Source organism: Lathyrus oleraceus, chromosome 2 (assembly GCF_024323335.1).
Source record: "Lathyrus oleraceus cultivar Zhongwan6 chromosome 2, CAAS_Psat_ZW6_1.0, whole genome shotgun sequence".
Taxonomy (NCBI): Eukaryota; Viridiplantae; Streptophyta; class Magnoliopsida; order Fabales; family Fabaceae; genus Lathyrus; species Lathyrus oleraceus.
Window position 1 is genome coordinate 405,880,176 of NC_066580.1, and position 72,089 is coordinate 405,952,264.

Sequence of the window (72,089 nt, forward strand, 5' to 3'; positions counted from 1 at the left end):
GTGTAATTCTGGTACTCCTGCGTTGAAGTTCATTCTTCCCCAATTGAGTTTAGGTGCTTATTTCCTTAGTGAAATCGCCATTGCCTTGTTTAGTTCAGGTATTTTAGTTTTGTTATGATCTACCCATTTCCTCTGAAGATTTTTCTTTATCCCCAATCGAGTCCTTCCATTGATTTATTTTCATGGAATTCCCCTCGTGTCTCCAGCAGTTTTTTTAAGTCGTAGCCTGGGCTACGCATAACTTTTATTCCCCTGAGTCTATGTCTCCCCAGTGAGTTTTCCTTACGAAATGCATTGTGCTCCTATGGACTTTCAGTCTCTCTGGATTTCTTTTCCTTTGTGGCAATATTTTCCCCACAGAGATTATTTTAGCATTTCATATCATATGCATCATGAGGTCTCTTAGGGACCAGAATTTGTTTCTATATTTGTTATTTAAGTCCATTCTACTGAGTCGATACGAAGATTTTAACCTTCATATCCTCAGTTGGAATGTCCTACTAGGGGTAATTGGATACTGCCAAAAAGCCTGCATCAAGTTGCTTTTGAACCTCTTCCTTGATTTTGATAGCCATATCAGGTTGATTTCTTCTCAGCTTTTTCTTTACCAGAGGACATTCTTCTTTAAGTGGCAGATGGTGCATCATAACATCTGTGTCCAACCCCTTCTTAAAATCGGTCTCTAGGGAAGCACCTATTCTGATCTCTTATTTACAATCCTCAGGCCAAAGGTTGACAATCTCCAACGATTCCTGATACGGTTGAATGACTTTTGATTCTTGTTGTGGTAATTTGGCCAACTCCTCTGGGAGCTCACAATCTTCGCCACAATTTTCATCAGCTTGGTAGATTGTATTTTCAAAGTCATAATTGGCCATAGTAGTACCGTTCTCAATGGAATCCGAGTTAGATCTGCATGAATGATGATTCATGCTTTATTTTAGAATGATTAGACAAGAAAAAACAAAATATGAAACATTTCCATTTTTTGAAAAATAGAAAAAAGAAAGACAAGGAGCACAATTGAATGTGAAACGTTCTTTTTATTCATGATAAATAATACTTGAAAACATTGAAGGTAGAGAAAAACAAGAAAGGGGGGTTTGAATTGTTTTTGGAAAATAAAAACTTTTTAGAACAGAGACACACGCAGAAACAAAAGAATTCAACACAGAATTTTATACTGGTTCGCTTGAAATTCGAAGCTACTCTAGTCCACCCGACCAAGGTGATTTCGCCTTCAAAAAGGACTTAATCCACTAATCTTGAAAGATTGCACAAACAACCGTCTAAGAGAATAATAATAATCCCCCAGCCCTTCAAGTAATCAGACTACACAAAGTCACTTGAGGAAATATCTTAGCAATAAAAGGATTACAGTAATGAAAAGTGCTTCTAACAATAAGCAGATATTACACAAGATAAGAGCAAGAAATATTCCCACGTTAGAGCAGTAGCTCGTGAGAGAAGGAATATTGAATGGCAGAAGTATTGTATTCTCGTATGTTTTTCTGTGTTTCTTTGGATGGCGTTTCGTCCTTTATATAGGAATAGAGAGCAGACCGTTGAGAGATGTTAATGTCAGAATCTTGAGCAATGAAGGATGATTAAAGTCATTAATCTCCATGTTCTTTCCAAAACAGTATTTGGAGCGTCATAACATCCTTCTAGAAATAGTTTCTTTCCATAAGTGAGTTTCTTCGTGGTTAAGCTTTCTGGATCAGAGGATCCTAACGTCAGAGTCTTGATTTCTACTTCAGATGATGATTGTTGATGACTGTCTTCAGAGTTTCTTTTTACTTTGACTATGTTAGAGCATACGTCTTCAGATCTAGAGTCATTCCTCCACTTTAGAATGTCTGACTTCTTTAGTTTAGCTTGCACTTGCATTTGATCAGAGTCAGAGCTTCTAGTTGCGTATCTTCTAAGTAGCATCTTAGTGCTTGATTTTGTATCTGATGATTGTCTATCTGATTGTTTTGATCAGAGTCCTGCACACTTAGGAAAATTTTGTTAGGGTACCATTTTTGTTTCATCCTTTGTTATCATCAAAATCTTAGAGATACATTGTAGAACTAAATTTGTTCTTACAAACATAGGGGGCCTACAAGCTCCGTTATACCTTGGGCAAGGGCCTGGGGATCTGAATGGGATCCTCCTCTAATTTTAGGATTAATGTGTCATTGAGATGTTTTCTTTATTAATTATTATAGGTTAATTATATATCTATTTATTGAAAATTATTTTATTATTTAAAAGTAAATTAATTAATTGAGAAAGGAAAACTTAAAAATGTTTTTTATTATTGTACTCGTTTGAGTCTTACAACTCTATGCCTATGTACCCTCAAATTTATTGAAGGATCAGAGCCTGTAGTTCGTCTTTAAAATGTTGGTTGGTTGGTTGTTTTTATCCCTTAAAAGTTCTCACGCATCGGGGGCGGAGAAGTAATTGATTTTAAAAAATGTCTCAATGCACTAAGACAAATGACTTATAGTTTGAGGTGAGTTTAGATTGATTTTATCCCAATTGATTATTAGCAAAAATATAATTATTAATTTATTTAAGAAAATAAATTAAAAGATAATTATATAAACCCAAATATTATATTCATTATCCCTAATTATTTATCCCTTAAACCCTAAAATTTTCTTAGAGATTTATCACATGATTATCCCCATTATTGATTATAAAAAAATAATAATTTATTTATTTATGAAAATAAATGTTATATATTTATATGACATATCATTTTGATTGATTGAAAAAAAATCTAACTATTTTGATTTAAGAAAGTAAACCCATAATGATATTATATATATAGTTATTTTAACAAACATATTAAAAGTTTAATTATATAATATCAAAGACCATATCCCTTATCCTGATATTTGTCCATTGTTTTTATCCCTAGAAATTGTTATAAAAAAATTTATCCCTAAAACCCTAAAAATTTATCCCACTTATTATCCCAAAAGGTATCCCTAAGTTATCCCTAAATCATCCCGTAGTTATCCCATAAATTTTTATCGCTTAAAAGCCTGAGGTTTTATCCCATAAATTTATCCCAAAGTTATCTCTAAATTATCCCATAGTTATCCCATAAATTTTTATCCTTTAAAATCCTAGGGTTTTATCCCATAACCTTATCCAATATTATCCCTAAAATTATCCTAATTAAATATTTTTAATTATAGAAAACTCAAGAACATGTGAGACTTTGAAATGACTTAATCTAACTAATGAAACCTCAAGAACAAGAATAAGTGGGCCTTTGAATATATCTTGGCAAAGCAAGTGAAGAATACATAGATGGAATGATAGTGAATCAGATGGAACTCGGGTTAGGTTCTCACACAATGAGTGGTAGCCATGATTAGGGTTTATGGGGCCATGATCAAGTGGGAACCCCAAGCCAGGGTTTTGCTTCACCAAGAAGCCACATTTGAACCTTCAATGTTAAACACATACACAAGCATCAAGAGATACCCCCAATTACGGTTTGGTTGACTGAGCAACCTCTAGCTGCTAGGAAACCCTAGTTTCCACTAGGTACAAGCACAAAGCTTTGAATCCAATATACTTGTTCTCTTGTATTGAACAATGCATATGCAAAGGAAATGAGTGACCATGAGGACATACACATGATTAGGGTTAATGACCTAGATGAACATTGTGAAGGGTAAGGTGAATTTTGAGGTATGACAAAGGATGGTGCCAGATGTGGTTTGTGGTGGTTGGCTGGGTTTGGATAAATGGCGGTGGTGAGGTTTTCGTGTTAGAAGAAAATGGTGTGAAATGTGTTGTGGTGTTTGGATGTGAGGCTTGCAACGTGAGAACAGAATGTGGGGTATACAATTAAGGAGTTTGTGTAGTGTATGCAATATGGATTTGTGTTTTGGAGATAGATATAAGTGAGTGAGCGAGAAGTGTGTGTAGTGTAGTTGGAAGGATGGTGAGTGAGAGGAAGAAAGGATGTGTTGATGAATAGTAGTGAGTGAATATAAAAAAGGAAAAGGTGAGTTATTGTTTGGATGGTGAAATGTAATGTACGTGAAGAAGAAAGTTCACGTGAAGCTTCACTTCTTTAATCTCTTTTTTTTAATTTTATTTCACTTTGGTTGCATTTGAAAACTCAAAGAGAAGCATGGAGATACAAAGTGGCGCAGTTTGTATGGCTAGCTTTTTTCTCAAGGCCAATAATTTATCTATATATAGTATATTTTTAGGGTTTACTAATTTAACAAAATGTCCACATCGCCCTTAGATATTTTGAGTGACCCAAATGACTTCAAAAAAATAGTGAAATAAAATTCAAACATTTTTTAATAAAGCAAATAAAAACCAAATGAATATTTATTTGTCTCAATTTATTTTCCTTGATTATTTTAATAAAAAACAAAAATGAATAAAAATCGAACGCGCAAATGTGCCAAAAAATAAAATGAACGCATTAAAAAAATCTACACAAAATAAAGTTCAGTAAAACAGACACTCGCAGATCAAATCTTGCAGTTAAAAATACCCTGATGAAAATGCTCAGACAAATCAAAATACAACTGCACGAAGACGCGGAAAAATAAAACGAGCAAACTAGATTAAACTACACATATTGTGGATCAATAAAATAGAGAGTTATATGCCCAAACATGAAAACATTGTTCACATATTTTATGCGCGGTTAATAAATTGATTCAACCAGTTTGTCTGCAAAATCAAAATTTTATTCTAAGCAAAAAAACAATAAAGTGGGTTGCCTGAAAATTTGAAATGCATGGACAAAGTTGGGGTATGACGGAAAATAAATCTAGTCTTTTTATTTCTAAAATCGTGACACATATTTTATCCCTTAAAAGCTTGAGAAGCTAAGAAGCGTATTTGTTGAATATGTGCTCAACAAAGAAGCTTGAGAAGCTAACACCAAAGGAAGCATGGTCGGGATTCAAACCGAATCTGAACCATTTGAGTTTTTGGTTTTGTAACGTATCAACATGTTCTGGAATAACTTAGAAAGAAGTTGGATGATAATGGATAATTGATTATACTTCTAAGGTATCACTCTACTAGTGGTTATAAGTTGTTTGATGTAGGAAACATGAGGGTTGTGATCAGTCGAGATGTCGTTTTCGACGAGATGAAGTCACTGCAATAACCTGTAACTGGTTACGTAAAAATTGTAACTGGTTACAACTTTGAAATTTTAGATCCTACAGATACAGGAAGTGTGAAACGCCCGTTTCTGAAGCCCGGATTGAAGAGAATGTAAGAAGATCAATAAGGCAAAGAGGATTACCTTAAAGAATCCAAGATTATGAGTTGTTCCGAGACAACAAAGTCAATGATGATGGTGATTTCGTCCATTTTTCACTTATGGCCGAATTTTAACCTGTTAACACGGAAGAGGCTTTAAGTGATTCAAAATGGATTTGTGCTATGAAGGATGAGCTAGAATCTATTGAGAAGAATAATACTTAGGAGTTGGTTGATCTACCGTATGTGAAGAAGTCAATTGGTGTGAGATGGGTGTTCAAAGTGAAGGAAAATCCCAAAGGTGAAATAATCAAGCATAAGGCTCAATTAGTTACAAACGGAATCTTGCAAGAAGAAGGCACAGACTTTGAAGAGATATTCACACTGGTGGATAGGATTGAAACCCTTAGGATAGTTGTTGGTATTGCGAATGACAACAATTGGCTTATCTACCAAATGGATGTCAAATACGAGTTTTTGAACGAACCCCTTGAAGAAAAGGTGTATGTAAAATATTCCCTAGTTTTGTTGTGAGAAACCAATAACTAAACTTCTACAAGTTGAAGAAAGCATTGTACGGTTTGAAGCAAGCTCCAAGAACTTAGAACAAGAGAATAGATGATTTCCTAAAGGAGGCTAGCTTCAAGAAATGTGTATCCGAGCATGGCATGTATATGAAGACTGATACAAGTGAATGAGTGATTATCTTGTGTCTATATGTAGAAGACTTGTTGATAATGGGAAACAACGAAAAGTGCATTTCTATTTCGAGAGTGAACTTATGAAAGAATTTGAGATGTCCGACCTTGGTCTCGTGACATACTTCATTGGCATTGAGTTCCATAAGTCCAAAAGGGGATTACTCATGCACCGAAGAAGATATGCACTTAAGATATTAAAGAAGTTTGAAACTGAGCATTGTAATGCTGCCATTACTCCGGCTGTACCGAGGCTACAGTTGTCAAAGAGTGAGGATGAACAAGATGTTGATCCAACTCACTATAAGAGGTTGATTGGATCCTTAAGATACATCAAAGGATCAATTAGTTGTGGAATTCTCTTTCTCGTATCGCACATGGGCAAAAAATGCAATTTGCTCAATTTTACCGATTCCAATTGGTGATCGAAAGTCTACAACTGGATACATCTTTGTGTTCAATGGAACACCAATCTCATGATGTTCGAAGAAGGAAATGGTAGTTGTATTATCATCTTGTGAGGCCGAGTACATTGTCGCTTCGTTATGTGTGTGCCAAGTCGTGTGGCTAATGAGTCTATTGAAGAAGCTGGGCAACAATGAGGGTGAGGTTGTTACATTTATGGTTGTTAATATTTTCGCGATTAACCTTGCTAAGAACCCAATTGCACATGAGAGGAGCAGGCATATTGAGACGAGGTTTCACTACTTGAGGGGAGTTTGTTAGTGAGGGAAGTTAAGATTGGGATATTGTAAAAGTGAAGACCAAGTGGTTGATTTATTGACTAAGGGAGTCACAAATGATGTGTTCAAGAGGTTGAAGATGAGCATGGGCATGAGAGACTTGAAGCACATGAATTAAGTTGGCATGCTAAAAGTATTTTTGATAATTCAAGTGCGGTAATCAGTTGATACAGGGGTGTCATCGATTACAACGAGACAAAAATCACCCATGCAGTTGAGAAACAGGAAAAACATTGTGGGCGTAATCGATTAACGTAATTACGTAACCGACTATCATTGAAAGGGGATTAATTTTGTATCAGGTATAATCAATTACATAGTTTTCTGTTTTTTCAATTATTCATTGTGTAATACTTGTATATATGGTTTAGAGACATCCTCATCAATAATGATTGAAAATATTCTAACTCTCAATTATCTCTCATACCATTCATCTTTTCTCTTTATACTCTAATTTTCCCAATTATTCACTAATTTTATAGTTCTAATTTTCTAACCATCCCTAGAGGTGAAGGTACTTAACTATCATGTGAATTGTGATGATATCGGTTTTTCTCCTCCTTTTCCGTTTTTCTTCCTTGTCTTTTTTCCCCTTAAAAAGTTACTCTACCCTAATATACACTTAATTTGATTAAATAGTTTTGTGAGAAAAAAAGTTTCTTTTGTGTGCATGCTTTTCGCTTTTGTTTATAGACCAACTCTACCACGCTTTTTCGCTCACGTGCCACCATTGGACAAGTGTTTCCTTAACACGTTGTTTCCTTCTACTTTCGTGTTTCACTCTTGTTTTCTTTTCAACTGCAAAAATAGTCCCAAACTCTTTAATATCAAATGTCAGAATGGTGCTCAAATCAAAAGAAAAATAAATGCAAGAAGATCATAATTTTCCCGATATTAGAATTATCTCTAGTAAATTACTTAGGATGTTTCTTCCTATTAAAAAAATGTGTTACCATGGTCATTATTTCTAACAAACTCTTCTTACTCAATACTCAACCTAGTCATAACCATCATTAACTTTTTTTTCAATACAATTGTTATTAATCTATTTAATTTAACATGAAAGAAATCACAAAATAAAAAGCAATGAGAAGATGAAAAGTAGCAACTTTTGTTTCCCACAATAAAGTAATAATACATGTATAGATTCTTCTAGGTTGAATTGTCGACACATGTACTTGTAGTTGTTTGTCTTTTTCAATAATAGAACGATTTTTATTTAGTTCTTTGGTAAGGACTATATAGACTAGAAGTTAATGACGCGTGGCTTGACGTGTACAATAGAAAAGCTTGGAGAATGAATTGTGATTTTGAGATGAAAGAGGGCTAACATGTGGCAAACAATCTTCCATGTAATCATCGAGAACATTCGCTTTAATTGATTGATAATTTAATTATAAATGATAAAGGATATTTTCGTCCCTAAATGGATCGGTCCTGATGAAAGATTAGGTCAAAAAATCTTGTTTTAATATAAACTCGAAAATTATTATTCGAGTTTGACTTTAGATGAGTTTCGGACTATCGACCTTAAACGAATTTTTTTAAATAAAAAATTAAAATAAAAACTCTATTTTATAAATGAAATTAAAAATTATATTATTTTAAACCTAATACAATTTTAAATATTATATTATCTTTTATACACACTCTATTGTATTTTTAAATACAATTTAAATCATACAAAATAATATTCGTATATTTAATATATGAGAAATTAATAGAATCGGAAGGAAGCGTGTTGATTATATTGATGCATAAGTTTTATAAAAAGAAAAGTTGAATAGAATAAAATAAAATTTAGTGAGTTGAGAAAAATCAATACTGTCATTTTGGAACAGAACAGTTAGTATATATTTTTCTACATATATATAATTATACAGATCTAATGGGTTACCCACGGCCCATACAGACTAATTCTAATGGATAATGGATTTTTTAGAACCAAACAAAAAAAATTCTGAAAAATATCTAATTTTAAGGTTTAAACACTAAGATTTTTTGGATAGACGGACTGTTTCATATGAGCTAACCAATTTTGATAATTCTTGATAAAAATTTATAAAAAATAAAATGGAATGGAAAATGTAATTATGTGAACTATATATAAAACCAAAAGATACTACTATATTATATATTAATTTGACTATGATATGTAAGGCTATTTTATCTCTAAAACATAGTACTATTGTGGAAAAAAGGGTCAATGTTAGGTGAATGAAATGAAGGTGGGGCATGAAGCAACAAAATAATGTTAATATTACTAAGCCAAATCCTAACTGAAAAACCATTCTTTAGGGCTCGGATTACATCGTGTCATATCACATTATTAAAGATTTATATAAATCAAATCATTTTAGTAAAAAGAGAAAACAGATTGCAATACTTGAATGATGTATCAACTGGTTTAGGATTAGGTGTGTGTGAGATCAATAAAGTTGTGAAAACAACCATATGCCAAACATTCTTGTCTCATTGCCATCTTTAACATTATCACAAGATTTTCACTTAATATATTCTGAATTATGATGGATATTGTATATCTATCTTTAACTTTCTTCTCTTAATTAATCAGAGGAGTATATCATTAAATAATAAAATTGTGTTACAAAAGAACCATAATCTAAAAATTAAAAAAAAACAAGGATATATATCAATTTAGAATCATACCTGAACATAATAGAGCAAAGATTAGATGATCTCTTCGGTGGGAACTCACATTTGTAGGGGAGAATGCTGAATGCAAAAATGAGTGGATAAAATTTCACATCGCCTATGAATAAGTGGAATGTTGGATTTATAAAAGATAAAATTCATTTACCTAGCACCTTAAGGTTTTGGATTGGGATGTGGTGTCATCCTCTCTTGTGATCTTAAAGTATTAGTCTCAATGGTGCTCCCGCCTTCCCCGAACTTCCCAACAATTAGTATCATAACTTTTGGTTTGATCAATGGATAAATGTTCTTAGTATGCTTTGTGGTTGCAATTTTGTTTGATCTTACATATCAGAAAAGAAGGATAGTCTATGTGAATGTTGGGATAGTCTATGTGAATGTTGGGTGCAATAGTGAGTGGATAAAGTGTCACATTATCTATAAATGAGTGAAATGTTAGATTTATAAAATGATGAATCATTGGTGTTTTTCCAAACTCCCCCAACATAATCATCATTCTCTCTTTAAAATTAGTAAATTCAAATCATCAAAGTGAGTAATAAAATCACAAATCTTTATTGATTCAATATAATTTTGACTTGACTTGTCACTGCAAAAACCTATTCAAACCATTCTGAACTTGAATTTACTCGGATTAGAAAGTAGTGTATCTCATTTCACCGGTCAAAATCAATTTTATATACTAGAACTCAACATGTTACATGTCCATCAAGATAGGTGTGCCATATTGATATGATAGAAGAAATAATTTGACTATGAAATACTCAATGCTTATCATATCATATCAATCAAATCACATTAACGAGTACTACCATATTTTAGGACACAAATATGAGCATCTTGTATCTACTGCCATAAATTAAAATTTAAGGATGGTTTGGCTTCCCCTTTTAATTGATATTTTTATTTTCAAAAAATTTATATACATTATTATTATTATTATTATTAAATTAATAAATAATAATTTTAAATATTAAAATTACAAATTATTTCTAACAATTCTAGTTAATAAAGTAATTTAATAAAAAGCCTTATATCACTAAGTATATTATTTAAGAATTTAAAAATATTACACAACACTACAAAACAATTTTACACATATAATCAATTAAAATATTTCTATTTATAATATTATATTAATATTTTAAAAATAAAATCGTAATTTAGTGAGACACACGTTATTTATTGATTAACAATATATTTATCTATAACTTTCTTCTCTTAATTAATCAGAGTACTATATCACTAAATAATAAAATTGTTTTACAAAAGAATTATAATCTAAAAAAAAGTAATTAGGATATATATCAATTTACAATCATACCTAAACACAATAGAACAAAGATAAGGTCATGCTCCGCTTATAGGTATGTCATCGTGACATTTTTTCTTTTTAAAATGAATATAAATAAATAAAATTTATTAGATAAATTATAATTTAATTGATGAGATTGATTGAATGCAATAAATATTACTTTTAAATATTAGATATTATTATTATTTATGAATAAAATTTATTGCACACGATCTGATTTTTTATCGAATATATTTTATATTCAATAATTTTATCCCAAATATATATTTGAAAACCACTAATATTGACTAATTATCTTATAATTATAATGATCATATTACTATTATTATTATTATTATTATTATTATTATTATTATTATTATTATTATTATTATTATTATTATTATTATTTACTTCGTATAAAATTTATTGCATATCATAATAATTTGTTATTGAATATATTTTATCTCTGAATATTTTATCTTCAGATATATTTTTTTAAAATTAATATTATTGTTAATTAATTTATATTTATAATTATTATTATTATTTCTAGATAAAACTTATTTTTATTATGATTGAATTTTTCATCAAATATATTTTATCTTCGAATATATTTTTAATTATTATTCGAAGATAAAATCTCGTAAGATAAATATATTTAGAAGAAAAATCAAATCACAAAAAAAAAAATAATAAAACCATATAATATAAATAATAATTTCAATATTTTTTCTCTATCTCTTAATTTGTTGAATGCAAAAGTGAGTGGATAAAGTTCCACTTTGCCTATAAATGAGTGAAATGTTGGATTTATAAAAAAAAATAACTCATTTACCTAATACTTTAAGGTTTTAGATTGAGATGTGGTGTATCCCTCTCTTGTGGTCCTGGAGCATTAGTCATATTGGTGCTCCTACCTTCCTCTGACTCCTTAACAATGGTATCAGAGTCATGGTTCGACTTTGTGTGGGAGCGGGGGCTAGATTTGGTGTTGGAATATGTTATAGGATGTGAAAACTCATATTTGTAGGGGAGAATGTTAGGTGCAAGAGTGAGTGGATAAAGTTCCACATCACACGTGAATGAGTGGAATGTTAGTATCTTCCTCTCTTGTGGTCCTAGAGCATCAGTCTCATTGGTGCTCTGCCTTTTCCGGACTCCCCAACAATTGGTATCAGAGTGTTTGGTATTCAGGGATATTGTGTTTGGATCATCTAAAAGTATATACCAAAATAACAGACCATAAGCCTTTGGCTAACAAAGTAGTGTTATAGCTTATGTCTCATGTCTTATAGGAACAAGGAATTGCAGGTGGAGTAAAATAAATTGAATTCATCAAATCCAAATTAGAGATCCCTTTTAGGACCGTTGTCGACTAAATTTGTTACATTGATTTTGGGGTGAAGTTATCTTGTGAGCACAATATTTCACATATCTTTGGGACTTTCTTCTAATTTTATTCTAATTAACTCATACTTGTGGGTTAACATGTTCATCCTATGACCTCACTAGTACATTCATGAGTCACTTTAAGGATGTCACGTATTTCTTTTGCAATGCTAAAATTTGATACATTGAATAATTTCATTAATACTCAAAGTAGTTGTGATTTATTAACTTTTAAATTGTATTGCACCTTTTCTTTAGCCTTTGTGGTTCAAAGAGATTTTGCTTTATTCACCACTTCACTATTTACAAAATGTGTAGGAATATATGGATCGTTTTCTACAACATTCTAAACATGGATATCTTACTCCTCAAGAATTTTTTTTCATTCTTTCTTTCTAATAATCGTACACTTCACCTTTAAAAATATGGAGTTTATTTATAGAGAGTCCCACATTAAAAACATCATTAGAATTCATCCTATCTCTTGAAAATATTAGTATTTGCGCAAGAATTAGTTTTGACGCCATTTGTTGAAAAAGTGATTTTAAATCCACAAGAGGGTAAATTGTGAATATAATTTTTTTATAAAGCGATGAGAAAAATATTCATAGAAAGGTTTGAAGAAGAATGAGATAGAGAATAAGACAATAAATAAGGCATGGAAAGTTAAAGAGATTAAGAAAAAGAGAACTTACACTGGATTTTATACTGGATCGGCCTAAAATAACTTGGCTTACATTCAATACCCAAAAAAAGCACCTTAAGATTTCACTAACCAAGCTCTTAAGCAAATTCAACTTGCAACTTTTACATAAGCTTTTGACACATTTTTAATTTGCAAATTTTAAATTAAGCTTTTAACACAAATCAAATTATAATCTTTACACCTTAGAAATTCAAAAGATATTTTATATCTTGGTTTACTTTGATAAAAATAACATAATTTCTAGATTGACACCTCACATGTTATGGAGACAAAACTTAAACTCAAAAGTTATGGGAGTAGCTATATGTTATCTCTAAAATAAAAATAAAATATAGTGTATAAAAAATTGAATTAGAGAAAAGAGAGCGAAATAATATCAAAAATATTTTCAATCAACTGATGTGTTTTGCAAATAATCATATATATATATATATATATATATATATATATATATATATATATATATATATATATATATATATATATATATATATATATATATATATATATATATATATATATATATATATATATATATAGAGAGAGAGAGAGAGAGAGAGAGAGAGGTTATCTTATTTCATTAAGAACATAATTAAAGTATTTATATAACATCACATAACAATACAACTAACCTAATTAACAGAAAAAACAAACTTTTCGAGTTGGTAACTGATTCCGGACTGTTGGTAATCGATTATTCAAAACTTACTGCCATTAGTGATAGTCGATTACACACTTCTGGTAATCGATTATACAAAGGTCACTGTTAGATGTGGTAACCAATTACAGTCCCGACGTAATCAATTACACCACTTGAATTATCAATTTTCTCAACATGAATTTATGACTTTAATTAGTGTAAAGACTATAATCAATTAATGTAAGTCCATATACTTTAGTGTTTATGTGGGGTGAGAGAATGCTCACGGGGGTGAGAAACTCTATTTTTTAGTTATTCTATGTGTGAATAGAAGATTGTCCTTTCTCACCCCTAAGGTGAGTTATTTATATAGACATATGAATCTGGACTTAGGGTTTTTCGAAATAATAACAACTCATTCTAGTAATGATAGTGGATTGTTGAATCTTTGTTTTCAATAGAGACGTGATTTATCACTCACCAGAACATGTCACTTTCCATGTTTTTCAGTTTTAGACGAGTGGGATGTGTTGCAGGCCTTCCCTTATGGGTGATACGGTCCCTTGTCTCTTGTAGACGATATGATATCGTAAATTTTCATATATTTACAAAAATAAATTATTAAAACTTATAAATTAATTATTTAAAAAAAATCATTGTTTTTAACACTTTGAAAGAAATCCCTAAAATAAAAAGCAAGAAAAAGATGAAAAGTAGCAACTTTTGTATTCCACGATAAAATACTACTACTAATAGTACATGTATAGATCATTCTAGGTTGAATTGTGACATATGAACTACGTAGTTCTTTGTCTTTTTCGATAATAGAACTAAACTTTTTAGTAAGGACGATGGAAGTTAGAAGTTGGAGAAAGGGTTGATGTTAGATGACGCGTGGTTTGACGTGTACGGTGAAAAAAGGTGAATAAATTTTGTGATTTTGAGGAGAAAGAGGTTGTCACATGGCACACAATCTTCCATGTAATTCACCCAGAACCGTCCAAGCCATCGTTGCCTTTGTAGAATAACCATGCTAGCTAACTTAGAACATTTCCTTTTGTGGATCATCTAACACTAACAAACATGTATAATTTCCCTATTATTAGGAATCACTTACTATTCCACATACAAGAATTATAATAAGTTACGAGTTTAATGGGAATGCAATTTCATCCGATAGAAAAACAACCATTTTTATATAATACAATTAATTTTTAATTTTTTATTAAATATTAATCTTAAACTATTTAATACTAAATTACATTTAACTTATGACAATTTATCAAAAATGTCTTATGGCTTTTTTTTAATCTACATTTCAATCAATTCTTGCGTTTCAATGTTGATAGTAAAATTTGTGATATTACTATACGAGGCTTTTGTGTTATTGTGATATTTTACCATTGTGATGAATCGTCTGTAATGTGAATTTTAAATGGAAATGCGTGTAGAATTTTAAATAGAAATATGTGTAGAATATGTAGACATTCACTTTGATCAAACATATATTTTTGTCCTACAACACGTTAATTACCGTCCAAATCAATCATACACCTATGTGCACACTCTTGATATATGAAGGAAAAATGCGTTATTTTCAATTGTAAAAAAAATAAAAAATCTCACACATTACTTAAACGTTAGAGTACTAACCTTGCAAGTCCGCTCTTCTTTGTCTCATTGGAAGTCTTACTTCACCACAGTGAGACATAACTTCACCACCTCATATTTTATTTCCAGTTCCTAACCGGATAGTGGCGCCGTCTATGGTAATCGACTTTTGATTTCCTTTAATTTTCATAAAAATCCACAGTTTTCCATTGACCTTCTTTCTTGAAGATTCAATCACCTCCTTATAGAGATTTAATATCAGATTCATCAAGCATGGTGACATCAAAAATCACTTGATATACTGCCAAATGACAAGTTGTTGTAGCAATCGCTGAAGTTGGCAAAGCTCTACCTATTTCTCCCTTTCTCTGGTGGAAACATACAAGTTATGATGTCGTCTCCATATAGCGATATTCAACAAGATCCCGTTCTTCCAAGATTTGGTCAACAGGTGTTTCAAACTATCCCGTTCTACCAATCTATACAGTAATCTTGCCAGGGCGAACCATCACATTGACCTCCTTCACAACCTCTTGTGCTTAGACAATAAATGTTCCCAAATCTTCGGTTGTTGTAAGGAAATCTTAGAGGGTAGGGAGCCATTAACTTGTTGTACAACGTCTACAACCTGGTACACAATAAAATTTACAATTCTTGGCTGATATGATCCTAAGGAATAAATAGAACCTTCAATATCACCCATCAATGGATAACAATGCATGAGAGGCAGCCTCCCATGCTACCAAAATGCCACACCAAAGTTAGTCCATGTTGGCACAGTTGCACCATAGAGAGGTAGGCATACTCCTTCACCCAATTATAAAGGAATGAGAAGTAGCCATACTCCTCCTTAAGTTCACCTCCATTATCGTTTATCGTCACGGTATTCCCCGTGAAAGGGAAAGACACGACATATATGCTCTAACTCTAGAGTGAACGATTAACCCGTTGTATGCCTACATTCTCGACAGTAGAGTCTTGACATCTTTGAAAAAACCTTCAAAGCTATAAAGTTATGATGGAATCAGATATCCGGATAAACATGTTGAACATGTAGATAAAAATGTTGGATTACTACCCCACACATGGGGTCGTGAAGTGCAAGCTTTTTGCACTGAACTTGACGGAAGGCGTAATCACATGGTTCTAAACCCTTTCAGATAGGAATATACATATTTGGAAGGATCTATGTGACGCATTCATTGCCCATTTTATAGCTCGAAATTGGAAATCCACAACCATTGGTGTACTCAGTATGGACATAACATCTGTTGTTTCATGAAAGTGCAGTGGCAGTATGAGGCATGAATGATGGATTGAAGTGTTAAATGTTTAAGAAGGAGTTGAGGTTAGATTGAATTTTATGGGAAAAGTCGGAAATCGAAAGAGCCCATAATTTTAAGTGATTTTCTAAATAGGGAAGAACTTTAGGTGAAGAGGGTGGGATGAGGCGAGGAGTAGGAAAATCTAGTTACGAATTGGCACTCAGAGAAGACGCGGACCCCGATCCATGTTCTCCACATACACTTCTCTAAACACTTTGAGGGGGGGATGGAAAGTGTGTGCTAACACCAAATTTTAGGAAGTTGTAACCCGTCCCCTAGGGATATCTTGATATGATGGTCAATTTAGAAGAAGTGAGATACACTAGGAAGGTTCAGCTAAAATATCTTGCAGTTCCATGCAGAAACATAAACAATTATATTTTTGTCATGTCTTTTACAACAACCCTAAACACAATAGCTTTCCCAATCCATCTCAAGGTATATCATAATGTCCATGATGATCCTGTGACAATATGTGACGACCTATCCGGGGCACAAATGATACACAAGACTCTACAACATGATCAAAAGTAGGACAAAGGAAATATGTTAGATACCAACATAGTTTTCCTAATTATGCAATTAATAAATATGATGATTAATCTCCCAACATGTAAAGTGAATAATTATAACATGATAGATGTAGAGGGAAGACTCATCATGGGAGCTAAAGCTAAATAAGACACACCATACCAATGCCCCTAGTAGCCAATAAGAAGTGGTTATGCCAATTGGTTGGATTTTCTTTTATTACATGTAAAACGAAACTCTCATCGGGATGTAAGTCTTTTTATTCTAGTAAACCTAAATAAGTTTTAGTAAACTATTATGATTATGATCATAAATGACAACTACGAGGCTGGGGTACTGCCATGAACTCTACAAGCTTGTGACTAAAGCAATAAAAACCCAACTGCAAATGGCTCGGGGGTGTTATCGCAAATCCTACCGGTGTACAAATAAAGCAATCAAAACCCCATAGTACATGTGCACAAATAAATACAACAAGACACAAAGTATCAATTAAGGACCCATCCCCATTTTGGCAGCTAGTCATTATAAAGGGAGAGTTAGGTCCTCATCATGTTGACCTCGAACCAAGTTTTCACTTGGGGATAGGGAGAGAGAGTTGATCCTTGGACAAGCAACATCTTAAGAGACATCCAATGAAACTTCAAGCACGACCTCAAAGATTAAGCTATCTCACAGAGAAACAGAATCGAGACTTAAAGCAATTTTGTAATAAGTAAAATTAACGGTAAGTAATAAAAATTAAAATATACATTACCAAGGAATATTGGTCCTTTTGGGATTGGCTGCATTATGTAAAACAACATGGAGTTTGCTCAAGTTGGTTCTAGTGCAGAAGGGACACATGTTGAACACGATGTTCTAACATGTGTCCTGCAACATCTGGTCTTTGGCAACAGACATATGGTATTTCATTTTTGGTTCAGAATTATTTTAACCAAGACTCTCTCTACAAAGAAGATCTACAATCCATGGAAAAGAGTTAATTTTGATGTATTGGTGCAACATGTGGAACACGATGTTCCAGCATGTGCGGTGCAACATATGGCCTTGTCAGCATGTCATAAATTGTAGGGTTTGAAGGTTCTTATAAGACTATTTGTTATAATTCAAAGTAGTTAATTTCCTTTCATGTGTAGAGTGTCCCCTAGACGTAGGTGTGGTTTCACCAAACATGGTTATCAATCTCTTGTGTTATTTGACAGCTTTCTGCATTATTTATTATTATTATATCATTGTTGTCAAACTGTTCTTAAATTGGTTTTAAAAGTTGGAAAAGTTGTCTCAACATCTGGTTCAACATCTGTCCTCTGAAGAACAAAATTACAAGGAAGAACCATGATGTTTACATATTCATTGAAGTAACACCAGGTATGAACACCCCAAATAAAAAAATAAGAACTACACATCCTACTCATCCATAGTAATGATAGACTCATAATTCACCATTTCTTGATCCAAAAAAACTTGCTCTCACAAAATAGGTACTTCAGAAGAAAAAAATATTCCACCTTCTACATTGCATTCTTGAAAGATACATGCATGGGGAAGAAATTGTCTTCGACTACATTCACATAATCCTTAGCTAGGGAAAATTTTCATGTTTCATTTCCCGTAGGTCATCCTAGGTCTTTTTCCAACCTTCTCTAAGCTCTTTCAAATACGCCTCCAGCTTGATCTACCATCTTACGGAAAGAATCTAGTGCCTTGTTTGCCTCTACATTCACATAATCCTTAGCTAGGGAAAATTTTCATGTTTCATTTCCCGTAGGTCATCCTAGGTCTTTTTCCAACCTTCTCTAAGCTCTTTCAAATACGCCTCCAGCTTGATCTACCATCTTACGGGAAGAATCTAGTGCCTTGTTTGCCTCAAAAAGACTAACATTGTCATTGGCCAGTGGTGTCTATGCAAAGGATAGGGCTTCATCCTTCTTCATTACTTCATGTACAAATGATTACACCTTCTTGGCCTACGTGTTGAGATACCTTGAGGTTCTTTTACAGAGGCCCATATCATTGAAAGTAAGATATACACCCCTTAGAGCTTTATAGTTCTTTGTACCTATGATTGACAGTAATTTTGGTAAAACTAACTTAGCTGCAACATGTTGAACAAGATGTCTTAACATGTGGATTTGACATCCTGTCTGAAACGGGTTTTACTCTTGGTAACATTTGGTTGTTTAACTGATTACAAAATATTCTAGGAATATTAAGTAATCCCATGTGGCGTCCACGAGTGAGGAATCTGAGATTCTAATTGATTTTAAACTGATTATGTTTTCTAAATGTTGAGACATTTTAAGAAACTTTTGATTGGTAATCTAACATTGTGCAATTGTTTCTCTATGTGTACCAGGCCCAAATCTAGTTCATTCTATGGCTATATATAGAGTGCCTCAAACCTAATTAAAGGAAGAAGAATAGAAGGAGTTAATGTGGTATTAAGGTTTGAGTGTTTTTGTTAATTGTGATCCTCTATAATGTCATCTTGATATATGAGTAGCATTATTTCGTTTGAGTTGTAAGGGTTGCCAATCACTCATAAGCTTTTAAGCATTGAGTGAATGTGTGTCAGTGAAGTGTGACTTTAGAATCTTGTGTAACTGTTTGAATTTTCTCTATTGTGATTGAAAGGGAAGTGAGAAGGGTATTACACCTAGGAGTGTCTTAGGTAGAAGTTAAGCACAGATAGTGATTAGGGTGTAGACTATAAATTGGAGATAGTTTGCGAAAGATCTACAAACTGATACTATTTAGTGGATTTCCTCTATGTCTTGGTAGCCCCTATATATAGGTGGTGTTGTACACCGAACTAGGTTAACAACTTTGAGTATTCTGTTATTTTACGTTCCCCTATATGTAAGGTATCTTGTTATTGTGTATTTTCCAGATATCAGTGTCTCAACATCTCTTATGACATCTGATATCTGCTTACCAGAATTTCAATTGGTATCAGAACAGGCATCCTGCTCTGTATTTGGGTGAGATTCGGGGAAGATACTTTCTAGTAAAATGGACAAGGAAGGAGGATTTGTGAAGAAACCACCCATTCTTGATGGAATCAACTATGACGACTAGAAACCTCGTATGGTGGCTTTTATCAAATCCATGGACAACAAGGCTTGGAAATCAATGGTCAAGGGATGGGATCCACCAATGATTAAAGATAAAGATGGTAAGATCACTGTTGTGCTAAAGGCCGAGGAAGACTGGGATGATGAAGATGATAAACTAGCTCAGGGAAACTCCAAAGCATTTAATGCTCTATTTAATGGAGTGGACAAGAACATCTTCAGACTAATAAACAATTGTATTGTTGCTAAAGATGCTTATGAGATCTTGAAGACTACTCATAAAGGAACCTCTAAGGTAAAGATGTTAAGACTTCAACTTCTGACCACCAAGTTTGAGAACTTAAGAATGAATGAGGAAGAGAGTATTCATGACTTTCACATGAATATCATTGAGATAGCCAATGTCTCAAATGCCCTAGGGGAGAAGATGTCAGAAGCTAAGTTGGTCATAAAAATCCCCAGATCCCTTCCAAAGAGGGTTGACATGAAGATAACTGCCATTGAAGAAGCTCAAGATATTAACAACATGAAAGTTGATGAACTGATGGGATCTCTTCAGACCTTTGAGTTTGGGATCAGTGAAAAATCAGAAAAGAAGAAAAGCATAGCCTTTGTTTCTAATATTGAAGACGTCGAAGATGAATGTGACCTGGATACAGATGAATGGATATTTAATGCTATTGTATTACTTGGAAGACAATTCAACAAAGTGATGAAGAAGATGGACTAGAAGACAAGATCTAATGTCAAGACCAAGTTATTCGACATCAACAAAAATCAGGATTTTGGCAGAAGGCCCAAAACTGAAGAAAAGACTAACCAATGAAAAGGAAACTAATGCCATGGATGCGAAGGGTTTGGTCACATAAGAGCTTAATGCCCCATGTATCTCAAGAAACAAAAGAAGGGTTTGTATGTCTCTTGGTCAGAAGATGATTCTGAAAGTGATCCTAAAGTGGAACCTACCAAACAGGTTACTGCCCTGACTAGAATTTGTGACTCTGATGAAGACTCTGATTGTAAGGAACTAACCTTTGAGGAACTTGCTGAATCTTACAAGGAATTGTGCCTCAGAAGTGAATAAGTTTGTAAACTGGGAGAAGGTCAAAAGAAAATTATTGCTCAACTATAGACAGAGAAAGTGGAGCATCTATCTATCATCTCTGATCTGAAGGAGGAAGTTGTATTGCTCAATTCAAAACTTGACAATATGACTAAATCTATAATAATGTTTAACATTAGTTCTGATGTACTAGATGAGATTCTTCAAACTGGTAAGAATGCTGGAAATGTTCAAGGTCTAGGCTATGATAATCTAGGGGTAATGAACAAAGGAAAAGGGTTTGTGTAGTGGGGTATTCGCTACCATTAGAGATATTGACTAAATCCAAGGTAAATCATACAAGTCAAGTCGCCACCTCACTTCTATTTATCCAAAGGAATGGTTAGAAAGCGAACAAAAACCTAATAGTTTTATCGAATCAAAAAACTAGTAAAAGAGAATCAGAGATCTGGGTAAGGGGGTTGGTTATGCAATGGGAAGGTGTTAGGCACCCAAAACATCCTAGGTACTCCTAGGGAGCCCTTTTCATACTTGTTGCAAGGTTGTTGTTTTGTGAAAATTTGTTTGTGCAAACATGATTGAAGGGATGAGAAGAGAATATACAAGTTATTTACATTTTGTGTTTGGATGGATAAACTCATTGCCTACGTACCCTCTTAAAAAGATTAGGATCAAAACCTCGTAGTTCGGGGTAAAAATCTCAAAAAACAAGTCGGTGAATTGATTAGTCCAAAAGCCTTAAGGTCTTTTGTTATCAAAGGGAGAAAAACTCAACCTAAAACCACAAATCCACCATGTGAGGATAGCTTCAACATGCTAGTGAGGGGTTAACCCTATAATAAGCATGGAAGACTCATTGTCCATCACTAAGGATATAGGTGAGTATTACATCTACCACAAAGATAACTCAAACCTAATAACTAAAGGTTATGAAAAAAAAGTTTTGATTAAGGAAGTGGCCATTGGAACCACAAAAAGACTTTTGAATGGGTTATATTTACCAATTAGAAGTATATACAAAGTGGTCAAAGTGAACTTAAAGATTCAATTCAAAATAAGTGTTATGAAAAGAAAGTTTGAAAATCAAAAGCATAAGGCTTAGGTTTCTAATGTTGAAAATAAGAGTTAAATGTTTGCACAAAAGTTTTGGCTTGGGTTAGAGTGGAGAGAAGAAGAAGAAGGGCTAAAGTCCTAAGCATGCAAGAGGTAAGGAATAAGAAACAAAACCACAATGGAGTTCCTCTCTTGAGATCATATTGATGATCCAAGTAGCTCCCATCCTTTGGAATAAGCAATCACAACAATGGTAACTCAAGCAATCAACAATCAGATGAAATCTTGGATAAGGCTCCTCAAGGCATCTTGGATCTCTCTCTCTCTCTCTTAGAAGCTCATGGTAATGGTTCCTCAATTAAGCTCAAGTTGGAATTCCTAGCACAAGAAAATATACATCAAAAGGTTCTATAATACAATCAAAGAATGGACAAGAGGGAGTTTAGAATACGGTCCTTTCAAAGTCATCTTCAAGTTTTAAGCATTCTAAAGGCATGAGGCCTAGTTGCTCTTTGACATTTATAGCACTCTAAAGGCATGAGGCCTAGTTGCTCTTTGACTCCAAATTTGCATAGGGAAAGTCCTAAAGTCTAAGTCCATTTTGTCCAATTCTTTGCATTTTGGTTCACAACAAACAAACAAAACACAAGCACAAAAGATATATACACAATTACGTGCTCAAGTGAGCAAATGGAAAATGGCATTAACATAAACATGTGCTCAAGTGAGCAAAGAGAAAAGCAAATGGATAATATGTGCAAGAATAGTAAATTGCATTAAAAGTAAAGAGCAAAAAGTAAATGTTAATTGTTAATGGTTAGTGTTAGTAGTTAGTGTGCCATAAGGCAAATTTAGCACTATGTTAAGCAATCGTAATTGGACTTATGTAGAAGTCACAACTATCTGAGGCCGGTCAATAATAATGTAGGCAACAACACAAGTTAGAAGTCTTGATTAGTGAACCAAGTTCCAACAACTTGCCATGCCAAGAAGAAGAGGATTGATCTTGTATTGGTTTAAGCCTTTTGCATGATTTAGGAAACAACCTATCCTTAATGCAAAGTCATTCACTTGATCAATTGATCAAGACGAATTAGATTTGAATCAAGGAAGGTTAAGTCTCCCTAATCAATGCTAACTTATCAATCTTCAACTCATTGATCAAAAAAAAGAAAAAGAAGAAGAGGAAGAAAGAGATGAATAATGGAAAGGAAATGGAAAGAATAAAGTGCATAAGGTGAAATCAAATGTACCAATCCATATGTGTTGACCAAATGACATTGAAAGTCAAAGTCAAACAATGAGAAATCAGAAATGATATGAAGATTGGAGGTCAAACAATAAGCAAAATATTTTTGGCATTTTCAATATTAAAATAAACTTGAATTTAAAAATAAAAGAAAGGTCAAACTTCAAAATCACTTCAAATCAACCTTGAAAGGTCCAAGTGATATATCCCAAGTTAACAAGGTCAAACAAAGTTTGACAAAAAATTTCAGCATTTTTAAAAGTCAGAAACTATTTTTAATCAATTAAAAATGAATAAAAATAACCTAATTGAACTAAAATCTCAAATAAATCTCAAATCAATTAAAAAATTGATGAGAATATTTTTCATAGATCCATCATCATTCAAATAGGTTAGGAAAATATTTTTGTATTTTTTGAATATCAAAAACTATTTAAAATGAATTAAAAATAACCAGAAAAGAGAAAATTCACAAAAAATATCAAATGAAAAAATAAAAAATATTAAAAATCAAAATTAGAAACTAGAATTTATTTGGAGAAGAATGCAATTGGTCCCATATTTTTTGGAATTAAAATGAAGAAGATATGAATTTTTGAAATAAAAGGGAATTAAAGAAAACAAATCAGAAAATAGGAAAATCAAAAAAACAAGGAGCGTTGGATGTGGTTTCATCAATAGACGTGGCGCATCAAATGGTACAGAGGCGCGCGCTCACCATGAGTCCAAGTCAACAGCACCACACACAACATTAAAACAAGTCATAAGAAGCAAAGGCCAGGATTAGATCCGGAAATTCAATCCAACGATCCACAACGCATCTGGCAAAGGGACGGCCACCGGAGCCACCTTCTTCTCCGGTGAGCATGAAGATTCCGGCCAAATTTGCAGGTTTCAAAAGCTTAACCAAAATACACGATCCATACATCATTGGAAAGCTGGGATGATGTACATCATCCCTGTATCACTCAATTCCTCTCTGGATCTCTATATTGAGAGAAATCAGAGATGGAAATTCTGTGATGTTCATAAGAACTTGATGGATTTCAAAAATTAAATGCACAGTAATGATGCCTCTATTGAGAGGACTTCAGCCAACACAAAATCCAAGCAAATAGATCAATAGATGATGAGTTTCGAAGAAAAAACCAGTTGAAGAACAACCTTGGATTCTGGAGATTTGAGCTTGATTCCTTGCTTCCTTTATCAAAACAGAAGATCAATGAACTAAAGGATGAAGGTTTAGAAGCTTTAGATCCAAAGATTCAACCAGATGTAGTTGAATTTTGGATCTGAAAAATTTGAAGAAAAGTGAAATAGCTTCTTTGGTGAGAGGTTAGGTTTTCAGTTCAGCAGCATTTCAGGTTGATTCATGGATGATTTTTGAATGGAGTAAGGCTTCTATTTATAGATGGAATGGCAAGGAGAGTGTGATCAAAGTCGTGTGCATGAAATTGGATATTCATTGCATGGGCTTGCATGATCATGCAAAAGGCCCAAATTCAATGCCAAATGCAATCTGAAATCATACCAAAGTGAAATGGACGTGTAATCTGAATGGTAAGTGCTTGTGCATGGAATTTTGAGGTCTTATGCATAATTGAACCAAAAACTTCTCCTCTTTGAAAATACCATTTGCCAAATCCAAACATGATCATGTGAGTAATGGTTGGAAAGGTCTTTATGTAAGGAACAATTGTTATGTTGGGAAAAAATCCATTTGAAGTGTGGAAATTGGTGAAATTGGAGTTTAAAGTGCAAGGTGCAAAACATGTAAAGGCAAAGTTTCTAAATTTGGCCAATGTTCAAGCCCTTTTGTTTTGATGATGCAAGCCCCAAATGAGAAAACCTCCAACATCCAAGTTGTAGATCTTTTCAAGAAAATCAAAATGGACTTAAATTTTGCATCATTTGGATTTTTTATGAAAGAGTTATGGGCACTTGAAGTTGGACTTTTTTGCCTTTTAATGCATTTGGTCCAAAAGGACCTATGATATTTTGCATTATCACATGTATTTCCTTTGAGATTTTGAAATTTTGTTCAATATAACATTTGAATTAGACATCTTAATATTTCCAATGCATTTGATCCCACCTCAAAATAATAAAAAATGAATGAGTTATGTCCTTGGGAAGTTGACCCAAAATTAGGGTTTCAGTCAAAATGACCTATAATGTCTTGGAATGGGAGATGCCCTTAAAAGATTCAAATAAATTTTTGATGAACATGAAAGTTGTTCATATTGTCCTTAAGAACATTTTTGCGTTTGGGATCATCTCCATTTGACCAACACATAAAAAGTTAGGTCTCAGTGCATTTCAAAATAGTCAGATGAATTGACTGATCAACTTCTCAAGTCTATGACTCATATTTTGATGAATTGATGATTGAGGACACTCAAATAAGTTCAAATATGCATGAAATTATGAGTTAAAGAACTTCCCTTGATTGTATTTGACCATGGGCTGAGGTTGCTTCATGAGCAAGGCATTGTGGTGCACAGATGAATTAGGGTTTCTTTGGGGAACAAACCTCAAACCCTTTGACTTGCTTTGATCAAAATGATGAATTGAGATGCTAGGGAGACATATTTGATGGATGAGAGCTTTGGGAACCATTACCATGCTTGCTTTCATCTCCTCTTGGCCATATCTTTGCACCAATGATCTCCTTGAAGCTTTGGGCCTTGTGATTGCTCAAGCTACAAACAAAAGATGTTAGTGACATATATTTGTGCTTTTGGTTAGTAAAAAAAATAAGACAAGCAATAATATACAATTCAAGCATGCTTGGTGATCTCAAACCACTCACAAGAGGTCCCACCCAAAGGTAAAGGGAACCAAGATGCTTATGATCCTTGAGGCAATGCAAAATGCAATGTCATGATGCCATGAGGGATCTTAGGGTCAAAATTGGGGTCTTACAGTTTGTAATGAACTTTGTTTAACCTAAAAGACAACAGGAACGACATATGTCAAATCAAATGTTCTAACATCAATAAGGGTATCAAGAGGTTTAATTAGGAAGCAAGACCCAAAGATGGAAGTGTCATCATTTTGGGAAGTTTGGTCACATAAAACCTTATTGCTATAAATTATATGGCTATCCCAAACCTGCTTCACAACCCAGAAGAAAACAAACTATGGTTAAACCAAAGAAAAGATGGATTCCCATAAATGGTATGTCAGGACTCATAGCTCACACCTCCCTCAGAGCCTCTGCTAGATAAGATTGGTATTTTGTGAAGGAGAAGGGCGACCCAAAATGCATCGGAATTAAAAAAAAAACTCCTTTAGTGATCCTTATGAATGGGCATGATCAATGATAGAATCGTTACCTCTTGTGGCGATTGAAACCTTTGATGCAAATCTATGGAGCAATCACGAACATTGAACGGTGACACGCCTCTACTCAGTCCACACGAACGGATTCCTTTAATCTCAGTGCTAGCTGCTACAAATGAAGGCTTTGAGTGAAAGAGAGAGAGAGAGAGAGAGAGAGAGAGAGAGAGAGAGAGAGAGAGAGAGAGAGAGAGAGAGAGAGAGAGAGAGAGAGAGAGAGAGAGAGAGAGAGAGAGAGAAAGAGAGAGAGAGAGATAGAGAGAGAGAGAGAGAAACAAAATTACAACTGCACAAATGCTTCTGCACAAGGGTTCTATTTATAGAACCACTTGTGTGGGCTGCAAGCGAAAAAAGTCCACTTAAGTGTATGTGGCCCATATTTTATAATATGCCAAAATCACTTAAGTGTGTGGTACCTTACCATATTTCGTATTCTAATTAAGTACACCGTACCTTACAATGTTCTACAATTCACTTAAGTGCATTGTACCTTACGATGTTCCTTAGTTACTCTATCTCTCATCAATCCGTCCTTTTGTGTGTGACCCTATAGGTTTTCGTGGCATTGGCAATTATATTAAATCACATATTTAACATAATAAACAGTGAGCAGTATCTAGCAACACATCACTACTATCCAAGACACAAAAATGTCATGTGATCTGACAAATCCTTTTGCGATAATACTTATGTGTATAATTACCCTTTTTCCCCTATGTTTATATTGAACACAAGGCATAGACCGTGTCATCCTTGTTCAGTTCAATATTGGGCCCGTATACATTTATCATGTTACGCAGGATGGGAAAATTCCATCTAGGTCACTCATGTCCCTCAGCATGCTTCGTGGAGTACCCATCAACTGTCTTTATGGTCATCCAGTTACAGACAACATTTGATCAGCAATAATGCACTCGACTCTACATCTAGGGTCCATAGTAGTTTCAGGTCGAAGGGTGGTATACACCATTATCACCATGAGAATAACTTATGACACTTTTCATAACATTCTATATAGTATTCTCATAGCGGGTCAATCCAGTATAAATTTTACTCTTAATATTCATACCTATGCTTAAGACTTGATAACTCCTTATCCATGATCCATGAGATGTGATCATCAGTCTATATACATAATAGTCTTAATACTTTAATGTTATCCCACTTCACAATAAAGGTCGACTACGGATACTTTAAGAATAATGTCCTTATGTTTAATGGGATCTCATGATTAAGTCACACTTGATACATTAAACAGACTAACTATTCTAGGGACTTTATTAAACAAACATAATAAAGAAAAAGCCTTTTATTATTAATAAATAATTCGATACAAGTACCAAAAGTATTGGCCTCTAGGGCTTACACCAATATTTTGGTAGTGGCTGATCTAGACACATGACTGGTGTTAAGAAATATTTGGTGAATATTAAGTCATATTCTACTAGCTATGTCACCTTTGGAGATGGATCAAAACGAGAAATAAAGGGGGTTGGAAAGCTGGACTATCCAGGACTGCCTAGCCTAGATGATGTTTTGTTTGTTAAAAGATTGACTGCTAATCTGATAAGTATTAGTCAACTTTGTGACCAAGGTCTCAAAGTGAACTTCAGTAAATCTGAATGTATAGTAACAAATGAGAAGAATGAAACTATCATGAAGGGAGCTAGATCAAAAGATAACTGATATATGTGGAACCCTCAAGAAACAAATTGTATTTCCACTTGCCTAATGTCAAAAGAGGATGAGACTAAGCTATGGCATCAAAAGCTTGGTCACTTATATCTGAAAGGTATGAAGAAAGTTGTGTCAAAGGAAGCAGTCAGAGGAATTCCCAAACTGAAAACTGATAAAGGAAGAATTTATGGTGAATGTCAAATAGGGAAGCAAACAAAGATATCTCATAAGAAGCTCCAACATCTGACCACTTGAAAAGTTCTGGATCTACTTCATATGAACTTAATGGGACCTATGCAAGTTGAAAGTCTAGGACGAAAAAGGTATGCCTATGTTGCTGTTGATGACTTCTCAAGGTTCACATGGGTGAACTTCATTAAAGAAAAGTCAGAAGTGCTTAAAGTGTTTAAAGAACTCTGTCAAAAGATTCAAAGAGGGAAGGATAATGGCATTGTCAGGGTTAGAAGTGACCATGGGAAGGAATTTGAGAACAACAAGTTTGAGGAATTTTGCACCTCTGAAGGAATTTGTCATGAGTTCTCCTCACCCATCACCCCTCAACAGAATGGTGTGGTTGAGCGCAAGAATATGACCATTCAAGAATGTGTCAGGGTCATGCTTCATGCTAAGAAATTACCATATCATTTTTGGGATGAAGCCATGAACACTGCCAGCTATATTCTTAATAGAGTGACTATCAGATCTGGAACATCAGCCACATTGTATGAACTATGGAAAGGAAGAAAGCCATATGAGAAATATTTCCATGTATTTGGAAGTAAATGTTATATTCTGGAAGATCGTGAGCATAGGAGAAAAATGGATCCTAAAAGTGGAGGGAATTTTTCAGGGGTACTCTACAAACAGCAGAGCATATAAAGTTTTCAACTCCAGAACCAAGGTAATGACGGAATCCATAAACATTGTTGTGGATGACTCAACTAACGAAGTTGGTGTCACAGATGATGTTGAAACATCAATGAATGATGTTCCAGAAGATGTTGCAGACTTAAATGCTAATACTGAACCTATAGAGATTGAGTCAACTAACAAAGGGTCTTCCATTAGAATTCATAAAGATCATCCTAAGGAGCTTATTATAGGAAATCTAAATGAAGGAATAATCACCAGATCAAGGGAAGTTGTGTCAAATGCCTGTTTTGTTTCTAAATTTGAACCTAAGAATATCAAGGAGGCCTTGACTGATGAGTTATAGATTAATGCTATGCAAGATGAACTTGGTCAATTCAAAAGAAATGAGGTGTGGGATTTGGTTCCAAGACCTGAAGGAACAAATGTTATTGGCACTAGATAGCTGTACAAGAACAAGTCTGATGTACAAGGAGTTGTTACTAGAAATAAAGTCAGACTTGTTGCTCAAGGATACACCCAAATGGAAGGAGTGGACTTTGATGAAACCTTTGCTCCAGTAGATCTCCTGGAGTCTATTAGATTGTTACTTGGAATGTCATGTCTTTTAAAGTTCAAGCTGTTCCAAATGGATGTTAAAAGTGCCTTCCTAAATGGCTATTTAAATGAAGATGTGTATGTTGAATAACCAAAAGGGTTTATTGATCCTACATTCCCAATTCATGTGTACAAATTAAAGAAGGATATGTATGGGTTAAAGTAAGCCCCAAGAGCTTGGTATGAAAGGCTGGCAGAGTTTCTCATCAACCATGTATATAGAAAGGATGGAATTGATAAAACTCTCTTTGACAAAGAGAAGGATGGAAAACTTATGAAAGCTCAGATCTATGTGGATTAGGGGTGTTCATGGTTTAAGAACTGCAGTGAATCAAACCATATTTATAGTTCAGTTCAATTTATAATAACCATTTCAATAAAAATGCAGTTAACTGCTAAAATGGTTTCGATTCAGTTTAAAACTAGTTTATAACTGATTTGTGTTTATAAACCAGTTTATAATAAAATTACAATTATAAATCAATTTTATAATTTGTACTTTTTTAAAATCAATTTTTTTAATTTTATAAAAAATTATTAATTTAAAATAATTTTTTTATAATATTTAAAAAAAAATCTTTTTTATAAAAAATAAATAAATTTTTTATTTTATGAAAAAAAACTGAATAATTTTTTTTTAAATTTCTGGCATAAAATATTTTTCCAAAAAATTTTTATTTCTAAAATTTTAATTTTTCAATTTTTTTTTTCAAAATTGTTTTATTTCATAAAACAATAATTTTTTATTTCTCTACAAAAATATCTTTTACTTTTCATAAAAATCGGAATAAAAATATTCTGAAATTTTTATTTTTCAAAAAATAATATTTTTTCAGAATTTTTTTATTTCGTAAAACAATATTTTTTTGCTTTTCTGAAAAATATTTTTTTATTTCAAATTAAATTATATTTTTTAATGAATAAAAAAATTTATTTTCAATTTTTTCAGATATATACAAAATATTTTATTTTCTAAAAAAACTATACTTTTTGTTTATAATTTTATTTTTTATAATTACAAATATTTTTTAATTTCCTTTTTTTTCACTCTCAATAATTCTTCTTCTTCTTTTGATAAAAAAAATTATTTTTATAATTAAAATAATTTATAAAAGAAAACTGGTTATGAACCAATTTTAAACTGAATTAAAATTGTTTGATTTAAATGGTTCAGTTCATTAACCATTCAAGTGGTTCAGTTATTTTATGGTGCAATACAATTCAGTTTTGTAATATAGTTCGGTTAACCATATTTTGGCACACCCTTAATGTGGATGATACTGTGTTTGGAGGGATGTCAAATGAGATGGTCCAACATTTTGTCAAGCAAATGCATTCTGAGTTTGAAATGAGTTTGGTAGGTGAATTGACGTACTTCCTTAGGCTTCAAGTCAAACAGATGGAAGACTCCATTTTTTTGTGGCAAAGCAAATATGAAAAGAGTATTGTGAAGAAATTTGGATTGGAAAATGCTAGTCACAAAAGAACTCATGCACCTACTCACTTAAAGTTATCTAAAGATGAAAAAGGCTTAAGTGTTGACCAAAGTTTATATAGAAGCATGATTGGTAGCCTCCTATACCTTACAACAAGCAAACTAGATATAACTTTTGCTGTTGGAGTTTGTGCTGGATATCAAGTAGAACTCAAAGTGAGTCACATCAATCAAGTAAAAAGGATTCTAAAGTATGTGAATGGCACGAGTGAGTATGAAATGTTGTACTCCCAAGATTCAAATTCTATGTTAGTGGGGTATTGTAATGCTGATTGGGCTGGTAGTGCTAATGATAGGAAGAGTACCTATGGAGGATGTTTCTTTTTGGGAAACAATTTGATTTCATGGTTCAACAAGAAACAAAATTGTGTATCCTTATCTACTGCTGAAGCTGAGTACATAGCAGCAGGCAGTAATTGCTCTCAACTAATGTGGATTAAACAAATGTTGACTTAATACAATGTCATGCAAGATGTCATGACATTATTCTGTAACAACTTGAGTGCTATTAATATCTCAAAAAATCCTATTTAACACAGTAGGACTAAACACATTGACATCAGGCATCATTTTATTAGAGAACTTGTTAAAGAAGAATTCATAACACTTGAGCATGTTAGCACGAAGAATCAACTTGCAGACATTTTTACCAAAGCCTTGGATGCAGTTCAATTTGAAAAATTAAGAGGAAAACCTGGGATTTGTGTTAATGAGCATTTATAGCAATTACAACTATTTAAGTGTGTCAAATAAGAGTTTAACTCTCATCATTACTCTAGACACACTTACCTAAACCCTTTACCTCATTGTGTATCCTTTTGGACAAAAATACGCTACCCATTCTTTCCAACGCCTTATTCCTCGCCAAACATATGTGCTTTCTCTCTCCCAAGAGTCTTTCCCTATTCCATCTGCTTCAAGTGTCAACTAAAATGTCTCAACAATCTTCATCCACACACATGCATGTCCCAACTAAAACCAGTGGTCATCCTCCCCAACTGTTAGGGAAAATGAAACGTTTCAAATGATCAACCTGGCGGATCTGGTCTTGGATGTTGCTCCTTTATCCATGGTTCATCCACCTCCACAGAAGAAAGCTACGCCTTCCGTGTCTTAAAATCTCAAAACTTATGGTAATTCTTCTAAACCTATAAAGGGTCTAAAGGGTCTAAGATAAGAAACCCTAGTATGCATGCTGAGGAACTGAGAATCCAACGGAAGTAGAAAGGAGTGCCATTGATAATGAACTTAGGAAGTTTGTTACATATATTTTGAAGTAAGTAAACTTAGATGTTTTTCCAGATGTTCAAACATCATTGGCAAAAGAATCTAGCCCTGACGATGATTCTAGTGAAAAAGCTGAGGAAAGCATTCATGAACTTGTTTCTCGTGAGAGAAGAAGTAAAAAGAAAGTTGATCATGTTGTCAATGTTGATGAAATAACTTTTGATGAAGAATCTCGTACCAATATTGTAACTCCTAGTACAACCAAAAGACTTCAGAGACATAAAGGAAAGACAATGGTGTTTAAAGATTCTCCCTCCATGGAAATGAAGAGAAAATTCGGTGGTTTAAAAGGTACTCCTTCTAGAAGCTCCATAGGAAAATCTCCTATTGGTCCTACTAGATCATGGAGTAAAGTTGTTACCCCTACTAGAAGAAGGAAAGTTGCCTCTGATGTTGACAAGGATGTCCAAGACATCACACCTGTAAAAAGATTTGCTAACAAGAAGCCTCATGCTGCTATGCCCAAGGCTCCACTGGACAATGCTTCTTTACATTATGTGAAGAATGCTGAAAGGTAGAAATATGTCATTCAGAAGAGGGTAGACCTGGAAAGGGAATTGGGTAAGGATGCCCTTAAATGTAAGGAGGTTGTAGATCTTATAGAAGTTGATGGGTTGATGAAGATCATCACACAATTTGGGCCTTTCTATGAAAGCTTAGTCAAGGAGTTTGCAGTGACTATTCCTGATGGACTTGATGATGTGAAAAGTGATGAATATGGGAAGGTGTATGTGAGAGAAAATGTTGTGACATTCTCTCCAACCGTGATCAATAAATTTCTAGGAAGAACAAAAGAACCTCAGGATGAGCTAGATGTTACAGATGATCATGCGTGCAAAGAGATAACTGCCAAGCAGGTTACACATTGGCCAAACAAAGGGAAGTTGTTTGCTGGAAAGTTGAATGTCAAATATGTTATCCTTCATAGGATTGGGACTGCCAACTGGTTTCCCACTAATCACACCTTAACCATATCTACTAGTCTTTGGAAATTTATTTATGTTGTTGGTACAAGAAGAATGTTTGACTTTGGGAAATACATTTTTGAACAAGTGTTGAAACAAGCCTTCTCTACTGCTGTTAAAATGCCCATCTACTTTCCATCCCTTATCTGTTGAATCATTCTGAACCAACATCCTGGTATTTTGCTTCCTATTGATAGTGTGAAGAAAATGGATTCTCTCTTATCACTCCACTACAAACTCTTTGCTGGAACACATGTCTCAGATATTTTCATAACATCTTCTTAGGTACCTGGCCCTGCCACCTCTAAGAAGAGTGTTATTGCTCAGCTAAAGGAGACTTGTAAAGAGTTGGAGGATTCCATAAGATTTAGCACTACAACAAAGATCAAACTTGAGACATTGATGAAGGCTATGATGGTAGAAGAGAAGAAGGAAGTTGAACAGTGTGATGATGGTAATGAAGGAATTGATGTTGAGGACTATGCTGGTGAGGATGATGTTGACAAAGAGAAAGAAGATGAAGTAGAAGAGTATGCAACTGCTGACTGAGATAGTCGGGAATATATCTGATTGCAGTCTTGTTTTGTTATTTATTTGGTTATGTTTTGTGGTCTATGACCAGGATATTATGCACCCTTAGGTGCCCTCTTGCGTGTGATTATTAACTTTATGAATGTGGTTTTATCTGGTTTGGATAGATGCTTACATTTGTCATATTCTGGCTAAAAAGGGGAAGTATTGTTTGAGGTTTGTGAGTTCTGGCCACTAACCACTAACTACTGATTATCAGGCCGTGCTTAAGAAGATGTTCCTATTCTGACTGACTGTTGTGCTGTGATGTCAAACATAATGTTCTAACATCAACTTGTCTGAGTTATTGGTGTTGTGAGATGTTTTTTTTCTGCTGCTTATGCCTCTGAGGTGTGTACTTGGACAAGTCTTGTTTCCTATGGATGATCCCTTGAGGGGGAGTCCTGGTTATGTGAAACAGGGGGAGTACATACTATGTCTGGTGTGATTGCTTGATTACCTATGTGATGTTTGTGTTTGATCTGTTTCTTAGACCTATGTAGTTCTGTTTATAACCTGGACTGTGATGCTGGTGTGCGAGGGGTATTTGGTTGTTTTATCCAAAATTTTCCAAAGGGGGAGATTGTTAATTCTTTGTATTTATGATTGGTAATAAGTTTGGTAAAACTAAGTTAGCTGCAACATGTTGAACAAGATGTCCTAACATGTGGATTCGATATCCTGTCTAAAACAGGTTTTACTCTTGGTAATGTTTGATTGTTTAACTGATTACATAATATTTTAGGAATATTAAGTAATTCCACGTGGAGTCCATGAGTGATGAATCAGAGATTCTAATTGATATTAAACTTATTTTGTTTTCTAAATGTTGAGACATTTTAGAAAACCTTTGATTGGTAACCTAACATTGTGCAGCTGTTTCTCTGCGTGTACCAGGACCAAATCCAATTTATTCTATGGCTATATATAGAATGCCTCAAACCTAATTGAAAGACGAAGAATAGAAGGAGTTAATATGGTATTAGGGTTTGAGTGTTCTTGTTAATTGTAGGCCCATCTAATGTCATCTTGATATATGAGTATGACTGTTTCATTTGAGTTGTAAGGGTTATCAAGCACTCATAAGCTTTTAAGCATTGAGTGATTGTGTGTCAGTGAAATGTGGCTTCAGAATCTTGTGTAACTGTTTGAATTTTCACTGTTGTGATTGAAAGGGAAGTGAGAAGGGTATCACACCTAGAAGTGTCTTTGGGTAGAAGTTAAATATGGGTAGTAATTAGGGTGTAGACTGTAAATTGGATATAGTTTGCATAAGATCTACAAACTGATACTATTTAGTGGATTTCCTCCCTGGCTTGGTAGCCCCCAGATGTAAGTGTTGTTGTACACCGAATTGGGTTAACAACTTTGTGTGTTATGTTATTTTATGTCCCCCTATATGTAAGTTATCTTATTATTGTGTATTGGTCAGATATCAGTGTCTCGACATCTCTTAGGACATCTAATATCTGCTTTCTAGAATTTCAGAGCTCTTCCAAGTACCAGTCTCGCTCATTGGTGATGACATTAACACGTTCTTGGAAAAATTCCCTCTCCTTTCACTTCCAGAGAGATATCAAGCCAGAGTGAAAGCATTGATATCCAAGTAAGCATCGAACATCTCTTACACTACCAGATATATATTTGGCCTTAACCCTATTTTGAGTCAGCAGAGTTGCGTTGGGCCTTAAAGAGATGGAAAAAACGTCACGGATGACCTTCCCTTCCTGTAATCGCACCAAAACTGAAATACTTTAATGTAGGCCTAACTCAATGGATGCAATTATGAATGAGCAACTAATAGATGATTAAGCATGCCAATCTCAAAATTGGTTCAAGGGAAATGAAGAAATATCAAGGAAAATAAGCATTCATGAAGATGTACGATACACCTATCATATTTGTTAAGTATCCTCTTATTTAACGAATTGTGGGTTGGATATTATCTATTGTAATGAATTTCTTCAACATATAAAAAGAAATAAATATGAATAACATCCCAAAGCATATTTAAAGACATATTTGGCATCACTTTCAAAGTACATTTCTGACATTAATGTTCATCAAAATGCAAAGAAAAAAAAATTCCTATGAACGCCTTTCTCCACACACAAAAAAAACCCTATGAAGAAAGCAAGAATAAGAGAGATGTAGGCAGGATGTTACATCAAAGAAACAAAGTTAATTAAACATAAGTTGCCGATCCTGCCAAAATGAGTAGCAAAAATAGGTTAGATATGAAGAAAACTGTAGAAAGAATGATCGCAAGAGAAAAAAGTTGCAAGCGAGAAAGGCGATGAGTTCTTAGATTCACAAATGACAAAGAAAGAGAAACTAGTAATTGCAAAACTTCTTATATATGTCTTAAAAGGGGGTCAACTGTGTAATCCATTGTATTAGGAAGTGCATACCGCACCACCAACAATTAAGATTTCATTGTGAACAACTTAGAGTACTTGAGTATATCCTAGGACATAGAAGATATCATTATCATCAAACATAAGGACATACGTCGATACTTCCTTGCAAAATATTACTGATCAAAAGAAGGATATTTAATGCAACTATTTCTAATGCTATTGATGTCCCATAAAGACTCTTTACTTACTTCAATTAACAATCAACCTAGGTGTAAATGACAAACCCCTTATCCTATAGAATAAGAACAAGGGCTTGAGAGGCAAATATTCAGGGCCTTTCATAAGACTTGTGGCAAAAGTCCCAAGAGCGATTTCCAAGTGAAAAGGCGCACTAACTGGTACACCTTCACTTTGACCAAAAGCATACAAGTTACTCCCACAACACATTAATCATTTCCAATTGAATTACATGATTGTCCATACAACAAAATGCATCACACACGAATGGTTTCAACCTCTCTTGATATAAAAGGGGAAAGTTCTTCATTTCAGTTGTAATACCCATCCAATCTTACTCACATATTACTTCTAATTTCTCTTACTGGCTTGAGAGTTGGAGTGTTAACCTTGCAGGTCTGCACCGTTTCGTTGCATTGGAAAAATTGTTCCATCATAATGAGACACAATTTCACTAGCGTATCTTTCATTTATAGTTCCTAATTGGTAGCTAGTCACTCTAGACGGAAAGGTATGTCCTCATCACATCGACCTAGAGCATGGTTTTCACTTGGGGGAAGGGATGTAGCATCGACCCTTGTCTAGTCATGATCTCTAGAGATGACTAATGAAACTTCAAACACGAATTCAAAGAACAAGCTATCTCCTAAAGGGACGAACTCGGGACTTAAAGTAATGCCATAAATTTAAAAATTAACTAAAAGTTACAGAAATTAAACTATACATTTCCATGCAAGAACCATGAAGTTTACCTATTCATTAAAGTTACACCGGTTACAAACGCCCCGAATAATAAAAACAAGGACTATGCATCCAACTCATCCATAACATAGACTAACTCCTAATTCACCATTTACTAGCAAGGAAAAAGATACTCTCATAAAATATGCATTTTAGCATAAAAATAATCCATCTTCTGCAATGCATTCTCGAAAGATACATGTACAGTGTAGAAACTGTCTTCCTTTGCCTTCTCATACTCTTTAGCAAGGGGGAATTTTAAAGTCACATTTCACGTAGGTCATCCTCGTTCTTTTTCCAACCTTCTCTGGCCTCTTTCAAAGATGAATTTAACTCTTCTAGCGTCTTATAGAGAGAATCTAATGCATTATTTGCCTCAAAAGAGTAGCATGGCCTTGGTTAGTGTTGTCTAAGAAAAGGATATGACTTCATCCTTCTTCATCACCTCAGGTACAAGTTATCCCACCTTTTCAGCCTATGCATCGGGATACCCGAAGGTTTCCTATAGCGGAACCTAACCCTGAAAGCAAGATAGACCCCCTTGGATCTCTTCCAAGTACTAGTGTCGCTAAATTATGATAACATTGACACGTTCTTGTCGATACTCCTTTTCCTTTTAAAGACAACTAAGCCAAAAAACTTCTCCCCTTCTAGCGAAACCAAACCACAATATTGTTGACGCCTGAAAATTAGTAAATTAGTAAGTGTACTAATCTGCCAATGTAGTAATAAGTTGGGGAGATCCCCAGTATGGATCTCAAGGACTGCTTGATGATACAAAGTTCTGGATAAACTTCAGTTAAACAAAAGTGTTAGCTTTTTGGATTGAGTTTTTAATTATAATAGTTATTATGAATAAAGTAACCAAAGTAATTGAATAGTTCGGAAGGATATAAGTAAAATGCTAGGGCTAGTATATGATTCAATTCTGTGACAATTCTGAATTAACCTTACAACAACATATTTTAAGTAATTGATTACTGACTCTTACAGGTGTTTAATCCTAAGTCCTTAGTGAAATAACCTTTAATCATTCAAACTAATTCTTACGTCCGTAGAAACTTACATATGACATTAAGCATTATTTTATCAAGAATAACCTATTTTTTATAGGGTGTCTCTAGTCCTAGATGAGATCTACCATAAAATATTCTCAAGCAATTCATTAACAATGGTTGTCCAACCTAATTGTTAATCTTAAATCAAACTCAGTTTATCCCAAAAGAGAAAGCATTATAATAGTCAAGAGAATATATAAATTATGATAAAATAAGGTTGTTATTCAAAAGATAAATTCAGAGTCATTACAAATCTGAATCAGGGACACCCCCTAGCATTGGGGGGGGGGGGGGGGGTTAGATACTCATAGAAATAAAACAAAACATGATAAAGATTATTGTCATTATAGATATATTTAGATGAATTGATCCTAAATAGCCAAAAGCTCCTCAAAATATGAATCCACCTTGAAATTCAGAGTTCTCCATCTTTCAAAACGTGTTTTTGCCATCTAAAATCGTCCAACCCTGGAAAAATTGTGTTTCCTAGTTAAATAGACAGTGTTTTGGGCTTTCAGTAAATATAGGCCTCCATACACGTATTGTCCTAGCCCATACGTGTATGGCCTTGCTTCTGGCCATCTCTGATACCCGTAAGCCAACATGACATGCATCCAGGCAAATCCCATATGTGTATCATCTGTGTATGGGTAGAAGCATGTTTTTTCTTCCCTTCTGTTGGTTCTTGTATGGTACGAGTAAGGGTGCAGGTCCATACGCGTATGAAATAAGTCCACACGTGTATGGGCAAAGGCATGTCTTTTTCTCCCCTTCTGCTGGTCTTCATATGACACGGATAAGGGTGCAGGTTCATACGCGTATGACATAGGTCCATACGCTTATGGGTAGAGCTACATCATTTTCCTCAGTTTTCCTCTACTTCTTTATTCTGGCCCAGTCTTTTATCCGATCCTTGATTCTCTATCCCTTTTAACCTACATCTAACATGCCGCACATACCAAAAAGTGTAAAAGTAGCCAAAAGAAACTCAAACTATAAAAACACTATCTTGACACAAACTGACTCGAAAGATTAATATTTAAGACCAAAATTATACATTTCACCTGGATTTTGACGTATAAATGATGAAAACTATAGCAAAAATGGTGACTCATCACAACCTCAAACTTAGATTGTTGCTTGTCCTTAAGCAATACTCAGGACAAAAAGATTTTCTTGTCACCCCCAAATAGTTGAAAATCCAACTATACCACAATACCTATGAGATATTTTGTGACTTGCTCTTGCTTATACCTTCAGTTCCCCTTGCTTACTACATTCGATTGTTCAACCACACTTCCACTTTGAAATACTATTTTATCTATCAGCTTATTTCACACTCTCACCAAGACTCTCCGGGTTATATACTCACAATTCAAAGTACACAATACCAAATCATAAGCTTGAATAAATTCTCTTTTCATATCAAAATGCACACCAAACACACTTTTTGAGGTCTTTTAGGTTGTAATGGGGCTTGGGTTACGGTGGGATATTATATGGATGAGTAGGTTTAATTCAGAGTTACTGCAGTCATTCTCTTTATTGTGTTCCTTCTAACGTATCATAGTTAGGACTTTTATGGTACTTGCCTTTTAGGGTTAGCATTCATCAACTACTTAGGTTTTTGGATTTTTCTTTGATTCTTTATATCCACTGAGTTGTACTTCTGGTGAGTTCTTTCTTGATAAAAAGTTTTTGAGTTGATTTTTCAACTTTTCTCTCTTTTTCTTCAGGTACACTCACCTTTATCAATGCTGCATAGCTACCCTAAACTTAAAGTTTGCTATCCCAACAACAACCCTAAACTTAGAATAGAACATATATCCGAGAATAAAACATAACTACTCTAAACAGGGTGAGGAAGTGTTTAGTCCATGGGTTTATAATGTGGTACTTGCACAAACAAAGGGATACATGCTCAAAAAGGGTTAACAATGGATAATAATATACAGGATGGCGAGAAAGGCTCGGGGGTGAACACAAATAACATGCCTCAGTATGTATAATAATGCAATCAACATTTGAAAAGAATGTATGCAAACACTGATTGATAAAGATATAACTGACTATTTTCTCATGATGAATATTATGTTCGGCTTTTTCTGACCTCACCATGTTGGGTAAAACTGACAAACTCCAAAGTATCTCTTGTGTGATGCAACTTCAATTTCCTTTATGACAAGCATTGTTCCCTGTTAGTAGAACTCAAGAGAATCACGACTGACCACTTTCAGAGGTATCACCACTTAGGGGTAAATAAACAGAGAACGTACCAACCTTTTGTCTGAGTGAACAATGCCATCCACTATAGCTAGTGATCATCACTTATTCGAAGAAAAAAAACTAAACACACTATATTAAATGAAATAATATTCTATTAAAATTCATGCCCAAAATAGGCAATTACAAATAGACTAAATTGTAAACAAAAGAAAAGTATAAGCAATGAAAATAACAGATATAAAACCAAAAACATGAGAAATAAAAACAAATAAAAATAAAATACAACTGAAATTTAAGCTTCGTCACCACCATCTATGTCCTGCATGTTAGCATCAAAGTCAATGAACACGATCGTATCAGTACCCTGATTCCCATGCACAAAAGCGGATATAAGGGACATCACTCCTAGTTGACTCTATGGAGTCTGTTGCTGTTGATGTTGTTGATGAGGCGACTGCTAGAATAGACTTTGTTGTGAGTGAGGTTGTTGATGAGGTGATTGTTGAATGGCCTCTGCTATGACTAAGGCTGCTGATAAACTGGTCCTCCCAGTTGGAATGGAGTCTCTATCCCAGAATACTGATAATGACTATAGTAAGGGTTGGTGGTTCTCCTACAAAGCGGTCTCGAAACTTCTGAGCAGCTACCCAAGTGTCTACATGGTGAGTCAAATAATCGCCAGACAACCCGAAGTGTGCAAACATATCTTGCATCATGTAGAAATGACTGACCCGATCAAAATGTGCCTGGGAATCCTCCTCAACTACAATTGGAGTTGCCAAAGGCACTCCCTGAGGTACGTCCTGCCTAGTTGGGATGCTCGGTCCTACATCATATTCCTGAGGTCACCTAGTATGTCTCACTCCATCATTCTAATTCGCCCTCTCTATAGTGTTCTCCTTCAACCAGAAAAGATCCAAAGATCGAGTTGGCTTCACCATTTTCCTACCGTCCAGGTTTGCTACCCCTGCCTTCTAACATAACAGCATGATCATGTTGTACCCTAAAATTTACCCTCTTCTTTTAAACCATATTTGGATTATGTTCTATCATCATATACATTCATGCATATCATTGGTTTCTATGGTTATGAGATCAAGGCATCTCTCATGTGACCTTCTTCAAGCTTTAGAGGAAAGAGTTATGACAATTAGTGCAAGGAGGTGTAGCGGGGTATTCGTTACCGTTAGAAATATTGACTAAATCCAAGGTAAATCATACAAGTCGAGTCGCCACCGCACTTCTATTTATCCAAAGGAATGGTTAGAAAGCGAACAAAAACCTAAAAGTTTTATCGAATCCAAAACTAGTAAAAATGTCAGAGATCTGGGTAAGGGGGTTGGTTATGCAATGGGAAGGTATTAGGCACCCAAAACATCCTAGGTACTCCTAGGGAGCCCTTTTCACATTTGTTGCAAAGGTTGTTGTTTTTGTTTTTTGAAAATTTATTTGTGCAAACATGATTGAAGGGATGAGAAAAGCGTGTATGTTTATCTAATGTACTACTTACTAAAAGAAGGGTCAAAAGAAAATGACTCGCACGGACGTCGCATCCACTGCATACGTATCTCATCTGAATCTGAGAATCAGAGTCTTCGTAGCTCGGCTACCTATGGGTTAAAGAGGAGTGTGCTCGCTAAGACATCGCGTCTTATGCCTACGTATCTCATCTGGAAAGAAAATCAGAGCAAAACGTAGTTCGACCACCTACGGGGTAAGGGCTGTGTTTTGGGGTGAACGACGTTACTACGCAATCTACCGGATGCTCGACCTTTGGAGACTTACTCGCCTGTAGTAGAAGGAGATAACGTGTTCTTAGGAGAAGAAAAATCAATGAGTTTGGGGTGTTTAGGGATGCTCATGCAAAAAGGCAGTCCTAGATGAAGGAACCGCACTACCTTAAATGATATGCCACGAGAGGCTATACGAAACCTAAGAAATCGGTAACATGCGGGAAAAGTAAAGGGATCGAGAGATCTACCATACGGATAAAGATCCGAAGTAACAACAATTAGATAAATAAGAAACCCAAAGACTCTTCCAAGCTAAACACGGTCAAAGAAAGCGAGTTAGTACAGGTAATCGGAACAAACCTCCAGGTGGTATCCCACAAATAAAGTGGAACACCAGGCAACCCATCTCTGCAAGAGTCATATGAGCCCTCACAAAACAAAACTCAACAAACAAGTTAGAGAAACAAGATAGGGTAATCAAGAGTTGCCCCCAAATCAAATGTAACCACATGAATCATGCCATTAAAATTCACAAAAAGCTCACAAAAAGCAACCAAGGGTAGGAGGCCTAAACCTCTTGTCAAACACATGCATCAAAAGGGTATCAAATTCACCCATAATACCTCATACATTCAGAGCATTCAAATTAAAAGCATAAAGTAATGAGAATAAGACAAACCTGACTGGAGAGATCGAATGAAATTGAATTGCCCGGTTGGGTTTGCAAAGCAATCTGAGAGTTTATATGAGAGGGAATTGGTTCTTTGTCGATGAGTTCCCTTCAGTCTCTGGAGGTTGCTCTGAACTCTGTTAGCTCTTCTTTCACTATCTTTTTCCCTGCCAGGGTAATAGGAATAGAATGGCCTTTTGTTTCAATGAAACTCTGAATTTATAACCTGATTTTTGTGGACCTGTGGGCTCAAATGAGAGAGGCCCAAGTCCAAAAAATTTATGTTATATTTTATTTATTTATTTTTTTCTTTTTTTCTTTTTTTCTTTTTTTCTTTTTTTTTTCTTTTTTTTGTTTTCGTTTTTCGTTTTATTTATTTTTTTTCGTTTTTTTTAAACACGTGGGCTTCGCCTAGCGAGCATGACAGTTCAAGAAATTCCTCTGAGCGTAGGTGATTCTGGTGGCTTTTCTTGGGACTCGCTAGGCGACCCATTCTGCTCGCCTAGCAAGCATGACAGCTCATGAACAAACTTTTGTTCCTTCAAGATTAACGTTTTGACTGACGAATAGACCCCATTTGAACCTGTTGGAAGTATCTCAAGTCATTCCCTTGTGTTGACTGATCATCTAAATAGAACCCATAAAGTGTCTTGGATGATACTTAAGCTTCAAACAAAAGATGTTAGTGACACATTTTTGTGCTTTTGGTTAGTAAACAAAAGTAAGAGAAACAATGATGTATAATTCAAGCATGCTTGGTGATCTCAAACCAATCACAAGGAGTCCCGCCCAAAGGCAAAGGGAACCAAGATGCTAAAGATCCTTGAGGCAATGCAAATGCAATGTTATGATGCCATGAGGGATCTTAGGGTCAAAATTGGGGTCTTACAAATGCCCCTATTTAAGGTCATTCTAGCCGGAGAAGTGAAGGTTAAAATCTTCGTTTCGACGGGGTAGAATGGGCTTAAATAATAACAAAGAGACGAATTTTGGTCCCTAAGAGACCTCATGATGCAAATGTAGGTATGAAAAATGGTAGCACTCTGTGGAGATATGTGTCCACAAAAGCAAAGAAATCAGAAGCCACTGATAATCCATATGAGCAATTCACTCCATGGGACCAAGACCCTGGGGACTCTCCTGGGGATAAAAAAGGGATAAAAATGCGCGAGCAGGTCACGACTCAAAGCGTGGGGAACAAAATTCCAAAGGGAAAAGATCCAATGGAAAGACTCGAGCTGACTCGAAGATGCATGTATTGGGGAATATGCCAATACAGCAAAAAACTATCCATAGCGGATACTTCGGATAAAATCCGGATGAAAACAATCCACTAAGGGACTTCGCTGGGGATGTCTAAAAAGACTCTCCTGGGGAAGCAGCGAGATGAGGTATTACCGGTTACCGGGTAATAAGCTCAAAGAGACATGTGATCTAAACGCCAGCTATGAGGGTGAGAGATACAACATGCTCAGGAAGAGATGAATATCCAAGACCGATATAAGGGTGAGAGATATCAAGACTTCAAAACATCTGAGGAAAATCTAAAGGGTATACTTTAACTCAGGGATTCTGACTCCACAGGGGACAAAAAGTCATAATAGGGAGCAAAGAGGAAGGAACACCAGGGATACCGGTTACTGGGAATATAATAGGTGACCAACCAAGGCGTGAATTGGGGAATATTCCCAATACACTCATCATCCAAAAGAGGGCTAAAAGCAAACTCGATTACAGGATGGATATTCGACTCCACAAAGGGGATACGAATCTTACTCAACTGGGGAAGAACAAAAGGCTTCAGACCCGAGAGTGCATGAGATATACTATCTATTACCGTCAGAACGTAGATAATATACTCGCATGGACGATTATCCACAACCGGTTACTGGGTTAATAAAGGATAAATCGACCGAAAAGAAAAGGCATCGGGATACCGAAACTAGGTATATAATGATGACCAATTCAGGGGAGAAACTATCGTTACCAATAACAACAAGGTAGACGAGAGATGACCAGCTGGGGATAAATTGCGTAATCAGGGCAATTGTCCAAGCAGATGAGGGGATATCATCACTGAATATTGGATGAAGATAACTGTCACCAATTAAAGATGAGCAAAAATAGTTACTCTGCAAAAAGGGAAGAAATAGGGTTTACAACTACCGGTATGAGGGTAGAGAAACACAGACTCCGCCGGGGATAATAATTACTAATTATTGAGAAATTATTCATTTACCACGGGGAAACAGGAAAAGAGTCTCAAGAGACCGATCTAGGATCAAACTAGATAGGCACACCAAATCAAGACTTGTCCCGGTGAGGATATAACTCAATGGGGAAAACCATCCCAATATATGTGTCGGAAAGGAACAAAAACAATCGACATCCACGAGGATATAACCCGATGGGGAATATGGAAGAAAGGATAGACGCTTTCTGCCTATGGAGCTGACTCTATATGGAGAGATCAGACACACACGTCTGCTTGGGGAAGTATATCACCAAATAGCAGGAGACAGCAAACAACGATATATGGCAAAGAATGCAACATGAATATCTGAATGTTATAATTATGCATGTATGCGCGTGGTTTATGTATGATGTATGCTGACAGACAGACATATCTAACACAACCAGGTCCAGGAATCAACCACCCGGTACTACATCTCAAGAGAGGAAGCCACGTTCACCGGGGAGTATCCAATCTGCTGGGGATCAGAGATACCAGGAAGCAAAGAACTCTATAAGGGATGAATCATCAATCATTCCAGCTGGGGACGAGAGTTATCACACACAAGTCCACCACACCAACAACTCTACTAGGGAATCTATTCGAGGAGATAAAGGATTTATCGGGATCAACCACCAAATACCGCTCTTGCCCAAAGAGATCCAAGCTGCTGAGGAAGAAAGATTGCTACTCTGCTGAAGGGAAGAGAGGTGACTCTCAACAAGCAATCCACTTGGTAGGATAAACCATAAAAAGTTCCGGAGGGAGGAGATACAGTCATGCCAGGAATATGGACAAAAATCTTACCCTGTTGGGGATCGTACCACCCTTGGGAGAGCACTGAGGATCTCCTAAGTATCCTTTTTTCATTGTGAATGTTCACTTTGTTTAAAAACAAATTATAAAAAATTTGATCGTTTAAAACAATGATATTTTCTTAATCAAAACATGCAAAACATTTGTTGAATAGAAATAGATAAGAGTGCCAATAATTGGATAAAAGGCTCAAATTTATTTGATAGAATGGTAGTCTGCGAATGGCAAGACTCCATAGATCTTTACAAATTTGAAATTGGTGATATATATTGGAAAAGGACTACATTGAACATAATGACCATTTCTCCACCAATTCTGAATCCGATGTATTTGAAGCTTTGGCTGATAATGAGCAAGGATCTCTGACGGACGACAGTTGTAGAACAAAGTCTTGTCAGGATGCAGTTACTTGCCAAATCCCTAATTTTTGCCTAGATTGCCCCAGGATGAGGTACTCAATCTAGCGGGATACCTATATTCATTTTTCATGTCTCTAACTTTTGCCTGGACCTCCCTTTCGGGTTTTCAATCCACCGAGACGCTCATTTTTGCCTAAGCCGCCCTTTCGGGTTTTCAACTTAGCGAGCTATTCAGTTTTAATTTTTTTAGGCGAAGTATTTCTTGACTGAATCTGAATTCACAGGACGAGTGAAATCCTCCCCATCCATAGTTGTAAGTATCAAAGCACTGCCTGAAAAGGCTCTCTTAACAACATACGGACCCTCATAGTTTGGAGTCCATTTTCCCCTGGAATCGGGCGCGAAAGACAAAACTTTCTTGAGCACAAGGTCACCTTCTCGGAACACACGAGGCTTGACCTTCTTATCAAAAGCTTTCTTCATCCTTTGCTGATATAACTGACCGTGGCACATGGAAATCAATCTCTTCTCTTCAATCAAATTCAGCTGATCATAACGACTCTGAACCCATTCAGCATCAGTCAACTTGGCTTCCATCAAGACTCTCATTGATGGGATCTCCACCTCTACAGGGAGTACAACCTCCGATCTTGACTTAGCGATCATATCGTCAACGTACACCTCAATCTCCTTGTGCATCATATCGTGAAACAAGGTAGTCATAGCTCGTTGATACGTGGCTCCGGCGTTCTTCAAACCGAAGGGCATCACTCGATAACAGAATGTTCCCCAAGGTGTGATGAATGTTGTTTTCTCCATATCCTCGGGTGCCATTTTAATCTGATTATATCCGGAAAATCCATCCATAAACGAGAAGACCTTGAATTTAGTTGTATTGTCTACCAACATATCAATATGTGGTAGAGGGAAATCATCTTTTGGACTAGCTTTATTCAAGTCTCTATAGTCCACACACATCCAGACTTTTCCATCTTTCTTAGGCACGGGCACAATATTGGCCACCCATTGAGGATATGTAGAAGTCACCAGAAACCCCGCATCAATTTGCTTCTGAACTTCCTCTTTGATCTTCACTGCCATATCGGGATGAGTTCTTCTAAGTTTCTGCTTCACAGGCACGCACTCAGGCTTTAAAGGCAGGAAATGTTGCACAATATTAGTATCTAGACCTGGCATGTCTTCATATGACCAGGCAAAGACGTCAACATATTTTCGTAGAAACTTAATCAACCACTTCTTAACAGATTCTTCCAGAAGTGCCCCAATCTTTACCTCTCGCACACAATCTTCAGACCCCAAGTTGATTGTTTCCAGATTCTCAAGATGCGGATGAATGATCTTCTCTTCATGCTCAAGTAGCCGGGTGATCTCATCAGGAATCTCTTCAACATCATCTTCCTCTGCCTCAAATACAGGGAATTCAAAATTGGGAGATGGTGTTGGGTCATTATGTTCAATGGGTTTAGAAATCAACCTGCATAATGATTTTGGATATGAAAAGCTTTAGAATTCAAACAAGGCAAATCATTATGCATATGAAAAGATTGATTTTATTCTTATTTTTAGGGTTTTATGTGATCACCAATTTCATGCAAAAAGCAAAAAAGGGAAGATAATCGAAAAAACAAACATTTAACATGAATTTATTGAATGAAAATATCATTGTACTTATGCGTCAACAATGTCATCACTCCTCCTTTTGGCATGGGAGAAGGGTTTTCAAACAAAGTGATTATTACGTTGACTTATGGATAACTATTGGAATATCCACAGCGACCCAATTGTTGCAGACCCCTCCAGGGATGATGAAACTGCCAGAATTCTTTGTATCTTCTTCTAAAACGGAAGCAGCCTCCTCATCTAGACCAGTGTGGATGAAACCTCCACTCTTGAATAACCCTTGCTTGTTGAAAGTACCAGAAGAAAAACCTATGCCAGCCCGGGACTCGTTGTCTTCTAACTCAATCATTTTTCCTAAACCAGTGGTTGCACCACGCTCAATGGCCAACTTTGCATCTTTGTAGGAAGCAAATGAAGGAGTTCTCTTCTCAATAGGCTCAGCTATAGATAAATCTTGGAAAGGAGTTCCAATTTCAACCTTAACATCTATATAAGAGAAGGAAGACAAATGGCTAACCAGGAGAGCCCTTTCTCCCCCTACCACCACTAGCTTCTTGTTTTTCACGAATTTCAATTTCTGGTGTAGGGTGGACGTCACGGCGCCTGCCTCGTGAATCCATGGTCTGCCTAAGAGACAACTATACGATGGGTGAATGTCCATAACCTGGAAGGTAATCTGGAAATCACTTGGTCCGATCTTGATTGGGAGATCAACTTCCCCAATCAAAGTTTTGCGAGACCATCGAAAGCCTTCACAACTACTCCATTTTGCCTCATGGGAGGTCCTTGATATGATAGTTTTGAGAGAGTGGACTTTGGCAATACGTTCAATGATGACCCGGTGTCCACCAGTACATTGGACATGGCGTCGTCTCTACAACCCATAAATATATGTAATGCCAAGTTGTGGTATCTTCCCTCCTTGGGGAGATCAGAGTCACAAAAGCCCAGGTTGTTGCAAGCAGTAATGTTTGCAACAATGCTATCGGATTGCTCCAAAGTGACATCATGATCCACATATGCCACATCCAACACCTTCTGCAGAGCCTCTCGGTTCTCTTGCTCTAAGTGATCCATCAGTCTTGAAATATTGGCTCTAGTGTAGTACTGGTGAGCCAACTTGTCTTCAAAATAAATGAAGGACACGGAGTTAGACCACAGGGCAAGGGACCGGAAACAAAACCTGCTTATGCATATGATGCATGTGTCGCATTATGCGAAAAACCGGCGGGAGAAAGAAACAACAGAGCCGCCACCGTGCGTTATTTATCCCAAAAGAGGGAAAGGAAACGCTCAAAGTAAACCTGGAAAAGACATGGTCTCGCGACCAAAGAGAATGGGATCGGGAGTCGGTTATGCGAAGGGAAGGTATTAGCACCCCTACGCATCCGTCGTACTCGACGGGATCCACGCACAAAAGGAAGGAATACGGTTGCTAAACACTGCTCACAAACAAACAAACACTGGCTGAAAGAGACACAAGAAAACAAACGAAACTAACTCGGCAGGATATCGCATCCTGGGCCTACGTAGTCTATCAGGCATAGACATCAGAGTCGACGTAGTTCGGACAGGGGAAAACATGCTCGCTAGGATGTCGCATCCTATGCATACGTATCTTCTCGGAATAGAGAAGAATCAGAGCACTCGTAGCTCGGCTAACGCACGCAAGACAGAACAAACACGAGAAATTAACTGCCAATCGCTGGACTTACGTCGAACTCCACACAAACACACGCACACTGGAAACCAAATGCCAATCGCTGGGCTTACATCGGACTCCAAGCAGAAAAGGAGGAACAACTCACACAAACAAAACAAAAGGGCGCCCGGAGAGATCAACTCATCTCCTGCCTACGTACCTCATCTGGTATGAGGATCAGGGCGACGTAGTTCCCCTACGCAGGGACAAAGGTCTAGCCTAACCAGATACAAAGGGAGACACAACTAGGGAGACTACGACTCGAGCCTAGATGTTATCATGCATATCATCCCTAAGTTAAGGTTGCTATCTAACTTGCACAGGAAGCAAGCTAACCTAAACATGACTTGCACAGGAAGCAAGCCAAACTAACCCTAACTTGCACAGGAAGCAAGCTAAACTAAAAAAAACACAAATGCACAAGCACAAATAGCACACACTATATGCAATCGGTTGGCTCAATCAAGGTTAGGTTTTAGTCGAGGGGTCATATCAACCTCGACAAACAAACCACTGTAACAGGGTAATGTTAGCTCTTAAACCTAACATTGAGGGTTAGGGTGAAGCAGATGAAATAGGAAGTGAGGGGTGTGCCTCACGGCTCTTATCCCTGGCCTGGGAGAGCTTCGGACAAATGAAAGTGTGGGAGTTCAGAAAGTTGGAACTCTTCTATCCACAATGCATCAACACAAGGTGTGTGAGCAAAGTGGATGACTCACTGATTAGCAGGAGATGGACTACACATCTCTTGTATCTGCCAATGCCTCTTCACTTAGGAGGTCTTTGACATGTACAAGGACAAAAATAAACAATCACAAGCATTGCCTCTTAAGGAGGACTTCAGACAGGTGCCTGACCAAATAACAGGCCAGGTCTTCCAGACTACATGGAGTTAGTGGAATTATACCTCAATGCTCAAGCTATCAAGCAAAGCAAACGCAAGTTCACAAAGGAACTATAGCAACTAAGGTACCTGAAAACAATCCAACATAATCAGTACACAACTCAAACAAAAGTCAAACAGACAATGGTCAACAGTTAACTGTACACAGTCAAACAACAATCAAGCAAAGCAATGCATAAAGGTGCAAGCCACAAGGCCTAAGTACAAGTCTCAAAGCCTAAAAAACAAACTCAAGGTTAGTCATAAACAATCAATGGACCAACTCCAATTGAGTGCACATCATCAAGTATAAGCAATTGTGCTTTTTGACCTGAAACAAAGCTCAAACATTAAGCACTAACCACTAGGACAAGGCCTAGGGTCAAAATGGGAGCAATAAACCAAAACAGAACATGAAAATTATCAAGAATCAAGATTAATCAGTTAGGAACAAAATCCAAAAGATCTCACATTCATATCATGCACCAATTTCATTTCATAAAGCATTTAGTGCAAAGCATGCAATTTGAAGCTCATAGAACCAAACAGAATGAATCAATCCACATTAACTCAAAAACATTTCAATAAATCCCAAGAAAAATCATGGCTAAACAGAATTCATCACATGATCATCATACCAAAATTCAGGTCATTTGGATAAGTGGAAGCATGTCAAATAAATTCCCTAAAGCAAGGCAAGGCAAAACAAGCTCAAATAGAGCACAAACTCATGCATCAACTTCACACAAGCATAAAACAGAATCTACACATGCTAAATGAATCAAACAAAAGCCATGTCAAACTTTAAAGTGTCTAGAACACATGTGCAAAATTTCAAGCTCATAGAGTAAACACTAAGAATTTCACAAACCATCTAAATTCAACACTCAACAAAAGTCCAAACATGACCAATCAACAAAGCAAATCTCAAACAAATTGGAAATGCATCCAGAAATTCCACAAAAATTCATGATCAAACTTAACATCCAGAAGAGTCAACATGCAAAAATTCAGATCATTTGACATTTATTTGGCATGGTAAATAAAATCAGCAAATTGGACAAGAAATGGTGTGACACACATTGTCACACCTCCAATGATCAGCTCATATCTCAACAACCAAGCATGCTAAAAATACAAACTCAAAGCCAAAAGAGCAATCAAAGTGTCTAGATTAAGCATGTAAATTTCCAGCTTCATTGGATTAAGCATCATTATTTCACAATGAAAATGGCAAGCAAGGTGCAACAAAACACATGTATGAACATTCCCTAGACAAAATAAAAATCCAGGCGTGCACAATTTTTGTAAAAATCATCAAAAATACTAGAGATTATGAGGAACATAGTGCAAAAAATCTCACATCAATTGGACAATCCACCATTGAGATATGAATTTTGGAATGGAGAGAAAAAATAAAAAAAACATGAAAAGGTATAGCATGAACATGATATGGCATAAGATAAAAAAATGCAAAGGCCAAAATATGAATGCACTCGCTCAGTATCGAACTGAGGAGAGATTCAAAAGTGGCGCCCTTAAGTGAAACGTTGCGTTTCACTTAAGGCTGGCAGATGCGCCCACAACCAATCGTTTTGCCACGCTAGACACGGAACCACCAATGCATGAGCGCTAACAGGAATTTGCATGCAAAACACAAGATACAAGATCAAACCGTGCCTGGAAATGGAAAACCCTAGACCTTCATCGTGTTCTTCAACGAATTTCCAGGCGATGAACAAATGTCTCAGAAATCAACAAACAAAACACCAATAGCTTCGTCTTCTAACGCTCATCACTAATCTAAACTTGATTTGCCCTAACTCTCACTAAAACGCCTGGATCGAGCAAGATAAAGTTTGCACATCAAAATTAAAATCAACATAACTTTCTTGTTTCTTGATGAAATGCAACGATTCAAAGTTCAGATTACTCTACACTCAAAGATCTACCAAAAGCATAGCATAATTTCATGAATGGTGAGATTCGAATCCTGACCTTGTTTGAAGTGCAGAGTTGGAATCAGTGTCCTTAGGCCTTGGCAAGGTGAAACAGGTGCTCTACAATGCTTGGATAGGTGAATGAATGAAAGATTGTAGCTCAACAGTGCTTGATTCCTCCAGAAATCTCAACTGCCATGGATGAAGCTTCTTGCTACAGTCCTTGATTCAGCTCGAAAATGATGAATGCTTGCTTCAATCTTCTTCAGAAAAACTTGTGGATGGTGAATCAATGAAGAATCAATGCAAGGTTTGTGCAGAATTTGGATGAAAAGTTGAGAGAAAAAGTTTGTGAAAAATGAAAAAGTCGATTTAGATCTGAGATTTGGATGTGTTAATGCTAAAATCTGTTAGGGTTTCCCTTATATATCATCTGTTAATCAAGTTCTTAAACATGTTTAGGCATTTGGCAAGTGGAATTAGTGAAAACAAGTATTTATGCAAATTGATATTTCCACCTCTATGCATGGTATGAATGGAACAGTACACGAAATTGGGCCTAAATCCACTCAAAACTCTGTTTGTAAGCCAATGGAAGTGTTGCCAAGTGTAAACAATGCATTATTTTAAGATTTGAAAATTCCATCCAAAAAATCAAGTGAAAAATCAAAAAAAATATGTGATGAGAATGCATGGTTTGTGATGCACAATTTGGATAGTGCATGTTAAGACATGAATGTGCAAAAAAGAACCACTCCAATTGGCTTTATGGTTTGAAAGTTATGCATGTTTGAAGTTCAAATTCCAATGACCATGATTGATCCATATCTTTTCAACCACACATGAGAAATTCATGTTCTTGGACTTTTTGGAAATGGGAGAACAAGATCTTCAACTTTCATGTTGGACAAAATTTCATTTGAAGCTTTCTTGATGGTGTAAACTTGAGGAGAAAACCTTTCTAGTTTTGGCAATTTCCAATTACAGGTCACTTACTATTTTTGGCAAGTTTTCATCTGACCTCAAATTCTTCATTGTTGATGTTTGCAATGTCAAATGAGACTTGTATGGACATGAATGAGGCCTCTCTAACCATCTCCCACCTTCAAATCCATGATTTCATGCACAATTGACTTTCTAGGGTTTCAGATGCATTGTGCAATGACTGATGACTTCTGAACATCCAACCTTTGGTCAAACCACTTCAAAATGATCCCTAGGTCTCAGGAACCCAATGAACCAAACCTAGGGCTTTGCTTCCATGGAGAATGCACTTGCTTGCTTGCATAACTGATCTCCTGACCAGTCTGGACTGATGACTTGCACTTGGACAATGGACAATACAATGCTATGCAGTGGACCATGTAATGCTAATGACCTAATGATGAAAATGTATGTACAAAATAGGAGGTGCAAATTTGAGGTGCTACAGCTGCCCCTATTCAATCAGCTGGGAACCTGAACGGATGAGAGCAACGACTGTCAGACTTTCAAGGTACACAGGGATTGAATACCAAAGAACCGTAGAAATTTGCACTCTGCGGGATATGATACCAAGAAAAGCCAAGTCAATTACCGATGACGGCTGCACGATAACTTCAGGAAAGCGAGACCATTTACCGATGGCTAAATACTGGAAACTTGATATTTACCGATATCAACTTCAGCGAGACCATTTACCGATGGCTGCTGGGAAACACCTTGATATTAAAAGGAAGCAAGACCATTTACCGATGGTGGCTTCAAAGCAACTTGATATTTACCGATATCAACTTCAGCAAGACCATTTACCGATGGCTGCTCCAACTGGGGACTCGATATTTATCGATATCGAAGAAAGCGGGGCCATTTACCGATGGCGGCTAAACTGGGCATTCGAGATTTACCGATATCGAAGCAAACGGGGCCATTTACCGATGGCGTCTCCACCTGGGGAGGAAAAAGATATTTGCAATTGGAATCAGACAAGACGTTTACCTACGACACCTGGGGATTTTTGATTTTTATCAAAAAGGAAAAACGCACGATCAGACATTTACCGATGATTGGGATGAGACTCGATGTTTACCGACATCGAAAGATGATGTTTACCGACATCCAAAGACGACCAGACATTTACCGATGACAGGGGGAAATACTCGACCAGACGTCAACGGACGAAAGGGAGAAGCTCGACGTTTATCGACACCAACGGAGAGGTGAACACTTCACTGGGGAAGGAAAAACCAATACTTGCAATCGTAAACCAGATAGGACGTTTACCGACGACACTACTGGGGATCTCTAGCTGGGGAATTATCAGACATTTACCGATGACTGGGGAAAAAACTCGACGTTTACCGACAGCGAAAGATGATGTTTACCGACACTAAAAAATGACCAGACATTTACCGATGACTGGGGTAGGACTAGATGTTTACTGACACCGAAACAATGGTGTTTACCGACACCAAAGAGAGAACACACGCGGGTGCTAACATGACACTTACCAGTATCACAAGAATGACATCTTCAAAACGTCAAGGCAAGGCTAACCACTTGCTGGGGATCTCACTGGGGAGAAACAAGCTTTTCGTTCGCGGACGGGTGAGGAAATAAACATCTCTGGGGAAATATCAATCCTGAATGCTGTCAGGAGCAACTGTAGCAAACGTGTTGTACCGATGTTGAACAAATGATTCGCCTCTGTCGGGGATACGATCTGGTTAGGTTTAACACATGAATGCATATGTTTGAATTTTTCCGCGGCGTAATGCTCCATATTGAATGGAAATGCTACGCGATTTTGAGGATGCAATGATTACTACATGCAAAATACAAATGATGAACTCCTGCCGGGGCGCAAACTGATTAGATACTCCAGCTCTGTGGGGTAACTCTACTTGAGGAATACTCCGCGGGGAGAGCACCGACTTCTCACTCATGCTGGGGAAAATAAAACTGCTGCTAGGGAAAGGATAGACTCCGCTAGAGACATCCTTCATATGACCCAATCCACTCGGGGACCCCGCTTGGGGAAACAATCAATACGACTCGCTGGGGAGAATTGCCAACAAGTAGGATAAACTCTGCTTTGGGAAATAAATGCTACTCCGCTGGGGAATAAACAAGGCGACCGCGCCGAGGAACCATCAATACGACTCCACTGGGGGAACCATAAGGTGACTCGCTGGGGGGTAATAAAGCGACTTCACTGGGGAGAACCAACCAATCCACAGGTAGGATAAACTCTGCTGGAGATAAATTTCTCTGAACCCGCTCCACTCGGGGACTCGCTGCGGAAAATCATCAACACCAATCTCTATTCGAGTGCTAGGGAAAGCAACTCTATTGGGGATAACACACCACTCTGCTGAGGAAGAGCAAAACTCTGGTGGGGAAAGTAATATGAGACTCCATGCTGGAGATATACATCCACTACCCTGCTAGGGATGAGCGTTCACGACCACGCTGGGGATAGTAGTACTTCAAACCCGACTGCTGGGGAACAACACTCCACTGACACCTCCGCTGGGGATACCACATCTTTCATACTCAGTGGGGATCTCAACTGGGGAAATATTTGCTGGGGAATACACCCACTTCCAGGCCTGCTGGGGATAGGCAATCCATAGATCTGCTGGGGATAGAAGACAATATCCAAAGGCATCTCTGCAGGGGAACATAGCTCTGACAGCTTCCATACTTGCTTGGGAAATATCTGCTGTGGAAACATCCCTACAGATGACAACCTGCAAAACAGCCCAACAAAATGCCCCCAGGGGATACATGGACAAGATACGCTCAAGTGTCCTCAACATTCAAAAATGATTTTCAAATGTTCTATCTTTCTGCACGTTATTGTTTAGCCTTCATGTTCTTATATGCAATGCTTATCAAAAATTCGGACGTTTTTGCAAACAAAACAGTAAAAATAAAAACAAGAGAGCTATTTATCTGAATAACGACTTTTATTGATTGAAAATGTGCCTGAAAAGGCGAATACATTGGGAAGCAATTCCTAGAAAGAGGTAATTGCGCACAAAAGAAAAAAAATCTATTCTAATGGCAACGTGAACACGACATCCACTATTTCCCAATTCTGTTATAACCCACAGATCATCAGCTTTCCTCCCAACTTCCTTTGCTTTTTGAGAAGAATGACTGGACCGATTACATCTTTCGAGATGGCAGACGGCGAAGCGATATGAAGTACAGATAACTCAGACTGTAGTCTTCGCTCCAATCCCTCTTTTGCCTGCATCGCCCTTTCGGGTTTTCAATCCACCGGGATACCCATTTTTTCCTAAGCCGCCCTTGCGGGTTTTCGACTTACCCGGTGTACAAATTCTTTTCATTTTATCCCTAATTTTTGCCAGAACCTTTTCTTTCTGTTTTTTGGTTCGCCGGGATGCCCTTTTTTGCCTGGACTCTTTTATTCTTTTTGTCCAGCGGGTCAATTTATGCGAAGTATTTTTTGACTACATCTGAGTTAACAAGGGATGGGAAATCTTCACCATCCATAGTTGTAAGCATCAAGGCTCCACCGGAGAAAACCTTCTTCACAACATATGGACCTTCGTAATTAGGAGTCCACTTGCCCCTGCTATCTGTACCGGGAGGAAGGATCCTCTTTAAAACTAAATCACCAGTTTGATAGCTTCGAGGACGCACTTTCTGATCAAAGGCTCTCTTCATCCTTCTCTGATACAACTGCCCATGGGACACAGCTGCTAGCCGTCTCTCTTCTATAAGGCTCAACTCGTTAAACCTTGTCCGAATCCACTCGGCTTCATCAAGCTTGACATCTAGAAAGACTCTCAAAGAAGGAATCTCCACTTCAACAGGTAGGACCGCTTCCATACCATACACAAGGGAGTAAGGGGTTGCCCCGGTCGACGTACGCACTGAGGTACGGCACCCATGCAAAGCGAAAGGCAACATCTCATGCCAATCCTTGTACGTCACGACCATTTTCTGCACAATCTTCTTGATATTCTTGTTTGCCGCCTCAACAGCACTGTAAGACCCCAATTTTGTCCCTAAGATCCCTCATGGCATCATATCATATCATAACATTGCCTCAAGGATCATTGTGCACCTTTGCTTCCCTCCTAGTGGGTGGGTATCTTGTGAGTGTGGTTCTTGATCACCAAGCATGTTTTGCATTTGTATATCATTGCTTTTCATTTGTTTACTAACCAAAAGTACAAAAATATTGTCATCTAACCATGTTACTTGCAGATGAAGCAAACTAGGTCAAAACAGTCAAATCATTCATTGAGCTATAGATGGTGACCATGCTTGAAGAATTTGGGCACCATGATCATTCATAAGAGATTCATATGAGTTGTGACACCATTTGGTATCAAGATTTCAAGTGGTAGAGGCTTGAAATTCATCAAAGCACGGCTCAGTCAACCAAAACCCTAGCAAAGTCAATTGTGGTCAACTGTGCATTTAATCAGTGATTTGATGGTGGGAAATGGTTTGAGAGGTCTCATTCATGTCCATACAAGCCTCATATAATATGTCAAACATCATCATTGAGGAATTGGAGGTCAGACAAAAAGTTTCCCAAAATAGCAAGGACCTGTAATTTTCAACTGCCAAAAATGGAAAGTCCTTCTCCTCAACTTTACATCATCAAGAAAGCTTCAAATCAAAATTTGTCCAACATGAAAGTTGAAGATCTTGATCTTGCCTTTCCAAAACGTCCAAGAACACTCATTTCTCATCTGTGGTTGGCAAGTTATGATCAAATCATTTTCAAGAAAAGTTGAACTTCAAGGAGGCATAACTTTCAAACCATTTGGCCAAATTGAGTGATTCTTTTTTGAGCAAATCCCGTTTGACATGTACTATCATAATCCATCATTACATTCCATCAAAAATCTTCACATCAAAAGGTCATTTTTCAAGTGAACCATTTAAATTTTGGTGGGAAAAATAGTGATTTTGAAAAATACTCATGATTTTCATGCCAAACCACTTCCAATAGCTTCTAAACAGGAATTTGGATTTGCTTCAAGTAGAAACTTACTGTTCCATTGGTTGCACAAGCATAAGGGCATTTTGGCCAACTTGACATAAGGTTCATTTTCACTAATCCATTTGGTTTGGCCTAAGCATGATTAGCAAAGGTGATTAACAAGGACTATATAGTCCTAATCATAACAGAAAATTGGGATCCACAATCACAATCTCAGATCCAAATCACAAATCACCAAAATTCTCTCAAATTCTTCCAAACTTTTTTTCACTTTTTCTATCGAAATTCATCACTCTTCTTGCTTGTTCTTGGATTGTTCATCACTTGCAGGTACTATTGAACATCTGTTGAAGAAGCATTGAGGAAGAAGCTTGAAGAATTGGAACTGTTGGAACCTTGCTCATCCATGGCATTTTTGAATTTCTTCATCATCGAGCATTATTGAGCTGCATACCTGACTTCATTCACCTCCTGCATCATCATAGGAGATCTGTTTGCACGATCCAAGCCTCGAAACACACGAATTAGCTGCTGCATCATCATTAAGGTTGGAATTCGACCACTCCATTTCTTGCAATTATCATGTGGCTTGTGTAGATCTTGGCGTGTAGATCATTCTGCAACTTGAATCGTGCATTTTCATTAGAAATTAAGGAAGTTATGCTGATTTGAACATTTGGATGTTAGAACTTCTTTTGCTCGATCCAGTTGATATGTTTAGAATTAGGACAAATTGAAGCTAGATTAATGATGTGTGATGCATGACGTTTCGATTGATATGCGGATTGTGAATTTCTGTGAACTTTGGATCTTGAGATGATGAACAGCAAGAACACGTGATGAACTTCACGATTTCGTTTCCAGAACATGTGTTTGATCCGCTTGGCTTCGTGTTTGCATGCGTTCCGCTGTTTTTCCGCCATGTAACCAATAACGCGCTGCCATCTCACTTAATGAAACGCAGCGTTTCATTAAGTGAGCGCCTTAATTACAAGTTTGCCATTGCGCCATTTATTTCATTTTATTTTCTTAAATGTTTATTTCATTTCATCATCAAACTTCAAAAAATCATAAATAATTCATGGAGCATCCAAATTGGTTGGGAATTTTTGCATTCATCTCCATTTTTCATCTAGTTTTTTATAGACATGATCACACAAGTTGTGCACGGTTGATTTTCAATTTTGTCTAATGGCTTTGATCATGTATGCTTTGTGCCTATGTTTTACCATTTTGCTTGTGAAATAATGATGGATGATCATATGAAGCTGAAATTTTACATGCATGATCTAGACTCATTCCTGAACATTTTGGTATATGGTTTGCAAATTTTGCATTTCTGGATTGGGAGATATGAGGTAATCTTTGAAGGTGTGACAATGTATGTCACACCATGTCTTGTTCATGTTCTTGATTTTATTTTCCATACTTATGCTATGCCAATTGCTCTGGTTTTTTGCATGCTAATACTTAGGGATGTCTAGTTTGTTTGTGATTTTTCCTGGAATTTTTGAATGCATTTTTCTATTTGTTTGAGAATTTTCCCTCTGTTTGACCAATTGTTGACATTTTGTGAGTCATGATATCATATGTGTTGTGAAATTCTCATGCATTATTGGATGGATTTGAAATTTGGCATGTGCATTATAGACATCTTGAAGTTTGCCATGGCTTTGATTGCATTCATTTATCCTGTTTTGTCTCTGTTTTATGATTGCTTGAAGTTGATGCATGATTTGGTGCTTTGTATGAGCTTGCTTGAATATGATTTGACTTAGGGATTTTAATTTCCTTACTTCCACTTGTCCAAATGACATGAAATTTGGTGTGTTGTTCGTTTAATGTGTTCTGGTTAAGCATGATTTCTCCTGGAATTTATTGAGCCATTTTGGTATTGATATGCTTGTGTTCATTCTATTTACATCAATGAGTCTCTAACTTTCCTAGTTTGACATGTTTTGCTTATGAAATGCAATTGATGAATAGTTTTGATATGGGACCAACTGGAATTTGTTCTTATTTGATTAATCTTGATTTTGATCAAGTTTCATGTTCTGTTTTAATTTTTTTCCCCTCCTTTGACCCTAGGCTTTGGCCTAAGGGTTCACTTCTCACATTTGAATTTGTTTTCAGGTTAAAGAAGCAATTGCTTTAAGGAGTTAATGCAAGTGATTGAGTTTGGTTTACTTGATTGATATGAACTAACTTGGTTTATTTTGTAGGATGCTAACTCATTTGATTTGAGTTTGTGCTTTGCACATGTGATTGATTGTGTTGACTGTTGGTTCATAACTTGTCTGTTTTGACTTTGTGACTTGAATACTAATTATATTTGATTGATTTCAGGTACCATAGTTGCTTTAGTTCCTTTGAGAACTTGCTATTGCTTTGCTTTGCTTAAGCATTGAGGTAGACTCTCTTGTCTCCATGTAGTCTGGAAGACCTGGCTTGTTACTTAGCCAGGCAACTGTCTGAAGTCCTCCTTAAGAGGCAATGTTTGTGATTGTTTAACTTTGTCCCCAAGCAGGAAAAGACCTCATGTGAGGCAATTGGTAGACAAAAGAGATATGTAGCCTATCTCCTACTATTCTGTGAGTCTCTCACCTTGCTCACACCACATGTGTTGATGCATAGTGAGTAAAAAACCCAAGATCTATCGAGTCCTTAACTTGTGGAGAGAGTTCCAGCTTTCTGAACTCCCACACCTTCTGATATTCAATGCTCTCCCTGACCAGGGATAAGAGTGATGAGGCACACCCCTCATATCCTTTCATCTGCTTCACCTTGGCTCTCAATGTCAAGGTTAAGAGCACCATTTACCCTATTCCAGTTGACTTTTTAGTCTAACCCTTTGATTGAGCCTAATTGTTTGGTTATAGTGGGTGCTAAATGACTTTGTCTGATTGATTGCTTGTTGCATTTGTACATGTTTGCTTGCATGCCTTTGTGCACTTATCATCATAAATTGTTCATTATTGCATGATCATCATTGCATATCTTTGTGATCCATGTTTGGTTTACCCATTGAGGACAACAGTAAGTCCATTCATAGGCCTTTGTTCCTAGGATTTGGAAGGGATAGAGTGTAAGACCATGTCATTTGGTCACTCATGTCCATTGCTTAGTGCATTGTTTGTTTGTTGTATGTGAGGATGCAATTGTAAGACCATGTTGTTGGCATTTGTACTCCCATGATCATCCTTTGGAGGTTGGTATAAGTCCAGACAAATTGGCATCTGACATCCAAGTTTTGTTTTACCTTAGGAGATTGGTGTAAATTCATTTATTGGTATCCGATATCCGCTTTTGCTTTGTGAGATTGGTATAAGACCATTTATTGGCTTCCGGTATCATTATGTGTTTTAGGAGATTGGTGTAAATCCATTTATTGGTATCCGATATCCGCTTTTGTTTGTGAGATTGGTATAAGTCCATTGATGGCATCCGGTATCACCTTGCTTTTATTTGCTTACTTGCATTGTTGACCATTCCTAAGGACACACTTGAATCATCTTCTATATGATTTCAAGAGGTGAACCTTTCTGAGAAGTTTTACATTCCATCATCCATACCCTCTTTGTCCTAAACCTTTTCACACTTTTCTTTCAAAACTTTGACTTGTTGTGCAAACATCTTCATGTCTTTTCAAATTAGAAACCTGGACCATAAGTCCTGGGCTTTTCAAACTTCACTTTCATAACACTTCTTTGAATCAATCTTAATCATACCTTGACCATATTTTGTGAATACTAATAATCAATTAACCTCACACATTCAATTGTTTTGTGGCTTCGCCCACTGTTAATATGTTTTCATACATTAGCCGTAGGTTTCAATTACCATAGTGGTTGATGTAAATCTTACCTTATCCTTAGTGAGTCGATTGTAAGACTTCCGTACTGAAAACAGGGTTAACCCCTCTAGTACGTCGAAGCCGTCCTCGCATGGTGGATTGTTGAATTCAGGTTGAGTTTTCTCCCATTGGTAATGAAAAGCCTTAATGCTTGTGTTTTAAAATTGAACTCACTAATTTTTGGAAATCTTTTAGCCGAACTACGGCGTTTTGATCCTTACCTTTGATGGAAGGTACGTAGGCAACGGGTTCATCCGTTCAAACACAAAAATAATAAAATTGTACATTCTTTTCTCATCATCCCATTCATGTTTGCACAATATGTCATAAACAAATAAATATTTTTATACAACAAGTGTGAAAAGGGCTCCCTAGGAGTACCTAGGACGTGATGGGTGCCTAACACCTTCCCATTGCGTAATTTACCCCTTACCCAGATTCTCTGATCTTTTCATTGGTTTTCTACGTGTAAAACTTCTTAGGTTTTTGTTCGCTTTTTAACCAGTCCTTAGGATAAATAAAAGTGCGGTGGCGACTCGATTCATTGTATACTTTGCTTATGGTTTAATCAATAAATCATATAGCGACGAATACACCGCTACAAGCACCATTTATCTTCGGTCTGTAAGGAGAAGAATTGTGATGTTCAATCTTGAAATCTTTACAAAGCTCTTTCATCATCTTGTTATTGAGATTCGAACCATTGTCAGTGATGATTCTCCCAGGAACTCCATAACGACAGATGATTTCCTTCTTGATGAACCGGGCAACCACTTGTTTGGTAACGTTAGCATAGGAAGCTGCTTCCACCCACTTGGTGAAGTAATCAATCGCAACCAAGATGAAGCGATGTCCATTCGAAGCAGTAGGCTCAATCTTCCCAATCATATCAATGCCCCACATGGCAAACAGCCAAGGCAAATTCATGACATTCAGAGGGCTTGGTGGTACATGCACCTTATCAGCATAGATTTGACACTTATGGCACTTCCGAGCGTACTTGAAACAATCGGATTCCATAGTCATCCAGTAGTAACCGGCTCTCAACAATTTCTTCGACATTGCATGACCACCAGCATGGGTACCAAACGAACCTTCGTGCACTTCTTGCATCAACATGTCTGCTTCGTGTCTATCCACACATCTGAGCAAGACCATGTCAAAGTTCCTTTTGTACAACACATCATCCTGATTCAAATAAAAGCTTCCAGCCAGCCTTCTCAGGGTTTTCTTGTCATTCTTCGACGCACCTTCAGGATACTCCTGACTCTTGAGGAAGTTCTTGATATCATAGTACCACGGTTTCTCATCAATCACAAAAGCTTCGGCCGCAAACACATACGCAGGCCTCTCGAGCCGATTCACCGCAACTTGTGGCACATGATTCCACCAATGAACTTTGATCATCGAAGACAAAGTAGCCAAGGCATCAGCCATCTGATTCTCATCCCCGGGGACATGATACAACTTCACCTTCTTGAAGAACGTCAATATTCTTCTGGTGTAATCTCTATAAGGAATCAGATGCGGCTGGTTGGTATTCCAATCTCCATTGACCTGGTTGATCACTAGAGCAGAATCTCCATAGATGTCAAGAGTCTTGAATCTCAGATCGATGGCTTCTTCTATACCCATAATGCAAGCCTCATATTCAGCTTCGTTGTTGGTTACGTCAAAAGTCAGCCTGGCAGAAAAAGGTATATGTGCACCTTTGGGATTAATGAGCACTGCCCCAACACCGTTACCGTTCATATTCACGGCCCCATAAAACATCAGTGTCCACTTGTCATCCGGATCCGGTCCTTCCTCGACAAGAGGCTCTTCGCAATCTTTCATCTTAAGATACATGATGTCTTCATCAGGGAATTCAAACATCATAGGCTGATAATCCTCAATCGGTTGCTCAGCGAGGTAGTCTGACAGAATACTACCTTTAATGGCCTTCTGCGACGTGTACTGAATATCATATTCTGTTAGAATCATCTGCCAACGAGCAACACGCCCGGTGAGAGCTGGCTTCTCAAAGATGTACTTCACTGGATCCATCTTAGAAATCAACAAGGTAGTATGGTTTAACATATACTGCCTCAGTCGGCGAGCAGCCCAGGCCAAAGCACAACAAGTTTTCTCGAGCAGTGAATATCTTGTTTCACAGTCGGTAAACTTTTTGCTAAGGTAGTATATGGCATGCTCTTTTCGACCAGACTCGTCATGCTGTCCCAATACACACCCCATCGAGTTCTCAGTCACTGATAGGTACATTATCAGAGGTCTCCCTGGAACTGGAGGTATAAGGATTGGAGGTTTCTGCAAATACTCTTTTATCTTGTCAAAAGCTTTCTGACAATCATCATTCCACCTGATTGCTTGATCTTTTCTTAGCAATTTGAAAATTGGCTCACACGTGGCAGTTAGGTGAGATATGAACCTTGCAATGTAATTCAACCTCCCTAAAAACCCACGGACTTGCTTTTCCGTTTTCGGTTCAGGCATCTCTTGAATAGCTTTGACTTTTGCTGGATCAACCTCAATCCCTTTATCACTGACAATGAAGCCTAACATCTTCCCAGATCTCACCCCAAACGTACACTTGTTTGGATTCAGCCTCAGCTTGAACTTTCTCAACCGGTCAAACAGCTTCTGCAAATTAACTAGATGCTCCTCTTCTGTCTGCGACTTCGCAATCATATCATCCACGTACACTTCAATCTCTTTGTGCATCATGTCATGAAAGAGAGTCGTCATAGCCCTCTGATAGGTAGCACCGACATTCTTCAGCCCAAATGGCATCACCTTATAGCAGAACGTGCCCCAAGGTGTAATGAATGTCGTCTTTTCCATGTCCTCTGGCGCCATCTTGATCTGATTGTAGCCCGAGAAACCATCCATGAAAGAGAATACCGAGGATTGAGCCGTATTATCAACCAATACATCAATGTGAGGTAATGGGAAATCATCTTTCGGACTCGCTCTATTCAAATCTCGGTAGTCGACACACATTCTGACTTTGTCATCCTTCTTCGGCACGGGAACGATGTTGGCCACCCATGGGGGATAACTGGTAACAGCCAGAAAACCCGCATCCCACTGCTTCTGAACCTCTTCCTTGATCTTGACAGCCATATCAGGACTCGTTCTCCGAAGCTTCTGCTTGACTGACGGACAATCTTCTTTGAGAGGTAGTCGATGCACCACAATGTCTGTATCCAAACCAGGCATATCTTGATTTGACCAGGCGAATATCTCCACATATTCTCTCAGCATCTCAATCAGCTTCCTCTTGACAGAGTCCTCTAAAGCAGCCCCAATCTTGATCTCTCTTCTGGCGTCCTCGGCACCCAGATTAACAATCTCCAACTCTTCCTGATGAGGTTGGATGACCCTTTCCTCCTGCTTTAGCAATCTGACCAATTCGGCGGGGAGTTCACAGTCTTCCTCACTCTCCTCTTCAGCTTGGTAGATGGGATTATCAAAATCATACTGAGCCATAACAGAACTATTCATAGTGGATGCCATAAGATCACTTCTGCATGTTTAATGCTTTGTTTTAGAAAAAGAGTTCAATAAAGTCACAAAAACAAAAACACTGCCATTTTTATTGTTTTGAAAAAAAAATGAAAACAAAAATAGAAAGACAGGGATCACAAGATTTGATTGCAAAACGTCCTTTATTAATGATAATCATTAAAACATGATAAGGCCCTACAATGAACCACTACGCCTTGGGCAGAACATAGGGTTTTCATGCAAAATGAAAAACAAAAGAAAATTACTCTGTCTGAAGAGTAACTTGGACCACTTCTTCAGCCGTCCAGTTGTTGATAGACTCCCCTGGTGCACACGGGCGAACCCAGTTGTCTAGATCGCAATCACTGTCACAGTCTTCACTACCGGTTGCAAAGACGTCACCGTGGTTCATCAGCCCAGCGCTGGTAAAGGTACTCGGACCCGCCTGCACACTCTGCTCTGCTTGGAGAGGCTCATAACCAATGCCAAATTTGTCTTCTTTGACAGGAAAATCTACCATCTTGCCCCAGCCTTCATCTTTGCCCGAGTCAACAACCTCTTTGGCCTGCTTGTACGAAGCAATCGAATCACCCGGCTTTCTCTGATCAGCGTACGCCACTTTCTCGAGGGCCACAGTCTCAAATGCCTGGCATAAAGTTTCATGGATCTCTCCATCCACCTCTACATATTTGAAAGAGGATAGGTGACTCACCAGGATATCTTCTTCGCCACACACGGTCACAATCTGACCGTTCTAGACATACTTGAGATTTTGGTGGAGAGTTGACGAAACTGCCCCTGCTGCATGGATCCACGGACGCCCCAACAAACAACTGTAGGCGGGCTGGATGTCCATCACATAGAAGATGATATCGAAAACCTCCGGACCTATCTTCACCGGCAAGGTAACTTCACCAAACACAGAACGTTTGGATCCGTCGAATGCACGAACTATCAGGTCACTAGGAGTAAGCACAACCCCTTCAACAGATATCTTCTTCAAAATTTTCTTGGGCAAGACATTCAGAGAAGAACCCGTGTCTACCAACACGTGAGACAACGCTGCCCCCTTGCACTCCATCGTGATGTGCAAGGCTTTGTTATGATTACGTCCCTCAGGTGTTAAGTCTAGGTCTGTGAAACCCAAACCATGCCTGGTGCTCACGTTGGCAATCACACCTTCCAGCTGGTTGACGGAAATCTCTTGAGGTACATACGCCATATTCAACATCTTCAACAAAGCGTTACGATGCGCCTCAGAGCACAGCAGCAAAGAGAGAATCGAGATCTTGGACGGAGTCTGGTTAAGTTGATCTACAATCTTGTAGTCACTTTTCTTTATGATCTTCATAAACTCCTCCACGTCCTTTTCAAACGAACCCTCAGGCACCTCCTTCTGAGCGGGTTCTCCGTCAACCACAGCCTGTTTGCGCTTAGCCTTGGCGAGAGCCTCGGCGTTGTTGTCTCTTAAGGGTTGTGGAGCAAACAGACGTCCACTGCGAGTAAAGCCTCCTGGTCCACCAACATTGTCCACAACTGGACTTGCAACCACATGAGTCCTACTGGGTACACTGATTGTTACCGGGGCTTGAGTTGCTGGTCTAATCTGATTCTCAGCCCTTCTGTTGTTACGGTAGGCGTTATCATATCTCCACGGAACAACCCGACTATCAACAACCCTTCTGACCGGCACAATGATTGTAGTTGGATTACTGGAGGTTACAGGTGCGGTGATGGTGACAGGGGTAACACTTGTTGCAGGCGCACTAACGACCCTCTGGCCACGTCCTTCAGACGGTTTGAAGTAGATAGTGACAATTGACACTGACCCACGATCTCTGACAGCCCGACTGAATTGTAGACAACCCTCATCCATCAAACCCTGGATACCGGCCCTTAACCGTTCACAACCATTCTCAGATTCATCACAACCACTACAGCCCTCATCACAGCCCGGGTTGACACCCCCATTCAGCAAACGGCCCTTCACAACTAGCAGAGAAGTCTGAACATCATCAACACTAACAACCAGATCTTCAGCTTCTTCCCCTTCAATATTGTTCACTTTATGCCCACCATGCTGAGGCATAGGATTGTTCACGACGTTAGGCACTAGAGCAAAGTTGATCGTCTTGGCATCGATCAAATCTTGGACTTTGTGCTGGAAAGCCCGATATTTCTCAGTATGGTGTCCTGGTGCCCCAGAGTGAAAGTCACAACGGACGTTGGCGTCGTACCCAGGAGGCAATATTGTTGGCGGAGCCATTGTACGCAACTCAACAAACCCCAACCTGAGTAGTTCGGGTAGCAGTTCGGCGTACGACATTGGTAGCGGATCAAAACGTCGATCAGGCATCCTCTGTCTGGGCTGATACTGACGTTATTGTTGTTGTTGTTGTTGTTGTTGTTGTGGCTGTTGTTGAACTCTTTGTTGTTGTTGTTGACGAGGTTGAGGTGCTGGGATGGTTACAACAGCAACCGGACGATACTGATTTCTGTTCATACTTCCTCTGTACACATTCCCTCGGTGTTGTACAGCATTGGTTTCACCCTCTCTCCGGCGAAGTGCCCCAGCAAATGGTTTCTTAGACGATGAAGAACCCACATCTTGAATCTTACCAGCCTTGATCAAACTTTCAGTTCTCTCACCACAGATCACCACGTCTGAGAAACTACCGAATGGGCAACTCCCCATCCGGTCCATAAATACACCTTGAAGAGTACCAATGAACATGTCAGTTAACTCCCTCTCCAGCATAGGGGGTTGTACTCTTGCAGCCAGTTCACGCCACCTCTGGGCGTACTCCTTGAAGCTTTCTCCTGATTTCTGACAAAGACTCTGCAGTTGAGTCCGGCTAGGCGCCATGTCCATGTTGTGTTTATATTGCCTCAAGAAGGCCTCACCCAGATCCCTCCAGCATCGGATAGAATCTCTCTTCAGTTCCATGTACTAATCCAAGGAAGCTCCAGATAAGCTATCTTGGAAAAAATACATCCACATCTTTTCATTGTCCGTGTAGGCAGAGATCTTCCTGTAGTACGCCTGCACGTGGGTGCGAGGGCAAGAAGTACCGTTGTACTTATCAAATGAGGGCGCTTTGAATTTGTAAGGGATTCTCAAACCTTCCACTAACCCCATATTGGTAACATCAAAACCGAGAGAATTCTGACATTCCATAGCCCGGATCTTCTCAGCAAGGGCATCAACTTTACGATCCCTCTCATCAACCCTTCCCAAAATGTCTTCGTCTTCACTGAGCAGAGTGAACATATCCTCTTGTCTGTCAACAATCGGAGCCTGATTACGGGCCGGAGCACGGACTACTCTGGCATTAGCAGCATCTGGAGCAATAGGTTGACCGTTGATTCGAATACCCCTCAACTCATCACCTACAACATAGTTGTTGATGGGAACAGCAGCAGTAGCATTGTCATTGATTGGGCCTCCCTCTGGCAAAGCGGGATTGACGGGTGGATTTGCAGCCTCTTGTCTCTGAACCAAGGCTCGAAGTTCTTCTTGACCTTGCGTAACCCCTTGCATCATGTGCATGAACTGGGCCATGTTAGCCCTCATCTCAGCTAACTCAGCTTGCACTTGATCCATGTTCCTTTGATGATTCAGTCTGGTTGAGTAGCGATGCGGACGTTGATCAGCTATCCTGCCTAAACACAGGAACCAAAGTGAGAAGTCACGAACAAGAACACCTGCTATGCAAAATGATATGAGTATGATGTTAATGATGCGTATGATGCACATGATATGTTCATTTCTCAAGCATTCAAAGAGCCTGATTCATCTTCAAAAGATGGCAACCTGCAGCAACAAGAGAACAACATATACGAGATAAATGAAAACAAAATGAAACACCAACAACCTTATCTATAGATAAGAGCAACAGGATCATACAACCAAGTCAACAAAGATCCACACAATCGGAGTACAACAATGAATCCCATCCAACAAGCCTGAAGGTGATTCTCAACATACACATCAAAGATACAAGCTAAGACAAACGGTCTCCCGGAATGAGAGTCTTCAGGTACTGGAACTGGTCTATCAACATGGCGCATTCTGAACATTCTGGCAAAGGAGTGATCTTCTCCGTCAGTTGTCTTCTAAGCTCTACAACTTCTCCTCCAAGATGGTTCTCTGATGCCTGTCTCAAGTCTACTTCCTTCTTCAACTGGATGTCTTTGTCTCTGAGTTGCTTCTCCAGGTCTCTGATCTTCTTCTGATAACTGGCTTCAGCTCTCCGTAGCCTCAAGCACTCCCGATGTTCTACATCTAACATGGCTTTCATCTCCTCGGAGGATCTCTTCTTGCTTCTCAGTCTGCCAGCATCTTCTCCCTGCACTCCTCTGAGTTGATGAGCCAAGTTCAACCTATCAGCTTTGGCTTTGTAAAGCTCCATCTGGGTATCTTGCTCCTTCTCTCTCAACCGGCGATTCTCCATCAGGGCTTGCTTGTAGTGCTCAGCAGGAACACTCTCAGCAAGGATCAAAGGTGGTTGCTCCTGCAACGACTCCATCCTATCATAGGGTAACAACAAAGTCTCCACTCTCTCCTTGACCCACTCAGCGTAATCAGGCATAGCAATGGCAAACTTCTTCCCTAAGACAGATCCATCCTTCACACCAATAGTCTTCCAAGCTCTTCCTATCTGCTCCAATCTAGTCGGGTCACTCTGCTTCTCAAAATACACACTTTCAGCTATCTCAACATCAAGTGGTCTTCCATTCATCACGAACCCCAACTGGCGAAGAGAAAGAACTGGGTTATAATTGATGCAACCCTTAGTCCCTACAAGTGGCACATTCCGGAACTCTCCACAACTCATAATAACATTCCGCACATCCATCCGGTATGACTGCCATCTGATATCATACTCGAGAACAAGACAATCCCATAGATCATGACGGCCACCTGAGCATGAAAGGCTTCCCAATTCCCCTTTTCTGCTTCTTCTCTAGCTACCCTAAACAGAAACTTCAAAGGCAAACCCTCAACATCCCCACTGGACTTCCAACTAACACTGACTTCTTTGATACCTAAACGGAGAGCTCTAGCAACAACTCTGAAATCAACTTCCTTAGGCACGTCCAAGAAAGGCACCTGATGCTGTATAGGAATATTCAACAGAATGGAGTACTCCTCGAGAGTAGGCGCCAACTGATAATCCTGAAAAGTGAAGCAACGAAGCTCTGGGTCGTAAAACTGAAGAAGAGTCTGCAACGGCACTGGATCAACTACCATCTTTAACAGTGTCAGAATATCCCCATACTGATCGACAAACCCCTTCAGATTACCACTGGTCACAAGGTTGCTCAACTCTATCAGAGACGTCAAAGGCTCATGGTGAAAGCTATAGGAACAAGTCTTCCGCTTCAACTCCGGGACTGTTGCCATCTCTATCAGTGAATAGACTCTGGAATGTACCTGAGAAATGATTCTTTACTTTGAAGCTTCATTCTTTGTGATTGATAGCCTGTTATCAATTTTTTCCATGTCCTGCTACACTATGCTACCTTGATAAACTTGTTTCTTCCTCTTTTTAATGTTGACAAAGGGGGAGAAAATGAAGATATGCACAAACTCAGGGGGAGTATCACACATCTTGCCAAGAATTTGCCATCATCAAAAAGGGGGAGTTTGTGAGAAAATTCTTTAACTTGAATTAATTTTTAATGATATCAAATTGTGTGATCATCATCCAAATGTTGGTTGTGCATTACATTACATGATACAATTGTGTTTTATTATGTTTTTCATCCCACTCTATTGTTGCATAACTATACATATAGACCTACATTGATACTTTCCTTAAAATAACAATTAAAATGCATTTTGTGTCAGTATGCATCAATACATAAGCCTCTGCATCGATACATACAGCATGTGATAAATCACAAAACATTTTTGTTCAGTATGCATCGATGCATACGAGTCATGCATCAATACATGAAAGGCAAAAGACTCTATGCATCGATCCACACGATCCCTGCATCGATACATGACAAATTGAAACAGCCTGTGTATCAATACATACG